General features: G+C 40.6%; 7 protein-coding genes across 12 annotated transcripts; 6 read left to right on the top strand and 1 right to left on the bottom strand.

Moving 5' to 3' along the window:
- Positions 1 to 399: 399 nt before the first annotated feature.
- LOC117760049 (serine protease 57-like) lies at positions 400 to 2,976 on the top strand. The gene is made up of 5 exons (XM_034582764.1): positions 400 to 515; positions 667 to 820; positions 1,976 to 2,105; positions 2,217 to 2,471; positions 2,581 to 2,976. The coding sequence occupies exons 1-5, from the start codon at positions 431 to 433 to the stop codon at positions 2,731 to 2,733; spliced, it is 777 nt and encodes a 258-aa protein (XP_034438655.1). The 5' UTR covers positions 400 to 430; the 3' UTR covers positions 2,734 to 2,976.
- Positions 2,977 to 10,951: 7,975 nt separating this feature from the next.
- LOC117760053 (serine protease 57-like) lies at positions 10,952 to 13,441 on the top strand. The gene is made up of 5 exons (XM_034582768.1): positions 10,952 to 11,067; positions 11,219 to 11,372; positions 12,417 to 12,546; positions 12,672 to 12,926; positions 13,035 to 13,441. The coding sequence occupies exons 1-5, from the start codon at positions 10,983 to 10,985 to the stop codon at positions 13,185 to 13,187; spliced, it is 777 nt and encodes a 258-aa protein (XP_034438659.1). The 5' UTR covers positions 10,952 to 10,982; the 3' UTR covers positions 13,188 to 13,441.
- A 6,916-nt stretch (positions 13,442 to 20,357) lies between these two features.
- LOC117760048 (mast cell protease 1A-like) lies at positions 20,358 to 40,781 on the top strand. Of its 5 annotated transcripts, none has more exons than XR_004613606.1 (6): positions 20,358 to 20,473; positions 20,625 to 20,778; positions 21,913 to 22,042; positions 22,168 to 22,422; positions 40,321 to 40,580; positions 40,725 to 40,781. XR_004613606.1 is itself a non-coding variant. In XM_034582763.1 (5 exons), the coding sequence occupies exons 1-5, from the start codon at positions 20,389 to 20,391 to the stop codon at positions 40,471 to 40,473; spliced, it is 777 nt and encodes a 258-aa protein (XP_034438654.1). In that variant the 5' UTR covers positions 20,358 to 20,388; the 3' UTR covers positions 40,474 to 40,707. The 5 variants fall into 5 exon arrangements, 3 of the variants coding, with proteins under 3 accessions (XP_034438654.1, XP_034438653.1, XP_034438652.1); XR_004613605.1 differs by lacking the exons at positions 40,321 to 40,580; positions 40,725 to 40,781 and adding exons at positions 22,532 to 22,791; positions 22,936 to 23,177; XM_034582763.1 differs by lacking the exons at positions 22,168 to 22,422; positions 40,725 to 40,781 and adding an exon at positions 39,958 to 40,212 and having other exon boundaries at positions 40,321 to 40,707.
- LOC117760050 (serine protease 57-like) lies at positions 32,815 to 35,202 on the top strand. Its single transcript, XM_034582765.1, has 5 exons — positions 32,815 to 32,941; positions 33,093 to 33,246; positions 34,409 to 34,538; positions 34,664 to 34,918; positions 35,027 to 35,202. Exons 1-5 carry the CDS (start codon positions 32,857 to 32,859, stop codon positions 35,177 to 35,179), a joined length of 777 nt encoding a protein of 258 aa, XP_034438656.1. The 5' UTR covers positions 32,815 to 32,856; the 3' UTR covers positions 35,180 to 35,202.
- Positions 40,782 to 42,566: 1,785 nt separating the features above from the next.
- On the top strand, positions 42,567 to 45,473 carry zmp:0000000521 (spindlin-1). The gene is made up of 5 exons (XM_034582766.1): positions 42,567 to 42,831; positions 43,310 to 43,348; positions 43,690 to 43,937; positions 44,032 to 44,265; positions 44,947 to 45,473. The coding sequence occupies exons 2-5, from the start codon at positions 43,329 to 43,331 to the stop codon at positions 45,150 to 45,152; spliced, it is 708 nt and encodes a 235-aa protein (XP_034438657.1). The 5' UTR covers positions 42,567 to 42,831; positions 43,310 to 43,328; the 3' UTR covers positions 45,153 to 45,473.
- Positions 45,474 to 46,236: 763 nt separating this feature from the next.
- micos13 (mitochondrial contact site and cristae organizing system subunit 13) lies at positions 46,237 to 48,681 on the bottom strand. Its single transcript, XM_034582767.1, has 4 exons — positions 48,511 to 48,681; positions 48,052 to 48,208; positions 47,731 to 47,788; positions 46,237 to 47,546 (listed from the first exon to the last, which is right to left on the bottom strand). The coding sequence occupies exons 1-4, from the start codon at positions 48,537 to 48,539 to the stop codon at positions 47,449 to 47,451; spliced, it is 342 nt and encodes a 113-aa protein (XP_034438658.1). The 5' UTR covers positions 48,540 to 48,681; the 3' UTR covers positions 46,237 to 47,448.
- A 1,921-nt stretch (positions 48,682 to 50,602) lies between these two features.
- hsd11b1la (hydroxysteroid (11-beta) dehydrogenase 1-like a) lies at positions 50,603 to 60,197 on the top strand. Of its 2 annotated transcripts, XM_034583844.1 has the most exons (7): positions 50,603 to 50,838; positions 52,402 to 52,532; positions 54,675 to 54,878; positions 54,959 to 55,052; positions 57,657 to 57,822; positions 57,931 to 58,142; positions 60,087 to 60,197. In XM_034583844.1, exons 1-6 carry the CDS (start codon positions 50,634 to 50,636, stop codon positions 58,112 to 58,114), a joined length of 984 nt encoding a protein of 327 aa, XP_034439735.1. In that variant the 5' UTR covers positions 50,603 to 50,633; the 3' UTR covers positions 58,115 to 58,142; positions 60,087 to 60,197. The 2 variants fall into 2 exon arrangements, with proteins under 2 accessions (XP_034439735.1, XP_034439734.1); XM_034583843.1 differs by lacking the exon at positions 60,087 to 60,197 and having other exon boundaries at positions 57,931 to 58,421.
- The last annotated feature ends 9,466 nt before the right edge of the window (positions 60,198 to 69,663 follow it).

Below are 69,663 nucleotides of genomic sequence, written 5' to 3' on the forward strand. Positions count from 1 at the left end.
TTTAAAAAGTTGCAATGCTTCATTAGACCAAAATTATTAAAGTAGATATATTTGTATTTTTTCCCGCTGTAGCATATTGTAGTAAATTATGGTTATTAATGTTACTGTTGATAATAGAAGTGAGTTGCACAAGATAGTTTGAACGAGCAGCTTGACATGATGTGATGGCGGATGTGGAGGAGCAACAGTGGCGTCCATCCGCTCCACACTAATATGCAAGTTCAACTTTAATTGCCTAAATGGCTGAGCCATAGAAGTAATAGTGCCTGAGAGGAGGAACAACTCTGTGCTTTGTCAGGCGATTAAGGCCATTTGGCTTTGAGGAACCTCAATTATGAAACTCTGTTTGGAAAATAAACACATGCATGTTAGCACATTCACTGAAGCAATAAAGACCACAAAATAAGCAAGAGGTTTTCTTCTCCAGAAAATGTATAAAACCAAGAGCGGAAGGCAGATCAGAGGAGGGACCATGGCGATCAGTTTCCTACTCCTGCTGGTCTTTGTCCTAAATGGTGAGCTACACCTTCTTAATGATAAAATTCAAAATCAAACAAGCAGCAATTTTTTCTTTCTGGTTTCTGTATATGAAAAAAAAAAATGAAAAGCTACATATGATTTAAGTTGGATTATGATAATTGAATAATGATGCATTTTGTGTTTCAGGAGCTGATGGTTCTCATATTGTTGGTGGTAGAGATGCCGCCCCCCACTCACGCCCCTACATGGCTTCGCTGCAAGTCCGAGGTCGCCATAACTGTGGGGGAGCGCTGGTGAGAGAAGACTTTGTGCTCACGGCAGCTCATTGTAAGATTCGTGGGTAAGCTCAAAAACGTACTTCTTACAACAACAACAACCATAACAAATACCTTCGGATTTTGAATCATTTTAAAGTGACGTATTTTCCACAACTTCATAATGACAATCTCTGTCTGAATTTGAGATTCTCTGAGGAAACAAAGAATCACAATCGGGCCGAGTATGTCTGCACATACAAGGATATTGACTCTGGTATTAAATTGCTCTGAGTGCACTTACATAGAAATAGACATACAGCGAGGGACCAGGACAACTAAAAACTTGGTTAGGTTAAAGAATGGTACAAAAATATTTAGATATAATTATACTCTATTTAGTTATCATTGTATTTATAATACAGTATTAAATTAATATATGATTATAGTGGTGGCTGGTTTGGACTAGTGGAATGAAATGAATAATAAATACTGTATAAAGACGAAGACAGGGTATAGATATATACATTGTACTCTATACATTTTTAACAATAATGTACAGCGAGCAGGATATATACTGACAGTGATGATGACGTCATGCAAAAACTGTGCATATTCTGACTTGCACTGAAAGTAGTCTGTTGTGGATTTCCTTTTGAAGCACTGAACACAAAGAATAAGAATGACCTCATAAACTGCTGGTTTGACAATTAACAAAAGCAAATCAAATTTATCCAAACTAATATATTCGTACCACAATTTTAAGTATTCTTTAAGTCGAGGGGAAGCGAAAATGCCGTCAGCTGAGAACAGAAAGACTCTTCCACAAACTCTCTGACAGACCACATGTGTGTCACATGTTTGAGACAAGATTAGATAAAACACAGTAGACCGAGACCCCAATCTTTATCTCTGGTCTTCTAACCCAACGTTAGAATGTCTCAACATGTCCACTGAAGCGGAGTCCAAACATATCCTTTTTATGGAAGTAAAGGACAAGTTAAGGACTTTGAACCTTATATCTATATTTCATCACACATGACAAGGATTTGTCCTCAAGAACTTCTGAGAAAGGTTTAATTAATGATAAAATAACCATCTAAATCTCAAAGTTAATCTAGTTAGTCAGTGTTCATTCTCAGCATCACACATCAGAACACAGACGTGGATAATGATTTCTGTGTATTTGCAGCCTTGACATCATATCTAATGTCTAGTCTTCATTAAATTGTGATTCCTAGAACATACACAGTTGTGCTCGGCGTTGATTCCCTATCAGCTAACGAGAGTACAAAGCAGGAATTCAGAGCTGTCAGATCCTTTCCCCATCCCGGGTATGATAACCGTGCAAATGACATCATGCTCCTGAAGGTGAGGACAGTTTCAACTGTTGTCTACAGCACTTTCACATTTTCAGTATTGTCTCTAGCTAAAACCAGATGTATTTTCTGTATTTCTCAATCATCAATCCCCTCATCTCAGCTGAACGGCAGGGCACAACTGAGTGCAGCAGTACAGCTGATCTCTCTGAAAACAGGCAGGGTGAAAAAAGGAAGTCGCTGCCTCACAGCCGGCTGGGGGTACATAGCGGATAATGGAACCGAACCCAACACGCTTCAGGAAGTCAACGTAACCACGCTGTCACGGTGGACATGTCGTAGGAGATGGGGATCGGTTCCCATCACTAGATCAATGGTTTGCAGTGAAGGAGAGAGAGGTTTTCAAGGCTTCTGCACGGTGAGAATAATAAACGGGCTGGACATTGATCAAGCATAACTGCACAAAGGAAAAAAAAGTATTTTTAAACACACCTACTGTTAAGTGACATGTATGTTTTCTCTTCAAGGGGGATTCAGGTGGCCCTCTGGTGTGTGATGGAGCTGCAGCAGGCGTGGTCTCCTTCTCTGGTAAGCAATGCGGAGACCCCAAGACCCCTGATGTCTACACAAGTGTATCCTGCTTCAGGGCCTGGATTAGGAAAGTGTTAAAAAGGAATTAGGCAAATCAGATTAACTGATAATTTGCCGGTGTGGATGATGGGGTTGTATTATTCAAGACAAAGCAAACGTGTGGTGCTACGTTGTTTAATATCTGTGCAGTGCTGTGGTTTTGTTTTTCAGTTGGCACTTTTTGTTTTGAAATGGGTCACGCAAAATTCTTTACATCATACATTTTCAAAGTATACCAAACTGAACACGGAAATAAAGTTAGCATGAAAGTGTTGTGTAAATTACATTGCACACATTTCTGTATTGTTTTAAAAATGAATAAAGCCATGAAATCTGTTGTCAGCTCTGGAAAAATAATGTTTGATGGTTCAAAGTTTTGTTCAGTGTCGATAATGTCGATAATTTTATCGTTATCAGCTGGGACCAGGTATGACAGCCTATAAAACATCAGTAAATGCAGATGTTCACATTTACAAACGCTCATGAAAATGAACTGAAAATGCTTTTTTAAAGATGCACAAGCGTGGGTCTGAGTTTACATTTAATGATCAGTGCTTAGGTTCTGCAGCAGTATTTGTATCAGTTGATTCAAATGCTGTCAGTAGAGTGTGTATACCTCCACCAAGGCTCAACCGTCCCTTTATAAAACCACATTTAAGTTCGCTAGATCCAGATTTGTATTTGGATCTGCACCAAATCGTACACACTCGTAAATATCAGTCCCGAAACGTGACTGATTTTTCTCATCAGGATCCATAATAATTATCTCAGAAATCAACTATAATGTTGAAAAACACAACTTTATACAGAAATGAACTGGATCATCAGCTTGATGCAGATGAAAACATAAACTGTTTGGCAGAAGTAGCAATATTTTGTATTATGCACTAGCACCGGTGCTAGAGTCTTATCTATATATTCTACATGCTGAGATTGATTTATTTTAACATTTGTTTTATTAATTCCACCATTGGTTTAATTTATATGAATGTTGATTTTATATTTACTTATTTATTTTTTAAGGGCTCAGATTTTACTTCTGTGCTTCTTGCTCAAGGATGTATTTTTTGAATAGTGGTGGGATGTAACAAAAGTACATTTTCTTTATGTATCTGTGTTTAGTCGATTTATTTTCAGGTACCTTTCACATTTACTTTACTACATATATCAGCAAGTATCTGTACTTTCTACTTCCCTACATTTCAAAAAAACATTGCATTTAAGTTCAATTCATGTATTTCTTTTATATTTTGGAAAGTAATCAATAATAATAGTGGAATTAGTCCATTGATCCAATCAGAGCAGCAGCTCTCACCGAGGCCACCGCTGAGACACAGTCACTAAATAATATGACAATGTAAATATTCTCAGTAGAAACATCTGCAACATTCTTTGTTAATATGACAGAGTCAGTACCATTCTTGTCTTAAACAGAATACCGTTATACAGTTAAAGATGTAATAGATTAATCTAGTAACCTATTCCCGAATTCAAGTAGACCATTGCATTCGGAATAGGCTACTCTCTACAAGTACTTTTACTACTTTAAGTATTTTAAAACCAAGTACTTACTTACTTTTGGTCAAGTAGAAAATGTATTTTTGCTTTAACTTAGTAAGATTTTTGTCTGTTTATTTGTACTTTTGCTTGAGAAAGACATTTAAGTACTTTCTCCACCCGTCTGTTTTCTTCTTGTCTGTGTTAGAAGTCTTCAAATGAATCTATAATAAAAAGGGAGAGTGCTGTGTAACTGGAGAGGGTTCCACAAGATGTCCTAGTAAAGTTGTTGATGAGCTGAGAGTGGTAGATATGCCAATGATTGTGGTGGCAAACAGACTGGAGCGGCAGGAGCCCCGGATTTAAGTCCTCATAAATTGCCGGCTGCTGAATCTGTCAATCGGGCGATCTGCACCAAGATCAATTTTTTTCTTCGAGTGAACGCCTTGTGAAAGGGTGTTTTTGTAAAGAGATTACACAGTTCCACTTGAGGTCACCATATCTTTGCTGGTCAGCTCCCAGCAGAAGTAATTAAGTGAGAGGCGATTTACCTGTGAGGGTCGACCAATCACAGTAGACAAAAAAACCCGTAAATTAATACCTATTTGCTGGAAATAAAAGTGGGAGTGTCTGGGGCGCAGAGAGCCTCTGGAAAATCCACAACAACCAATTAAAGAGCAGTCTCAGGTTCCGTGGTTGCCAAAAGTTTAAGGACCCACATTCACATCCATTTTGCCGCGCCCCACACCAGGAAGTATATGTATTTAGACAGAAATTAAACAAATACAATTTGAAAATAATTTCTATGGAAGGCTCTCAGGTGCTTACGGTCTACCAGGTGCAATGTACAAGTAAAGTATTATTATCTAATTAAAATATGTGTTACAAATTTAAAAAGGGGTTTCGTCTCAGAATGTTGGAGCAACAGAACTAATGCTGAACTGTAGATCAGTTCAAACACTTAGAAGTCAGTAAAAATGTGGTTATCTTTGGTATTCAGCAAAGAATATGAAAAATTCCAAACAGAGTTCAGTGTATTTGTTAAAGTGGCATCTCCTCTGGTTCAGGAAGCTGGGGGGCATGGGTAATATCCACTGTTTCAGCTCATGAGTGGGTTAACGCAGTCAGAGATCCAGTCAACAGAATGTTTTTACCCTATTTGAGGAAACGTACTCAGCATATGTGGCTGCAGAGGGCGCTGCTGCTAAGTAAAAGTTACATGGTGTTGCTTTAAGATACATGTATCTCCTCTCCACAAATGTTGTGATGAGTCTTTAACTGAAAATGTAAAATAAAGAAACATGGTGAATGGTCTGTATTGTTATAGCCCTTTTCTAGTTTTGATGACCACTCAAAGCGCTTCACTGTACAGGTAATTGCCATTCATCCATTCAGACACATTCATACAGTGCATCTATGATCATGGTTTTTCTATGAGGGGTAATTCAGGGTTCAGCATCTTGCCCAAGGTCACTTCAGCATGCAGATGGGGGAGACATTGATTAAACTGCCGACCTACTGGTTAGAGGACAACCGCTCTACCCCCTCGGCCACAGTTGTGTGTGTTTCACATGTTTTATGATCTTTATCTTCTTTACAAGAACATACAGGAAAGTCACACAAGTTCCCAGAGTGAGTTAAATACTCTATTTTTAGCAAATTATTTAATGTTCTTATTATATATTATATTTTTATCAACACTGAAAGGAGAAGACATATGAGGTCAGGCCTAAAACTTAAATGACTCATTCTGTAGCACATCTGATACAGAGATATGGATAAGTTGAGGCAATAATGAATTGCTGCACAATGAATCATTTGTAGAAGGATAACAGACCTATTGTTTGGATTTTTGTTTGGCGCCCTCTAATGATCAAATAATGGTTGGCTGTGTTTCATCTACTGCAGTTTGCTACAGAACTCTAATGCATGTTTCAGTGGACTCTCCAGAGTTCATTTACAAAAAAGAGTCTTGATTTTGCATTTGATTTTTTTCATCAAGAATTATTCCTCTGAGAAATTTACAAAAAAGTTGAGAAAGGCTGAATATTGCAATGTTAAAGAAAGTGATCAAATAAAATTCATGGAATGGGGAGGGGCTTAATGGAGATACAGATGAAAATATGACCTCATTGGTGGAGGTAAAAAGGCAAACTTCAGCCACTGGTGTGTGTGTTCTGTTCTATCCCCAGCAAATTGGGTGTTTGGGTGTAAAAATCAGCTCAAATATCTCGAGACAAATGTTTTAGTTGTGCTTTTATGGGAGAGTAAAAAATGAAGTGTGATATGATGATATGATACTGAAGGAGACAAAGACATTTGGGCTCGAGTAGGATTTAAACCCCATAGACCAGGGGTATTCAACTAAAATGTAAAGAGGTCCAGTTAGAGAAAATGTCTTGAAGCAAAGGTCCGGAAGATCATAATGTTTAACTATTTAGTGTGATATATATATTTAAGTAGCCTAGTAGTTGTATCAACATCTGCATGTACTAAATACCTGACTGTCAAATCAAATGAATTCAGTACGATTCAAAAACTTTGACATAGAACGTAACATAGAACTGAACATATATGTATGATTGCAGATATGTATAATGTTCTCTCATTAACTAAATAAAAGTAGGGCTGCATTTCAAAATAAGAGAAAATAAATAAAATGCGAAAATTGTGTATGTTGAAATAAAGGGCTTAACTTCAGAAAAATAAAATAAAGGGAGCAAAAGCTTGAATTTCCCTTTTTCTGTTTCACATCTTGACTCAAAAGTCTCAACCAATTTTACAGATAATAAATCTCAACACATCTCAACAATTGAACAGTTTTAGAATCACTTTCTTCCCCTCTTATATCCCACTCCCCCACTTTGTTCGTCTGTTTCTCTCCCTTTCTCCGTCTCACTCCTCTGTTTCTCTCCCTTTCTCTGTCTCACTCCTGTTTCTCTCCCTTTCTCCATCTCACTCATCTGTTTCTCTCCCTTTCTCCGTCTCACTCCTCTGTTTCTCTCCCTTTCTCCGTCTCACTCCTGTTTCTCTCCCTTTCTCCGTCTCACTCCTCTGTTTCTCTCCCTTTCTCTGTCTCACTCCTGTTTCTCTCCCTTTCTCCATCTCACTCATCTGTTTCTCTCCCTTTCTCCGTCTCACTCCTCTGTTTCTCTCCCTTTCTCCGTCTCACTCCTGTTTCTCTCCCTTTCTCCGTCTCACTCCTGTTTCTCTCCCTTTCTCCGTCTCACTCCTCTGTTTCTCTCCCTTTCTCCGTCTCACTCCTCTGTTTCTCTCCCTTTCTCCATCTCACTCATCTGTTTCTCAACTTTCTCCGTCTCACTCCTCTGTTTCTCTCCCTTTCTCCGTCTCGCTCCTCTGTTTCTCTCCCTTTCTCCATCTCACTCATCTGTTTCTCAACTTTCTCCATCTCACTCATCTGTTTCTCTCCCTTTCTCCGTCTCGCTCCTCTGTTTCTCTCCCTTTCTCCATCTCACTCATCTGTTTCTCAACTTTCTCCGTCTCACTCCTCTGTTTCTCTCCCTTTCTCCGTCTCACTCCTCTGTTTCTCTCCCTTTCTCCATCTCACTCATCTGTTTCTCAACTTTCTCCGTCTCACTCCTCTGTTTCTCTCCCTTTCTCCGTCTCACTCCTCTGTTTCTCTCCCTTTCTCCATCTCACTCATCTGTTTCTCAACTTTCTCCGTCTCACTCCTCTGTTTCTCTCCCTTTCTCCATCTCACTCATCTGTTTCTCAACTTTCTCCGTCTCACTCCTCTGTTTCTCTCCCTTTCTCCGTCTCGCTCCTCTGTTTCTCTCCCTTTCTCCATCTCACTCATCTGTTTCTCAACTTTCTCCGTCTCACTCCTCTGTTTCTCTCCCTTTCTCCGGCTCACTCATCTGTTTCTCAACTTTCTCCGTCTCACTCCTCTGTTTCTCTCCCTTTCTCCGGCTCACTCATCTGTTTCTCAACTTTCTCCGGCTCACTCCTCTGTTTCTCTCCCTTTCTCCGGCTCACTCCTCTGTTTCTCAACTTTCTCCGGCTCACTCCTCTGTTTCTCTCCCTTTCTCCGGCTCACTCCTCTGTTTCTCTCCCTTTCTCCGGCTCACTCCTCTGTTTCTCAACTTTCTCCGGCTCACTCCTCTGTTTCTCAACTTTCTCCGTCTCACTCCTCTGTATCTCTCCCTTTGTTTTCTCTACCTGTATCTCTATCTTTCTTTTTCTTTCTACCGTCTTTTCATGTGTAACTTGTCTCTAACTCTCTCATCTGTCCGCACTGTAGAGTCGCAATGTTTACCGCCGGGAATGCACAGACTTGATTGGCTGAGTAGTATCACGTGGGATGGCTTAACTCGCATGCAATTGGTCTGTGCGTTTCCTCATCCGCTAAACCACTACCGTAAAGACTACAAAAGCTGCGCCGGTTACAAATAGAAGCGCCCCGTCAGATTTTAAATCATAACCTTCTGTTTTGGCTGTTGTTAGGATTTTAATAATATAATTAAACACTATAGCCCCGAAAAGTATCGATTTTACGCGCACCATGTTTGTACCTTAACAGAAAGAATTAATGTGTGTGTGTCTGTGAAGATGGCAATGAAACTGAACTCTAAACAAATGCAGTATGTTAGACAGGGGTGGGGCAGAGGCAGTTTGGGCTGAATATGTGGGAGAATGTGTGGCCTTCACATAGTGACTGTTAGTAGCCGTTGCTGGCTGGTTTTAATCTTGAAGTGGGTTGTTGTGTGTGTGTGTGCGTCACATCGCAGTTCAGTCTTGCACCTGTCTGATAATGCCTGTTTGAGAAGACTGTACATCTGTGGCATACAATACACTGTACTTTAACTTGTTCTCATACCTAACTTACTATATTACAGCCTAAACTCCATTAGCTTTATACAAACATCACACATACATGAATGCACTGTTTTCTAAAGAAACTGTGACATACCCTGAGAAAGAATTCAAGCAGCTGCCACTAGGGTCTGGAGGAGAGATAGGAAAGGCGTTGTTTTGTCTAGAAAATGTGCATGCCATACTGAAGACTCACAAGGCTTCAGCCGGATAAAGGCTTGTTTTAAAACACCAAACCAAACACTGTCAGAATGTGAAGATTTGCCCAGCTACTATCAAAGGAGGGACGAAACTGGGAGCGGCTCCTCATCATTGGCGGATTCCAGTGCCTAGAGGCTGGGACCAGCCTCGGTGACTCCCCCTCGTTATTGACCAATGAAGTTCTACCTACTATTATAAATATTGCACCCGCCGTCCGTTCGGGGCGACTCTAGACTTCCCCGGCGGTATTAGACGGCCTGGGGCTGTACGTTGAGTGCCCATAGCTATGTTGTAGCTTTTCATTGCTTCTAAATAAATACTTTTTGAACCAAGACCGACTCTTCTCTCTACCTAAGGATAAAAGAACACGACAATGTAGGTCCAGGTCCGTACGGGACGGCTTCTGGGTCCGGACCCGGACCGCGGTCCGCCTGTTAGTGACCTCTGCCATAGACTATAGACTATCATATGATACCTGCATAAATATCAATCAAAATTCCTTCTCATTGTCTAGAATGTTTGCAAACTAACTAATCATTTTTACATTCATTTGAGGGTTAGGGTTAGAGTCCTTATCCATTTTTTTCCTTTTCTTCTTTTTTTTTTGTGCATGTATTGTTGTTATTTCTATTCATTTTAATTCATGAGTGTGTATGCATGTGCTTGTATGTGTGTTTATACAATCTAATAATTTGTTTTTCATGCATTTTCTTTATTTCCTTTCTTCCCTTCCTTCTGATTAATTAATGTTGCCTGAGGGGAAATATGTTTGTGTCTAAGTCACTCTTTCAGTGTTTGTTGCAAAATACCTTAAAACATTGTCTTAATTTGTTTCCTATGATAACATTCTTTAGATCACAAGTCAATAAAAAATGTAATAGTTTTTCCTGTGTTTACTTGAGCCCAATACAAATTCAACAGCGTTAAAATGCTGTTCTTTCCTGACTCACATCATATTCAACAAGAACATTCATCAAAGTTTACTACAGTTTTTCTGGTGAATTTAATAAAGATGTACTTTCTGTTTCCAACAGATGAGTTCAGTTTCAGGCCGTGGTATGTTGCATGACTCAAAACCACATTCCTTCTTCAAAACTGTTTTTTAACCACAAGTAATGTAACCTTGTAGAAAAGAGGAAACTGATGTAACCGTCATTAATTAAGCAATAACAAAGGCCATATTTATCTGATAAATTTCCATTCATCTTAAGTGTTGAACTTTGCTGAAAAAGAGTATGAACTTCAACTCATCACTGTCACCAATTGCTGTAGTTTCTAAAGTAAAGATTTACAATAACATATTTTTCTATCATTTTAAAAAGTTGCAATGCTTCATTAGTCCAAAATTATTAAAGTAGATATATTTGTATTTTTTCCCGCTGTAGCATATTGTAGTAAATGATGGTTATTAATGTTACTGTTGATAATAGAAGTGAGTTGCACAAGATAGTTTGAACGAGCAGCTTGACATGATGTGATGGCCGATGTGGAGGAGCAACAGTGGCGTCCATCCGCTCCACACTAATATGCAAGTTCAACTTTAATTGCCTAAATGGCTCAGCCATAGAAGTAATAGTGCCTGAGAGGAGGAACAACTCTGTGCTTTGTCAGGCGATTAAGGCCATTTGGCTTTGAGGAACCTCAATTATGAAACTCTGTTTGGAAAATAAACACATGTCTTTTGTCACAGCTTCACAAAAAGCATGTTAGCACATTCACTGAAGCAATAAAGACCACAAAATAAGCAAGAGGTTTTCTTCTCCAGAAAATGTATAAAACCAAGAGCGGAAGGCAGATCAGAGGAGGGACCATGGCGATCAGTTTCCTACTCCTGCTGGTCTTTGTCCTAAATGGTGAGCTACACCTTCTTAATGATAAAATCCTGAATCAAACAAGCAGCAATTTTTTCTTTCTGGTTTCTGTATATGGTAAAAAAAATTGAAAAGCTAAATATGAATTAAGTTGGATTATGATAATTGAATAATGATGCATTTTGTGTTTCAGGAGCTGATGGTTCTCATATTGTTGGCGGTAGAGATGCCGCCCCCCACTCACGCCCCTACATGGCTTCGCTGCAACTCCGAGGTCGCCATAACTGTGGGGGAGCACTGGTGAGAGAAGACTTTGTGCTCACGGCAGCTCATTGTAAGATTGATGAGTAAGCTCAAAAACGTACTTCTGTCTGAATTTGAGATTCTCTGAGGAAACAAAGAATCACAATCGGGCCGAGTATGTCTGCACATACAAGGATATTGACTCTGGTATTAAATTGCTCTCAGTGCACTTACTTAGAAATAGACATACAGCGAGGGACCAGGACAACTAAAAACTTGGTTAGGTTAAAGAATGGTACAAAAATAATTAGTTATCATTGTATTTATAATACAGTATTAAATTACTATATGATTATAGTGGTGGCAAGTTTGGACTAGTGGAATGAAATGAATAATAAATACTGTGTAAAGACGAAGACAGGGTATAGATATATACATTGTACTCTATACATTTTTAACAATAATGTACAGCGAGCAGGATATATACTGACAGTGATGATGACGTCATGCAAAAACTGTGCATATTCTGACTTGCACTGAAATTAGTCTGTTGTGGATTTCCTGTTGAACCACTGAACACAAAGAGTAAGAATGACCTCATAAACTGCTGGTTTGACAATTAACAAAAGCAAATCAAATGTATCCAAACTAATATATTCGTACCAAAATTGTAAGTATTCTTTAAGTCGAGGGGAAGCGAAAATGCCGTCAGCTGAGAACAGAAAGACTCTTCCACAAACTCTCTGACAGACCACATGTGTCACATGTTTGAGACAAGATTAGATAAAACACAGTAGACCGAGACCCCAATCTTTATCTCTGGTCTTCTAACCCAACGTTAGAATGTCTCAACATGTCCACTGAAGCGGAGTCCAAACATATCCTTTTTATGGAAGTAAAGGACAAGTTAAGAAATTTGAACCTTATATCTATATTTCATCACACATGACAAGGATTTGTCCTCAAGAACTTCTGAGAAAGGTTTAATTAATGATAAAATAACCATCTAAATCTCAAAGTTAATCTAGTTAGTCAGTGTTCATTCTCAGCATCACACATCTGAACACAGACGTGGATAATGATTTCTGTGTATTTGCAGCCTTGACATCATATCTAATGTCTAGTCTTCATTAAATTGTGATTCCAAGAACATACACAGTTGTGCTCGGCATTGATTCCCTGTCAGCTAACGAGAGTACAAAGCAGGAATTCAGAGCTGTCAGATCCATTCCCCATCCCGGGTATGATAAACCTGCAAATGACATCAGGCTCCTGAAGGTGAGGACAGTTTCAACTGTTGTCTACAGCACTTTCACATTTTCATTATTGTCTCTAGCTTGCACAAAATCCATAAAACCAGATGTTTTTTCTGTATTTCTCAATCATCAATCCCCTCATCTCAGCTGAACGGCAGGGCACAACTGAGTGCAGCAGTGCAGCTGATCTCTCTGAAAACAAGCAGGGTGGCAACAGGAAGTCGCTGCCTCACAGCCGGCTGGGGGGACATAGCGGATGACGGAACCAAACCCAACACGCTTCAGGAAGTCAACGTAACCACGCTGTCATGGCGGACATGTCGTAGGAGATGGGGATCGGTTCCCATCACTAGATCAATGGTTTGCAGTGAAGGAGAGAGAGGTTTTCAAGGCCCCTGCAGGGTGAGAAAGTAAACGGGCTGGTCATTGATCAAGCAAAACTGAACACAGGAAAAAAAAGTATTTTTAAACACACCTACTGTTAAGTGACATGTATGTTTTCTCTTCAAGGGGGATTCAGGTGGCCCTCTGGTGTGTGATGGAGCTGCAGCAGGCGTGGTCTCCTTCTCTGGCCGGCGATGCAGAAACCCCAAGACCCCTGATGTCTACACAAGTGTATCCTCCTTCGGGGACTGGATTAGGGAAGTGTTAAAAAGGAATTAGGCAAATCAGATTAACTGATAATTTGCCGGTGTGGATGATGGGGTTGTATTCTTCAAGACAAAGCAAACGTGTGGTGCTACGTTGTTTAATATCTGTGCAGTGCTGTGGTTTTGTTTTTCAGTTGGCACTTTTTGTTTTGAAATGGGTCACGCAAAATTCTTTACATCATACATTTTCAAAGTATACCAAACTGAATACGGAAATAAAGTTAGCATGAAAGTGTTGTGTAAATTACATTGCACACATTTCTGTATTGTTTTAAAAATGAATAAAGCCATGAAATCTGTTGTCAGCTCTGGAAAAATAATGTTTGATGGTTCAAAGTTTTGTTCAGTGTCGATAATGTCGATAATTTTATCGTTATCAGCTGGGACCAGGTATGACAGCCTATAAAACATCAGTAAATGCAGACGTTCACATTTACAAACGCTCATGAAAATGAACTGAAAATGCTTTTTTAAAGATGCACAAGCGTGGGTCTGAGTTTACATTTAATGATCAGTGCTTAGGTTCTGCAGCAGTATTTGTATCAGTTGATTCAAATGCTGTCAGTAGAGTGTGTATACCTCCACCAAGGCTCAACCGTCCCCTTATAAAACCACATTTAAGTTCGCTAGATCCAGATTTGTATTTGGATCTGCACCAAATCGTACACCCTCGTAAATATCAGTCCCCGAAACGTGACTGATTTTTCTCATCAGGATCCATAATAATTATCTCAGAAATCAACTATAATGTTGAAAAACACAACTTTATACAAAAATTAACTGGATCATCAGCTTGATGCAGATGAAAACATAAACTGTTTGGCAGAAGTAGCAATATTTTGTATTATGCACTAGCACCGGTGCTAGAGTCTTATCTATATATTCTATATGCTGAGATTGATTTATTTTAACATTTGTTTTATTAATTCCACCATTGGTTTAATTTATATGAATGTTGATTTTATATTTACTTATTTATTTTTTAAGGGCTCAGATTTTACTTCTGTGCTTCTTGCTCAAGGATGTATTTTTTGAATAGTGGTGGGATGTAACAAAAGTACATTTTCTTTATGTATCTGTGTTTAGTCGATTTATTTTCAGGTACCTTTCACATTTACTTTATTACATATATCAGCAAGTATCTGTACTTTCTACTTCCCTACATTTCAAAAAAACATTGCATTTAAGTTCAATTCATGTATTTCTTTTATATTTTGGAAAGTAATCAATAATAATAGTGGAATTAGTCCATTGATCCAATCAGAGCAGCAGCTCTCACCGAGGCCACCGCTGAGACACAGTCACTAAATAATATGACAATGTAAATATTCTCAGTAGAAACATCCGCAACATTCTTTGTTAATATGACAGAGTCAGTACCATTCTTGTCTTAAACAGAATACCGTTATACAGTTAAAGATGTAATAGATTAATCTAGTAACCTATTCCCGAATTCAAGTAGACCATTGCATTCGCAATAGGCTACTCTCTACAAGTACTTTTACTACTTTAAGTATATTAAAACCAAGTACTTACTTACTTTTGGTCAAGTAGAAAATGTATTTTTGCTTTAACTTAGTAAGATTTGTGTCTGTTTATTTGTACTTTTGCTTGAGAAAGACGTTTAAGTACTTTCTCCACCCGTCTGTTTTCTTCTTGTCTGTGTTAGAAGTCTTCAAATGAATCTATAATAAAAAGGGAGAGTGCTGTGTAACTGGAGAGGGTTCCACAAGATGTCCTAGTAAAGTTGTTGATGAGCTGAGAGTGGTAGATATGCCAATGATTGTGGTGGCAAACAGACTGGAGCGGCAGGAGCCCCGGATGTAAGTCCTCATAAATTGCCGGCTGCTGAATCTGTCAATCGGGCGATCTGCACCAAGATCAATTTTTTTCTTCGAGTGAACGCCTTGTGAAAGGGTGTTTTTGTAAAGAGATTACACAGTTCCACTTGAGGTCACCATATCTTTTCTGGTCAGCTCCCAGCAGAAGTAATTAAGTGAGAGGCGATTTACCTGTGAGGGTCGACCAATCACAGTAGACAAAAGAAAAACGTAAATGAATACCTATTTGCTGGAAATAAAAGTGGGAGTGTCTGGGGTGCAGAGAGCCTGTGGAAAATCCACAACAACCAATTAAAGAGCAGTCTCAGGTTCCGTGGTTGCCAAAAGTTTAAGGACCCACATTCACATCCATTTTGCCGCGCCCCACACCAGGAAGTATATGTATTTAGACAGAAATTAACCAAATACAATTTGAAAATAATTTCTATGGAAGGCTCTCAGGTGCTTACGGTCTACCAGGTGCAATGTACGAGTACAAGTATTATTATCTAATTAAAATATGTGTTACATATTTAAAAAGGGGTTTCGTCTCAGAATGTTGGAGGGCACGGCACCCCCACCCTGTATTAACAAGCCACCACTGGTAGGTGGATATGACACAAACAAAGGATTCTGCCAGGTGCTTCCTGTCCTTCCATAAAAAAGACAATAAGCAACACTACGCAACTTTTTTACCTTAGAATAACCTTAGCAGCTTCAAAATTAGATTGATGGTACAGACACATGGAATATGGAGAATAGTGGCACTCCTCTCCTTGAATGCCTTTTTTTGCTCTATAAAGCTTTGGTTATCTCCTATGAGAAAAGCGTAACCAACTGATAGTTGCAGTTTAAATTGCCAGAATCAGGCCCAGCAATAGAACTAATGCTGAACTGTAGATCAGTTCAAACACTTAGAAGTCAGTAAAAATGTGGTTATCTTTGGTATTCAGCAAAGAATATGAAAAATTCCAAACAGAGTTTAGTGTATTTGTTAAAGTGGCATCTCCTCTGGTTCAGGAAGCTGGGGGGCATGGGTAATATCCACTGTTTCAGCTCATGAGTGGGTTAACGCAGTCAGAGATCCAGTCAACAGAATGTTTTTACCCTATTTGAGGAAACGTACTCAGCATATGTGGCTGCAGAGGGCGCTGCTGCTAAGTAAAAGTTACATGGTGTTGCTTTAAGATACATGTATCTCCTCTCCACAAATGTTGTGATGAGTCTTTAACTGAAAATGTAAAATAAAGAAACATGGTGAATGGTCTGTATTGTTATAGCCCTTTTCTAGTTTTGATGACCACTCAAAGCGCTTCACTGTACAGGTAATTGCCATTCATCCATTCAGACACATTCATACAGTGCATCTATGATCAAGATTTTTCTATGAGGGGTAATTCAGGGTTCAGCATCTTGCCCAAGGTCACTTCAACATGCAGATGGGGGAGACATTGATTAAACTGCCGACCTACTGGTTAGAGGACAGCCGCTCTACCCCCTCGGCCACAGTTGTGTGTGTTCCACATGTTTTATGATCTTTATCTTCTTTACAAGAACATACAGGAAAGTCACACAAGTTCCCAGAGTGAGTTAAATACTCAATTTTTTAGCAAATTATGTAATTTTCTTATTATATATTATATTTTTATCAACACTGAAAGGAGAAGACATATGAGGTCAGGCCTAAAACTTAAATGATTCATTCTGTTGCACATCTGATACAGAGATATGGATAAGTTGAGGCAATAATGAATTGCTGCACAATGAATCATTTGTAGATGGATAACAGACCTATTGTTTGGATTTTTGTTTGGCGCCCTCTAATGATCAAATAATGGTTGGCTGTGATTCATCTACTGCAGTTTGCTACAGAACTCTAATGCATGTTTCAGTGGACTCTCCAGAGTTCATTTACAAAAAAGAGTCTTGATTTTGCATTTGATTTTTTTCATCAAGAATTATTCCTCTGAGAAATTTACAAAAAAGTTGAGAAAGGCTGAATATTGCAATGTTAAAGAAAGTGATCAAATAAAATCCATGGAATGGGGAGGGGATTAATGGAGATACAGATGAAAATATGACCTCATTGGTGGAGGTAAAAAGGCAAACTGCAGCCACTGGGTGTGTGTGTTCTGTTCTATCCCCAGCAAATTGGGTGTTTGGGTGTAAAAATCTGCTCAAATATCTCGAGACAAATGTTTTAGTTGTGCTTTTATGGGAGAGTAAAAAATGAAGTGTGATATGATGATATGATACTGAAGGAGACAAAGACATTTGGGCTTGAGTAGGATTTAAACCCCATAGACTATAGACTATCATATAATACCTGCATAAATATCAATCAAAATTCCTTCTCATTGTCTATAATGTTTGCACACTAACTAATCATTGTTACATTCATTTGAGCTCCGAGTCCTTATCCATTTTTTAAATTTTCTTTCTTGCATTTATTTGTTGTTTATTTTTGCATGTATTGTTATTATTTCTATTCATTTTAATTCATGAGTGTGTATGCATGTGCTTGTATGTGTGTTTATACAATTTAATAATTTAGTTTTTATGCATTTTCTTTATTTCCTTTCTTCCGTTCCTTCTGATTAATTAATGTTTCCTGAGGGGGAAATATGTTTGTGTCTAAGTCACTCTTTCAGTGTTTGTTGCAAAATACCTTAAAACATTGTCTTAATTTGTTTCCTATGATAACATTCTTCATATCACAATTAAAAAAAGAATTTAATAGTTTTTCCTGTGTTTACTTGAGCCCAATACAAATTCAACAGCGTTAAAATGCTGTTCTTTCCTGACTCACATCATATTCAACAAGAACATTCATCAACGTTTACTACAGTTTTTCTGGTGAATTTAATAAAGATGTACTTTCTGTTCCCAACAGATGAGTTCAGTTTCAGGCTGTGGTATGTTGCATGACTCAAAACCACATTCCTTCTTCAACACTGTTTTTTAACCACAAGTAATGTAACCTTGTAGAAAAGAGGAAACTGATATAACTGTCATTAATTAAGCAATAACAAAGGCCACATTTATCTGATAAATTTCCATTCATCTTAAGTGTTGAACTTTGCTGAAAAAGAGTATGAACTTCAACTCATCACTGTCACCAATTGCTGTAGTTTCTGCAGTTTTCTTCATTAGTCCAAAATTATTACAGTAGATGTATTTGTATTTGTTCCCGCTGTAGCATATTGTAGTAAATTATGGTTATTAATGTTACTGTTGATAATAGAAGTGAGTTGCACAAGATAGTTTGAACGAGTGTGTGAAGAATCAAAGGAAAAGCTGGATCTACTGCATTTAAATGAGGTTTTATAGAGAAGTAGTCTTTTTTCAGACACATGGTAACAAGTAGAGCAAACCAGTAACTGCCACTAATGTGTAGCTGAGATACAAAATGTGACGTTGGCTTCAAGACTTGTTTCAATTTAAAGGGACTGTTGGGCCTTGGTGGTGTTATGGATTCTACTGCGTGCAAATCTGGTTTCTATTTTATTAGCAACTGTTTTGACACATACACTACCGTTCAAAAGTTTGGGGTCACCCAGACAATTTCGTTTTTTCCATGAAAACTCACACTTTTATTTATCAAATGAGTTGCAAAATGAATAGAAAATATAGTCAAGACATTGACAAGGTTAGAAATAATGATTTTTATTTGAAATATTAATTTTGTTCTTCAAACTTTGCTTTCGTCAAAGAATGCTCCATTTGCAGCAATTACAGCATTGCAGACCTTTGGCATTCTAGCTGTTAATTCGTTGAGGTAATCTGTAGAAATTTCACCCCACGCTTCCTGAAGCACCTCCCACAAGTTGGATTGGCTTGATGGGCACTTCTTGCGTACCATACGGTCAAGCTGCTCCCACAACAGCTCAATGGGGTTGAGATCTGGTGACTGCGCTGGCCACTCCATTACAGACAGCATACCAGCTGCCTGCTTCTTCCCTAAATAGTTCTTGTATAATTTGGAGGTGTGCTTTGGGTCATTGTCCTGTTGTAGGAGGAAATTGGCTCCAATCAAGCGCTGTCCACAGGGTAGGGCATGGCGTTGCAAAATGGAGTGATAGCCTTCCTTATTTAAAATCCCTTTTACCTTGTACAAATCTCCCACTTTACCAGCACCAAAGCAGCCCCAGACCATCACATTACCTCCACCATGCTTGACAGATGGTGTCAGGCACTCTTCCAGCATCTTTTCACCTGTTCTGCGTCTCACAAATGTTCTTCTGTGTGATCCAAACACCTCAAACTTTGATTCGTCTGTCCATAACACTTTTTTCCAATCTTCCTCTGTCCAATGTCTGTGTTCTTTTGCCCATATCAATCTTTTCTTTTTATTGGCCAGTCTCAGATATGGCTTTTTCTTTGCCACTCTGCCTAGAAGGCCAGCATCCCGGAGTCGCCTCTTCACTGTAGACGTTGACACTGGCGTTTTGCGGGTACCATTTAAAGAAGCTGCCAGTTGAGGACCTGTGAGGCGTCTATTTCTCAAACTAGAGACTCTAATATACTTGTCTTCTTGCTGAGTTGTGCACCGGGGCCTCCCACTTCTCTTTCTATTCTGGTTAGAGCCCGTTTGTGCTGTTCTCTGAAGGGAGTAGTACACACCGTTGTAGGAAATTTTCAGTTTCTTCGCAATTTCTTGCATGGAATAGCCTTCATTTCTAAGAACAAGAATAGACTGGCGAGTTTCACATGAAAGTTCTCTTTTTCTGGCCATTTTGAGAGTATAATCGAACCCACAAATGTGATGCTCCAGATACTCAACTAGCTCAAAGGAAGGCCAGTTTTATAGCTTCTCTCACCAGCAAAACAGTTTTCAGCTGTGCTAACATAATTGCACAAGGGTTTTCTAATCATCCATTAGTCTTCTAAGGCGATTAGCAAACACAATGTACCATTAGAACACTGGAGTGATAGTTGCTGGAAATGGGCCTCTATACACCTATGTAGATATTTCATTAAAAACCAGACGTTTCCACCTAGAATAGTCATTTACCACATTAACAATGTATAGAGTGTATTTCTGATTAATTTAATGTTATCTTCATTGAAAAAAACAGTGCTTTTCTTTGAAAAATAAGGAAATTTCTAAGTGACCCCAAACTTTTGAACGGTGGTGTATTTACTTTAAATTCTACAGTCAATTCTTGAAAGTGTAGACATGATTCTGGGGGACACATATAGCAAACGTGAATGAGAATCATGAGCCACTAAAGCTGTTGAAGCATTAACCACAACTGTCCTGTGCATCAATTATGAAACTCTGTTTGGAAAATAAACACATGTCTTTTGTCACAGCTTCACAAAAAGCATGTTAGCACATTCACTGAAGCAATAAAGACCACAAAATAAGCAAGAGGTTTTCTTCTCCAGAAAATGTATAAAACCAAGAGCGGAAGGCAGATCAGAGGAGGGACCATGGCGATCAGTTTCCTACTCCTGCTGGTCTTTGTCCTAAATGGTGAGCTACACCTTCTTAATGATAAAATCCTGAATCAAACAAGCAGCAATTTTTTCTTTCTGGTTTCTGTATATGGTAAAAAAAATTGAAAAGCTAAATATGAATTAAGTTGGATTATGATAATTGAATAATGATGCATTTTGTGTTTCAGGAGCTGATGGTTCTCATATTGTTGGCGGTAGAGATGCCGCCCCCCACTCACGCCCCTACATGGCTTCGCTGCAACTCCGAGGTCGCCATAACTGTGGAGGAGCGCTGGTGAGAGAAGACTTTGTGCTCACGGCAGCTCATTGTAAGATTCGTGGGTAAGCTCAAAAACGTACTTCTTACAACAACAACAACCATAACAAATACCTTCGGATTTTGAATCATTTTAAAGTGACGTATTTTCCACAACTTCATAATGACAATCTCTGTCTGAATTTGAGATTCTCGGAGGAAACAAAGAATCACAATCGGGCCGAGTATGTCTGCACATACAAGGATATTGACTCTGGTATTAAATTGCTCTCAGTGCACTTACTTAGAAATAGACATACAGCGAGGGACCAGGACACCAAAAAACTAGGTTAGGTTAAAGAATGGTACAAAAATATTTAGTTATCATTGTATTTATAATACAGTATTAAATTAATATATGATTATAGTGGTGGCTGGTTTGGACTAGTGGAATGAAATGAATAATAAATACTGTATAAAGACAAAGACAGGGTATAGATATATACATTGTACTCTATACATTTTTAACAATTATTTACAGCGAGCAGGATATATACTGACAGTGATGATGACGTCATGCAAAAACTGTGCATATTCTGACTTGCACTGAAATTAGTCTGTTGTGGATTTCCTTTTGAAGCACTGAACACAAAGAATAAGAATGACCTCATAAACTGCTGGTTTGACAATTAACAAAAGCAAATCAAATTTATCCAAACAAATATATTCGTACCACAATTTTAAGAATTCTTTAAGTCGAAGGGAAGCGAAAATGCCGTCAGCTGAGAACAGAAAGACTCTTCCACAAACTCTCTGACAGACCACATGTGTGTCACATGTTTGAGACAAGATTAGATAAAACACAGTAGACCGAGACCCCAATCTTTATCTCTGGTCTTCTAACCCAACGTTAGAATGTCTCAACATGTCCACTGAAGCGGAGTCCAAACATATCCTTTTTATGGAAGTAAAGGACAAGTTAAGGAATTTGAACCTTATATCTATATTTCATCACACATGACAAGGATTTGTCCTCAAGAACTTCTGAGAAAGGTTTAATTAATGATAAAATAACCATCTAAGTCTCAAAGTTAATCTAGTTAGTCAGTGTTCATTCTCAGCATCACGCATCTGAACACAGACGTGGATAATGATTTCTGTGTATTTGCAGCCTTGACATCATATCTAATGTCTGGTCTTCATTAAATTGTGATTCCTAGAACATACACAGTCGTGCTCGGTGTTGATTCCCTGTCAGCTAACGAGAGTACAAAGCAGGAATTCAGAGCTGTCAGATCCATTCCCCATCCCGGGTATGATAACCATGCAAATGACATCATGCTCCTGAAGGTGAGGACAGTTTCAATTGTTGTCTACAGCACTTTCACATTTTCAGTATTGTCTCTAGCTTGCACAAAATCCATAAAACCAGATGTATTTTCTGTATTTCTCAATCATCAATCCCCTCATCTCAGCTGAACAGCAGAGCACAACTGAGTGCAGCAGTGCAGCTGATCTCTCTGAAAACAGGCAGGGTGGCAACAGGAAGTCGCTGCCTCACAGCCGGCTGGGGGGACATAGGGGATGACAGAACCGAACCCAACACGCTTCAGGAAGTCAACGTAACCACGCTGTCACGGCGGACATGTCGTAGGAGATGGGGATCGGTTCCCGTCACTAGATCAATGGTTTGCGGTGTAGGAGCGAGAGTTTTTCAAGGCTTCTGCTCGGTGAGAATAATAAACGGGCTGGACATTGATCAAGCATAACTGAACACAGGAAAAAAAAGTATTTTTAAACACACCTACTGTTAAGTGACATGTATGTTTTCTCTTCAAGGGGGATTCAGGTGGCCCTCTGGTGTGTGATGGAGCTGCAGCAGGCGTGGTCTCCTTCTCTGGCCAGCGATGCGGAAACCCCAAGACCCCTGATGTCTACACAAGTGTATCCTCCTTCGGGGACTGGATTAGGGAAGTGTTAAAAAAGAATTAGGCAAATCAGATTTACTGATAATTTGCCGGTGTGGATGATGGGGTTGTATTCTTCAAGACAAAGCAAACATGTGGTGCTACGTTGTTTAATATCTGTGCAGTGCTGTGGTTTTGTTTTTCAGTTGGCACTTTTTGTTTTGAAATGGGTCACGCAAAATTCTTTACATCATACATTTTCAAAGTATACCAAACTGAACACGGAAATAAAGTTAGCATGAAAGTGTTGTGTAAATTACATTGCACACATTTCTGTATTGTTTTGAAAATGTGAAATATGTATTAACATGATGAATAAAGCCATGACATCTGTTGTCAGCTCTGGAAAAATAATGTTTGATGGGTCAAAGTTTTGTTCAGTGTCGATAATGTCGATAATTTTATCGTTATCAGCTGGGACCAGGTATGACAGCCTATAAAACATCAGTAAATGCAGACGTTCACATTTACAAATGCTCATGAAAATGAACTAAAAATGCTTTTTTAAAGATGCACAAGCGTGGGTCTGAGTTTACATTTCATGATCAGTGCTTAGGTTCTGCAGCAGTATTTGTATCAGTTGATTCAAATGCTGTCATTAGGGTTAGGGCATCTAAATGTTAAAAACTAACAAACAAATTAGAGACTGTTGAAAAACACAACTTTATACAAAAATTAACTGGATCATCAGCTTGATGCAGATGAAAACATAAACTGTTTGGCAGAAGTAGCAATATTTTGTATTATGCACTAGCACCGGTGCTAGAGTCGTATCTATATATTCTACATGATGAGATTGATTTATTTTAACATTTGTTTTATTAATTCCACCATTGGTTTAATTTATATGAATGTTGATTTTATATTTACTTATTTATTTTTTAAGGGCTCAGATTTTACTTCTGTGCTTCTTTCTCAAGAATGTATTTTGAATAGTGGTGGGATGTAACAAAAGTACATTTTCTTTATGTATCTGTGTTTAGTCGATTTATTTTCAGGTACCTTTCACATTTACTTTACTAAATATATCAGCAAGTATCTGTACTTTCTACTTCCCTACATTTCAAAAAAACATTGCATTTAAGCCTGTTGTTGTTCCTGGGTCGGATTGACCCAGAGTGTGTGTGTGTGTGTGTGTGTGTGTGTGTGCGTGCGTGCGTGCGTGCGTGCGTGCGATCATCCGCAAGCCCTGGCCGGCCAGGGTTAGGGTGACCCACGGATTGTCATGATCCAATTCTCCTGGGGTCATTTAGACCCACAGCTGATTCCAATTGCTTTCTCCGTCTGCTGCGGCACGCCCATGCGACGTCCCGCGCCCGTGACCTAGCCTCGACGTTCCGCCTGTTCGTCACGCCGACGGTAGAGAACATCATCCTGGAGATGACGAATCGGGAGGGTCGTCGAAAATACGGCGACGACTGGAAAGGGATGTACGAGACCAAACTCCGCGCCTACGTAGGGCTGCTGATCTTAGCGGGCGTGTACAGGTCCCGGGGCGAGGCTGCCGCCAGCCTGTGGGACGCCGAGAGTGGCCGGGCGATATTTCGTGCCACGATGCCGCTCAAAGTCTTTCACACGTACTCCAGACTGCTGCGCTTCGACGACTGCGAGACGAGACGCGCCACGGACAAATTGGCGGCCGTGCGAGAGGTCTGGGACGCGTGGGTGGCACGGCTGCCGCGCCTCTACAACCCGGGGCCCGAAGTGACCGTGGACGAGCAACTGGTTCCGTTCAGAGGTTATTCGTTTTTTCGTTTTTTTTGATATTATTATTATGTTATGTTATTGTGTTATGTAGCTATAGCTAGCTAGCAGCTGCTAGTCCTCGTCCTCATCCTCATCTCCTCTCCTCTCATCTCTTCTCCTCCTCTTCTTCTCCCCAGGCCGGTGTCCTTTCCGACAGTACATGCCCAGCAAGCCGGCGAAATACGGGATCAAGTCGTGGGTGGCATGTGATGCATAATCCAGCTACGCTTGGAAGATGCAAGTCTACACCGGAAAGCCGAGCGGCGGACGCCCAGAGAGGAACCAGGGGTTGCGGTCGCAACGTCACGTGCGACAATTACTTCACCTCCTACGAACTCGCGCGGTAGCTCCTGGAGAGGAAGATCACCGTGGTCGGCACGGTTCGGAAGAACAAGCCCGAGCTCCCGACCGGGCTGCTCGCGGTCAAGGGAAGAGAGGTGTTCTACTCCAGGTTCGCATTCACGCCCACCGCCACTCTGGTGTCCTACATCCCAAAGAAAAACAAGAACGTGGTGCTCCTGAGCACGCGGCACGCAGAGGCCGACGTCAGTGTACGCGAGGATGGGAAACCGGTCATCGTCCTGGACTACAAACGCAACAAAGGAGGCGTGGACAACCTAGACAAGGTGATCGGAACGTACAGCTGCAGGAGGATGACTGCGCGCTGGCCCCTGGTCGTCTTCCACAACATCCTCAACGTCTCTTCGTACAACGCCTTCGTGATATGGAGAGAGAGATCAACCCCGACTGGATGCCGGGCAAGCGGAACAAGCGGAGGGTGTTCCTCGAGCAGCTGGGAAAGGCTCTCGTGACTCCGTTCATCGCATGAAGGGAGCGCATCCCCCGCACGGAAGCGTCCGCCGTGGTTGTGAAGGCTGTGAAAGCCGCCGCTGCCACCGCCGCGCGTAGAGCTCTTGACCACGACGACGACGACGCCGCTCGACCCGAGCGTCCGGCCTCCTCCCTAGCCCTAGTCGCCGCCGCAGCAGCCCCGCTCGGGGCGAGTAAGAGGAAGAGGTGTCAGATATGCCCCAGGAAAAAGGAATGTAAAACTCACCGTGTGCTGCGGGTGTAACAAATACATCTGCAAGGGCTGCTCACTTGTCTATTGCCCTACGTGTGCGTGCTAATATGTGGTGGGCTATGTGAGGGGGCCAACAGCCGGGGGAAGCAGGGCCAACAGCCGGGGGAAGCAGGGACAACAGCCAGGGGAAGCAGGGACAACACAAGGGTTAAGTTCAATTAATGTATTTCTTTTATATTTTGGAAAGTAATCAATAATAATAGTGGAATTAGTCCATTGATCCAATCAGAGCAGCAGCTCTCACCGAGGCCATCGCTGAGACTCAGTCATTAAATAACATGACAATGTAAATATTCTCAGTAGAAACATCCGCAACATTCTTTGTTAATATGACAGAGTCAGTACCATTCTTGTCTTAAACAGAATACCGGTATACAGTTAAAGATGTAATAGATTAATCTAGTAGCCTATTCCCGAATTCAAAAGGTCTACTAAGTAGACCATTGCCTTCGGGAATAGGCTACTCTCTACAAGTACTTTTAAAGGGGACATAGCATGCCCATTTTACCACAAGTTGATATGGTTCCTTGGGGTCTTAATGAAATGTCTGTAACATACTTTGGTCAAAATACCACAAGGATCATATAAAACAGCACCCTTTTTACCCTGTATAAAACAGCCCTCCACAGAGTGACCTGTTTTGAGTGCCTGTTCCTTTAAATGCTAATGAGCCAGCTCCCCCTCTCCCCCCATGATTTTAAACGATATAAATTACATATTTTATATGATATAAATTATCAAATATGCATCCCATACTTTGTATTCCCCTTCTGTTGTCCTGGAGTTTTAATTTCCCCAATCACATAATTAAATGCCCCCCTCTGCCCATCCACTACAAGCACACAAGCAGACAGACAGAGAGAGAACGAGAGGGGGGGGGGGGGGGGGGGGTATGAAGACCATCATTTACCCCCGAACCCCGACATTCAACGGGTACAACAACAAGCGGAGAAAGCAGAATCGCGGGCTGACCTTATATATACAGTCTATGGGGCTGACCAGCGGAGAAATGCTCGTCCCGTGTGAACAGCCAAGACCATGTAGGGAGACTTCCAGTGCCTTGTTACGACACAAAACCCAGGAAGCTCAATCGAGTCGCTCAAGCATGACGTTTCTGACTTAGAGGAACCATAACAAAATGCGCAAGTGTTTTTTTCCCAGAGTTTTTGGGTTGGTAGACATGCCAGATACCCACATTAACGTTTAGAAGCACTAACAAAGTGGAATTTGCATGCTATGTCCCCTTTAATACTTTAAGTATATTAAAACCAAATACTTACTTACTTTTGGTCAAGTAGAAAACGTATTTTTGCTTTAACTTAGTAAGATTTTTGTCTGTTTATTTGTACTTTTGCTTGAGAAAGACTGTTTTCTTCTTGTCTGTGTTAGAAGTCTTCAAATGAATCTATAATAAAAAGGGAGAGTGCTGTGTAACTGGAGAGGGTTCCACAGGATGTCCTAGTAAAGTTGTTGATGAGCTGAGAGTGGTAGATATGCCAATGATTGTGGTGGCAAACAGACTGGAGCGGCAGGAGCCCCGGATGTAAGTCCTCATAAATTGCCGGCTGCTGAATCTGTCAATCGGGCGATCTGCACCAAGTTCAATTTTTTTCTTCGAGTGAACGCCTTGTGAAAGGGTGTTTTTGTAAAGAGATTACACAGTTCCACTTGAGGTCACCATATCTTTGCTGGTCAGCTCCCAGCAGAAGTAATTAAGTGAGAGGCGATTTACCTGTGAGGGTCGACCAATCACAGTAGACAAAAAAAAAACGTAAATTAATACCCATTTGCTGGAAATAAAAGTGGGAGTGTCTGGGGTGCAGAGAGCCTCTGGAAAATCCACAACAACCAATTAAAGAGCAGTCTCAGGTTCCGTGGTTGCCAAAAGTTTAAGGACCCACATTCACATCCATTTTGCCGAGCCCCACACCAGGAAGTATATGTATTTTAACAGAAATTAACCAAATACAATTTGAAAATAATTTCTATGGAAGGCTCTCAGGTGCTTACGGTCTACCAGGTGCAATGTACGAGTAAAGTATTATTATCTAATTAAAATATGTGTTACATATTTAAAAAGGGGTTTCGTCTCAGAGTGTTGGAGGGCACGGCACCCCCACCCTGTATTAACAAGCCACCACTGGTAGGTGGATATGACACAAACAAAGGATTCTGCCAGGTGCTTCCTGTCCTTCCATAAAAAAGACAAAAAGCAACACTACCAAACTTTTTTACCTTAGAATAACCTTAGCAGCTTCAAAATTAGATTGATGGTACAGACACATGGAATATGGAGAATAGTGGCACTCCTCTCCTTGAATGTCTTTTTTTGCTCTATAAAGCTTTGGTTATCTCCGATGACAAAAGCGTAACCAACTGATAGTTAGGCCCCGAGCACCTCCGGTGGGAGGCCCTATTGTATTTCGATGGATTTGTATTTCCCTTTTGGGGCTTTTTCAGGGCCTAGCCATGCTCAAATTCTCACCAAAGTTTGCAGGAAATTCAAAACCTAGAGGTGCATTGTGAAAAACACAACAGGAAGTCCGCCATTTTGGATTTAGTGGACATTTTGGCCATTTTCCACATTTTTACTTTGACGAACTTGTCCCAGGGCTTTCATTAGATCAACTTCATATTGAGATGAATTTCATCTCAACAAGATGGAGATAAAAACTACCTCGAATTTAGATTTTTCGTCACACGCTGTGACCGTGGCGTGGCGTCAAAGTTTGATTACACGCCATCAAAACACGAGGTTCTGTATCTCGGACATACATGGTCCAATCGAGACCAAACTAGACATGTAAGACAAGATTCCCGGCCTGATGACATCTACACAGAAATCATGACTTAAGATTCCAGCGCCCCCTGGTGGCAACAGGAAATGTCTTGGTTTTTGCATGTCTTACACTTGGATGTATTCCTCCTCATCCACTGACCGCAACCATGTCAACTGTGTCAAAAGGGTGTCAAGACATTGATAATGAAGGCATAAGATTACTGTGAGTATTTGTCAAACGCCATATTAGTGGCTTGGCGTTAAAGTTCATCAACTCGCCGTGACACACGAAATTGCTGTAACTTCAGTGTTCAAGGTTCAGTCTCCCTCAAACTACATTCGTGTAACAACAGCCCCGACCTGCAGACATTCATATGGTTTTAAGGAATGGGCGTGGCAAAATAACTGAATAGCGCCCCGTAAAGTCTAGCCCCGGCACCACGATTGGCCGACATGCACAAAAATCGGTAAGGCCATGTGTCTTTTCATAACAAACAAAAAGGTCTCTTGGGTAGATATGCTAGACAAAACAGGAAGCCCGCCATTTTGGCTTTAGTGGCCATTTTGACCATTTTAGACATTTTTACTTTGACATACTCCTTTTAGGGCTTTCATCAGATCAACTTCAAATTCGATTAGTGTCATCTCAACAAGATGGAGATATAAACTCCCTCGGTATATATGATTTCATCACACGGTGTGACCGTGGCGTGACGTAGAATTCTGATGATTCGCCAAAAAAGAGGGATTTATTATAACTCCTGAACAGCTCCATATATTAATATTAGTGCAGAATCATAGCGCCACCTACTGATCAGTGTGAAAATTAAGTTGTTGTAACATTGTCCAATTGACTTAAAATTGCTCACGCTACATCAGAGCCCCTACTTGAACGGATCTATTAGTCTGTATGTAATAATAGTGATGGAGCCACCTACTGGCAACAGGAAGTAAGCTTTGTTTTACAACTATCATTAGATTTACTTAAAATGTTCCCCCAGTGATCTGCAATTGATAGCGTGGACCGTAATGCGCAATTAGCAGGCAAGGATCGACGTTGCGTGACAGACGCAGGAAGTGAAGCGTTTATCCTTCCCGCAGTGCGCGAAACGCATGCAACGCGGAGCAGTGTGCCCGGTCGCCGATCGCTCTCTCCACCAACAGCAACAGGTCCCGAGTTGCGTGTGCTCGGGCCCGTTCAGTGCTACAACACAGCCCTAGTTGCAGTTTAAATTGCCAGAATCAGGCCCAGCAACAGAACTAATGCTGAACTGTAGATCAGTTCAAACACTTAAAAGTCAGTGAAAATGTGGTTAGCTTTGGTATTCAGCAAAGAATATGAAAAATTCCAAACAGAGTTTGGTGTATTTGTTAAAGTGGCATCTCCTCTGGTTCAGGAAGCCGGGGGGCATGGGTAATATCCACTGTTTCAGCTCATGAGTGGGTTAACGCAGTCAGAGATCCAGTCAACAGAATATTTTTTCCCTATTTGAGGAAACGTACTCAGCATATGTGGCTGCAGAGGGCGCTGCTGCTAAGTAAAAGTTACATGGTGTTGCTTTAAGATACATGTATCTCCTCTCCACACATGTTGGGATGAGTCTTTAACTGAAAATGTAAAATAAAGAAACATGGTGAATGGTCTGTATTGTTATAGCGCTTTTCTAGTTTTGATGACCACTCAAAGCGCTTCACTGTACAGGTAATTGCCATTCATCCATTCAGACACATTCATACAGTGCATCTATGATCAAGATTTTTCTATGAGGGGTAATTCAGGGTTCAGCATCTTGCCCAAGGTCACTTCATCATGCAGATGGGGGAGACATTGATTAAACTGCCGACCTACTGGTTAGAGGACAACCGCTCTACCCCCTCGGCCACAGTTGTGTGTGTTTCACATGTTTTATGATCTTTATCTTCTTTACAAGAACATACAGGACAGTCACACAAGTTCCCAGAGTGAGTTAAATACTCTATTTTTAGCAAATTACTTAATGTTCTTATTATATATTATATTTTTATCAACACTGAAAGGAGAAGACATATGAGGTCAGGCCTAAAACTTAAATGACTCATTCTGTAGCACATCTGATACAGAGATATGGATAAGTTGAGGCAATAATGAATTACTGCACAATGAATCATTTGTAGAGGAATAACAGACCTATTGTTTGGATTTTTGTTTGGCGCCCTGTAATGATGAAATAATGGTTGGCTGTGATTCATCTACTGCAGTTTGCTACAGAACTCTAATGCATGTTTCAGTGGACTCTCCAGAGTTCATTTACAAAAAAGTCTTGATTTTGCATTTGATTTTTTTCATCAAGAATTATTCCTCTGAGAAATTTACAAAAAAGTTGAGAAAGGCTGAATATTGCAATGTTAAAGAAAGTGATCAAATAAATTCATGGATGGGGAGGGGCTTAATGGAGATACAGATGAAAATATGACCTCATTGGTGGAGGTAAAAAGGCAAACTTCAGCCACTGGGTGTGTGTGTTCTGTTCTATCCCCAGCAAATTGGGTGTTTGGGTGTAAAAATCAGCTCAAATATCTCGAGACAAATGTTTTAGTTGTGCTTTTATGGGAGAGTAAAAAACGAAGTGTGATATGATGATATGATACTGAAGGAGACAAAGACATTTGGGCCCGAGTAGGATTTAAACCCCATAGACCAGGGGTCGGCAACCTTTTTGACAATAAGTGCCAATGTAAAATGTTCTTGTGAATTAGTGTGCCATATCAACATTTTTCTATATTAAGTTTTATTATTGAACCACATTAATATTTCCAACAGACATGTCATTTTATTCCATCCATATTGGCTATATATAGAACAACACTTTAAAGAAACATGTTTATCTCATTATGATTGCAATAATAAGTTTGTCATTAACCCGCACCAACCACACTCATGTTCAGAATTGCAAAAGCTTGCTTCAAAGACTTTGAGAGAGTTGGCTTCTCATACCTGGACACTGCACGTTTGATCGATTCTCCCTTGTATGCCTGATCTTTGAAACTTCTTTCGTGTCATGTTTCAAAGTGGCGCTTAACACTAGACGTTCGGCACACAACATTTTCAAAACATAACGTGCACACAGCACGGCCCTTATGAAAAACAAAGCCATAGTCTTCTGCCCATGAGGGCTGAAATGCCCATACCTCCGGTTTTTTAGACAGCGGGTTGCCATCGTCAACACACATGAACGGCTGCACTTCGCAGAGATTCATGTGGGGAAATGCGAGCAGCGCCGGCTGCGAGGCTTCTTCTTATTATTATTTAATGGCGATTGGCATCCAGCCTATGGTGCATTACTGGCACCTAGTGTCTGGGAGGTGTTAACATCACTCAAGCTAAATAATTGAGGCTGCGTGACGGCAAAACCTTTGAACATTTCTTTAATAAGTGTGACAATGATTATGGCGCCGCGTGCCATCATTGGAACGCGTGCCTTAGGTTGCTGACCCCTGCCATAGACTATAGACTATCATATGATACCTGCATAAATATCAATCAAGATTCCTTCTCATTCCATGTCTAGAATGTTTGCAAACTAACTAATCATTGTTACATTCATTTGAGAAATGCTGTTATTTCCTGACTCACGTCATATTCAACAAGAACATTCATCAAAGTTTAATACAGTTTTTCAGGTGAATTTAATAAAGATGTACTTTCTGTTCCCAGCAGATGAGTTCAGTTTCAGGCTGTGGTATGTTGCATGACTCAAAACCACATTCCTTCTACAAAACTGTTTTTTAAACACAAGTAATGTAACCTTGTAGAAAAGAGGAAACTGATATAACTGTCATTAATTAAGCAATAACAAAGGCCACATTTATCTGATAAATTTCCATTCATCTTAAGTGTTGAACTTTGCTGAAAAAGAGTATGAACTTCAACTCATCACTGTCACCAATTGCTGTAGTTTCTGCAGTTTTCTTCCTTAGTCCAAAATTATTACAGTAGATGTATTTGTATTTGTTCCCGCTGTAGCATATTGTAGTAAATTATGGTTATTAATGTTACTGTTGATAATAGAAGTGAGTTGCACAAGATAGTTTGAACGAGTGTGTGAAGAATCAAAGGAAAAGCTGGATCTACTGCATTTAAATGAGGTTTTATAGAGAAGTAGTCTTTTTTCAGACACATGGTAACAAGTAGAGCAAACCAGTAACTGCCACTAATGTGTAGCTGAGATACAAAATGTGACGTTGGCTTCAAGACTTGTTTCAATTTAAAGGGACTGTTGGGCCTTGGTGGTGTTATGGATTCTACTGCGTGCAAATCTGGTTTCTATTTTATTAGCAACTGTTTTGACACATATTTACTTTAAATTCTACAGTCAATTCTTGAAAGTGCAGACATGATTCTGGGGGACACATATAGCAAACGTGAATAAGAATCATGAGCCACTAAAGCTGTTGAAGCATTAACCACAACTGTCCTTTGCATCAATTATGAAACTCTGTTTGGAAAATAAACCCATGTCTTTTGTCACAGCTTCACAAAAAGCATGTTAGCACATTCACTGAAGCAATAAAGACCACAAAATAAGCAAGAGGTTTTCTTCTCCAAAAAATGTATAAAACCAAGAGCGGAAGGCAGATCAGAGCAGGGACCATGGCGATCAGTTTCCTACTCCTGCTGGTCTTTGTCCTAAATGGTGAGCTACACCTTCTTAATGATAAAATCCTGAATCAAACAAGCAGCAATTTTTTCTTTCTGGTTTCTGTATATGGTAAAAAAAAATTAAAAGCTACATATGAATTAAGTTGGATTATGATAATTGAATAATGATGCATTTTGTGTTTCAGGAGCTGATGGTTCTCATATTGTTGGCGGTAGAGATGCCGCCCCCCACTCACGCCCCTACATGGCTTCGCTGCAAGTCCGAGGTCGCCATAACTGTGGGGGAGCGCTGGTGAGAGAAGACTTTGTGCTCACGGCAGCTCATTGTAAGATTGATGAGTAAGCTCAAAAACATACTTCTTACAACAACAACAACCATAACAGATACCTTCGGATTTTGAATCATTTTTAAGTGACGTATTTTCCTCAACTTCATAATGACAATCTCTGTCTGAATTAGAGATTCTCTGAGGAAACAAAGAATCACAATCGGGCCGAGTATGTCTGCACATACAAGGATATTGACTCTATTATTAAATTGCTCTCAGTGCACTTACTTAGAAATAGACATACAGCGAGGGACCAGGACAACTAAAAACTTGGTTAGGTTAAAGAATGGTACAAAAATATTTAGATATAATTATACTTTATTTAGTTATCATTGTATTTATAATACAGTATTAAATTCATATGTGATTATATTGGTGGCTGCAGGTTTGGACTAGTGGAATGAAATGAATAATAAATACTGTGTAAAGACGAAGACAGGGTATAGATATATACATTGTACTCTATACATTTTTAACAATAATGTACAGCGAGCAGGATATATACTGACAGTGATGATGACGTCATGCAAAAACTGTGCATATTCTGACTTGCACGGAAATTAGTCTGTTGTGGATTTCCTGTTGAACCACTGAACACAAAGAATAAGAATGACCTCATAAACTGCTGGTTTGACAATTAACAAAAGCAAATAAAATGTATCCAAACTAATATATTCGTACCACAATTTTAAGTATTCTTGAAGTCGAGGGGAAGCGAAAATGCCGTCAGCTGAGAACAGAAAGACTCTTCCACAAACTCTCTGACAGACCACATGTGTGTCACATGTTTGAGACAAGATTAGATAAAACACAGTAGACCGAGACCCCAATCTTTATCTCTGGTCTTCTAACCCAACGTTAGAATGTCTCAACATGTCCACTGAAGCGGAGTCCAAACATATCCTTTTTATGGAAGTAAAGGACAAGTTAAGGACTTTGAACCTTATATCTATATTTCATCACACATGACAAGGATTTGTCCTCAAGAACTTCTGAGAAAGGTTTAATTAATGATAAAATAACCATCTAAATCTCAAAGTTAATCTAGTTAGTCAGTGTTCATTCTCAGCATCTCACATCTGAACACAGACCAATGTGGAAAATGATTTCTGTGTATTTGCAGCCTTGACATCATATCTAATGTCTGGTCTTCATTAAATTGTGATTTCTAGAACATACACAGTCGTGCTCGGCGTTGATTCCCTGTCAGCTAACGAGAGTACAAAGCAGGAATTCAGAGCTGTCAGATCCATTCCCTACCCTTGGTATGATAAACCTGCAAATGACATCATGCTCCTGAAGGTGAGGACAGTTTCAACTGTTGTCTACAGCACTTTCACATTTTCAGTATTGTCTCTAGCTTGCACAAAATCCATAAAACCAGATGCATTTTCTGTATTTCTCAATCATCAATCCCCTCATCTCAGCTGAACGACAGGGCACAACTGACTGCAGCAGTACAGCTGATCTCTCTGAAAACAAGCAGGGTGGCAACAGGAAGTCGCTGCCTCACAGCCGGCTGGGGGGACATAGGGGATGACGGAACCAAACCCAACACGCTTCAGGAAGTCAACGTAACCACGCTGTCACTGCAGACATGTCGTAGGATATGGGGATCGGTTCCCATCACTAGATCAATGGTTTGCGGTGAAGGAGAGAAAGCTTTTCAAGGCTTCTGCTTGGTGAGAAAATAAACGGGCTGGTCATTGATCAAGCATAACTGCACAAAGGAAAAAAAAGTATTTTTAAACACACCTACTGTTAAGTGACATGTATGTTTTCTCTTCAAGGGGGATTCAGGTGGCCCTCTGGTGTGTGATGGAGCTGCAGCAGGCGTGGTCTCCTTCTCTGGCCGGCTATGCGGAAACCCCAAGACCCCTGATGTCTACACAAGTGTATCCTCCTTCGGGGACTGGATTAGGGAAGTGTTAAAAAGGAATTAGGCAAATCAAATTACTGATAATTTGTGTGGATGATGGGGTTGTATTCTTCAAGACAAAGCAAACGTGTGGTGCTACGTTGTTTAATATCTGTGCAGTGCTGTGGTTTTGTTTTTCAGTTGGCACTTTTTGGTTTTAAATGGGTCACGCAAAATGCTTTACATCATACATTTTCAAAGTATACCAAACTGAACACGGAAATAAAGTTAGCATGAAAGTGTTGTGTAAATTACATTGCACACATTTCTGTATTGTTTTGAAAATGAATAAAGCCATGAAATCTGTTGTCAGCTCTGGAAAAATAATGTTTGATGGGTCAAAGTTTTGTTCAGTGTCGATAATGTCGATAATTGTATCGTTATCAGCTGGGACCAGGTATGACAGCCTATAAAACATCAGTAAATGCAGACGTTCACATTTACAAACGCTCATGAAAATTTACTAAAAATGCTTTTTTAAAGATGCACAAGCGTGGGTCTGAGTTTACATTTAATGATCAGTGCTTAGGTTCTGCAGCAGTATTTGTATCAGTTGATTCAAATGCTGTCAGTAGAGTGTGTATACCTCCACCAAGGCTCAACCGTCCCTTTATAAAACCACATTTAAGTTCGCTAGATCCAGATTTGTATTTGGATCTGCACCAAATCGTACACACTCGTAAATATCAGTCCCCGAAACGTGACTGATTTTTCTCATCAGGATCCATAATAATTATCTCAGAAATCAACTATAATGTTGAAAAACACAACTTTATACAGAAATGAACTGGATCCACAGCCTGATGCAGATGAAAACATAAACTGTTTGGCAGAGGTAGCAATATTTTGTATTATGCACTAGCACCGGTGCTAGAGTCGTATCTATATATTCTATATGCTGAGATTGATATATTTTAACATTTGTTTTATTAATTCCACCATTGGTTTAATTTATACGAACGTTGATTTTATATTTACTTATTTATTTTTTAAGGGCTCCGATTTTACTTCTGTGCTTCTTGCTCAAGGAGTTATTTTGAATAGTGGTGGGATGTAACAAAAGTACATTTTCTTCATGTATCTGTGTTTAGTCGATTTATTTTCAGGTACCTTTCACATTTACTTTACTACATATATCAGCAAGTATCTGTACTTTCTACTTCCCTACATTTCAAAAAAACATTGCATTTAAGTTCAATTCATGTATTTCTTTTATATTTTGGAAAGTAATCAATAATAATAGTGGAATTAGTCCATTGATCCAATCAGAGCAGCAGCTCTCACCGAGGCCACCGCTGAGACACAGTCACTAAATAATATGACAATGTAAATATTCTCAGTAGAAACATCCGCAACATTCTTTGTTAATATGACAGAGTCAGTACCATTCTTGTCTTAAACAGAATACCGTTATACAGTTAAAGATGTAATAGATTAATCTAGTAACCTATTCCCGAATTCAAGTAGACCATTGCATTCGGGAATAGGCTACTCTCTACAAGTACTTTTACTACTTTAAGTATATTAAAACCAAGTACTTACTTACTTTTGGTCAAGTAGAAAATGTATTTTTGCTTTAACTTAGTAAGATTTTTAACTTACAACTCATCAAATGAATCTATAATAAAAGGGAGAGTGCTGTGTAACTGGAGAGGGTTCCACAAGATGTTCTAGTAAAGTTGTTGATGAGCTGAGAGTGGTAGATATGCCAATGATTGTGGTGGCAAACAGACTGGAGCGGCAGGAGCCCCGGATGTAAGTCCTCATAAATTGCCGGCTGCTGAATCTGTCAATCGTGCGATCTGCACCAAGTTCAATTTTTTTCTTCGAATGAACGCCTTGTGAAAGGGTGTTTTTGTAAAGAGATTACACAGTTCCACTTGAGGTCACCATATCTTTGCTGGTCAGCTCCCAGCAGAAGTAATTAAGTGAGAGGCGATTTACCTGTGAGGGTCGACCAATCACAGTAGACAAAAAAAAAACGTAAATTAATACCTATTTGCTGGAAATAAAAGTGGGAGTGTCTGGGGCGCAGAGAGCCTGTGGAAAATCCACAACAACCAATTAAAGAGCAGTCTCAGGTTACGTGGTTGCCAAAAGTTTAAGGACCCACATTCACATCCATTTTGCCGTGCCCCACACCAGGAAGTATATGTATTTAGACAGAAATTAAACAAATACAATTTGAAAATAATTTCTATGGAAGGCTCTCAGGTGCTTACGGTCTACCAGGTGCATTGTACGAGTAAAGTATTATTATCTAATTAAAATATGTGTTACATATTTAAAAAGGGGTTTCGTCTCAGAATGTTGGAGGGCACGGCACCCCCACCCTGTATTAACAAGCCACCACTGGTAGGTGGATATGACACAAACAAAGGATTCTGCCAGGTGCTTCCTGTCCTTCCATAAAAAAGACAAAAAGCAACACTACGCAATTGTTTTACCTTAGAATAACCTTAGCAGCTTCAAAATTAGATTGATGGTACAGACACATGGAATATGGAGAATAGTTGCACTCCTCTCCTTGAATGCTTTTTCTTGCTTTTTAAAGCTTTGGTTATCTCCGATGAGAAAAGCGTAACCAACTGATAGTTGCAGTTTAAATTGCCAGAATCAGGCCCAGCAACAGAACTAATGCTGAACTGTAGATCAGTTCAAACACTTAAAAGTCAGTAAAAATGTGGTTATCTTTGGTATTCAGCAAAGAATATGAAAAATTCCAAACAGAGTTTGGTGTATTTGTTAAAGTGGCTTCTCCTCTGGTTCAGGAAGCTGGGGGGCATGGGTAATATCCACTGTTTCAGCTCATGAGTGGGTTAACGCAGTCAGAGATCCAGTCAACAGAATGTTTTTCCCCTATTTGAGGAAACGTACTCAGCATATGTGGCTGCAGAGGGCGCTGCTGCTAAGTAAAAGTTACATGGTGTTGCTTTAAGATACATGTAGTGGTTCAGCATCTTGCCCAAGGTCACTTCAACATGCAGATGGGGGAGACATTGATTAAACTGCCGACCTACTGGTTAGAGGACAACCGCTCTACCCCCTCAGCCACAGTTGTGTGTGTTCCACATGTTTTATGATCTTTATCTTCTTTACAAGAACATACAGGACAGTCACACCTAAAACTTAAATGACTCATTCTGTAGCACATCTGATACAGAGATATGGATAAGTTGAGGCAATAATGAATGACTGTACTATGAATCATTTGTAGAGGGATAAGTAGAATTATTCCTCTGAGAAATTTACAAAAAAGTTGAGAAAGGCTGAATATTGCAATGTTAAAGAAAGTGATCAAATAAAATTCATGGAATGGGGAGGGGCTTAATGGAGATACAGATGAAAATATGACCTCATTGGTGGAGGTAAAAAGGCAAACTGCAGCCACTGGGTGTGTGTGTTCTGTTCTATCCCCAGCAAATTGGGTGTTTGGGTGTAAAAATCGGCTCAAATATCTCGAGACAAATGTTTTAGTTGTGCTTTTATGGGAGAGTAAAAAATGAAGTGTGATATGATGATATGATATTGAAGGAGACAAAGACATTTGGGCTTGAGTAGGATTTAAACCCCATAGACTATAGACTATCATATAATACCTGCATAAATATCAATCAAAATTCCTTCTCATTGTCTATAATGTTTGCACACTAACTAATCATTGTTACATTCATTTGAGAAATGCTGTTATTTCCTGACTCACGTCATATTCAACAAGAACATTCATCAAAGTTTAATACAGTTTTTCTGGTGAATTTAATAAAGATGTACTTTCTGTTCCCAACAGATGAGTTCAGTTTCAGGCCGTGGTATGTTGCATGACTCAAAACCACATTCCTTCTTCAAAACTGTTTTTTAACCACAAGTAATGTAACCTTGTAGAAAAGAGGAAACTGATATAACTGTCATTAATTAAGCAATAACAAAGGCCACATTTATCTGATAAATTTCCATTCATCTTAACTGTTGAACTTTGCTGAAAAAGAGTATGAACTTCAACTCATCACTGTCACCAATTGCTGTAGTTTCTAAAGTAAAGATTTACAATAACATATTGTTCTATCATTTAAAAACGTTGCAATGCTTCATCAGTCCAAAATGCCGTCAGCTGAGAACAGAAAGACTCTTCCACAAACTCTCTGACAGACCATGTGTGTCACATGTTTGAGATAAGATTAGATAAAACACAGTAGACCGAGACCCCAATCTTTATCTCTGGTCTTCTAACCCAACGTTAGAATGTCTCAACATGTCCACTGAAGCGGAGTCCAAACATATCCTTTTTATGGAAGTAAAGGACAAGTTAAGGACTTTGAACCTCATATCTACATTTCATCACACATGACAAGGATTTGTCCTCAAGAACTTCTGAGGAAGGTTTAATAAATGATAAAATAACCATCTAAATCTCAAAGTTAATCTAGTTAGTCAGTGTTCATTCTCAGCATCTCACATCTGAACACAGACCAATGTGGAAAATGATTTCTGTGTATTTGCAGCCTTGACATCATATCTAATGTCTAGTCTTCATTAAATTGTGATTCCTAGAACATACACAGTCGTGCTCGGCGTTGATTCCCTGTCAGCTAACGAGAGTACAAAGCAGGAATTCAGAGCTATCAGATCCATTCCCTACCCTTGGTATGATAAACCTGCAAATGACATAATGCTCCTGAAGGTGAGGACAGTTTCAACTGTTGTCTACAGCACTTTCACATTTTCAGTATTGTCTCTAGCTTGCACAAAAACCATAAAACCAGATGTTTTTTCTGTATTTCTCAATCATCAATCCCCTCATCTCAGCTGAACGGCAGGGCACAACTGAGTGCAGCAGTGCAGCTGATCTCTCTGAAAACAAGCAGGGTGGCAACAGGAAGTCGCTGCCTCACAGCCGGCTGGGGGGACATAGGGGATGACAGAACCGAACCCAACACGCTTCAGGAAGTCAACGTAACCACGCTGTCACGGCGGACATGTCGTAGGAGATGGGGATCGGTTCCCATCACTAGATCAATGGTTTGCAGTGAAGGAGCGAAAGCTTTTCAAGGCCCCTGCAGGGTGAGAAAGTAAACGGGCTGGTCATTGATCAAGCAAAACTGAACACAGGGAAAAAAAGTATTTTTAAACACACCTACTGTTAAGTGACATGTATGTTTTCTCTTCAAGGGGGATTCAGGTGGCCCTCTGGTGTGTGATGGAGCTGCAGCAGGCGTGGTCTCCTTCTCTGGCCGGCGATGCGGAAACCCCAAGACCCCTGATGTCTACACAAGTGTATCCTCCTTCGGGGACTGGATTAGGGAAGTGTTAAAAAGGAATTAGGCAAATCAGATTAACTGATAATTTGCCGGTGTGGATGATGGGGTTGTATTCTTCAAGACAAAGCAAACGTGTGGTGCTACGTTGTTTAATATCTGTGCAGTGCTGTGGTTTTGTTTTTCAGTTGGCACTTTTTGTTTTGAAATGGGTCACGCAAAATTCTTTACATCATACATTTTCAAAGTATACCAAACTGAACACGGAAATAAAGTTAGCATGAAAGTGTTGTGTAAATTACATTGCACACATTTCTGTATTGTTTTGAAAATGTGAAATTTGTATTAACATGATGAAGAAAGCCATGAAATCTGTTGTCAGCTCTGGAAAAATAATGTTTGATGGGTCAAAGTTTTGTTCAGTGTCGATAATGTCGATAATTTTATCGTTATCAGCTGGGACCAGGTATGACAGCCTATAAAACATCAGTAAATGCAGACGTTCACATTTACAAACGCTCATGAAAATGAACTGAAAATGCTTTTTTAAAGATGCACAAGCGTGGGTCTGAGTTTACATTTAATGATCAGTGCTTAGGTTCTGCAGCAGTATTTGTATCAGTTGATTCAAATGCTGTCAGTAGAGTGTGTATACCTCCACCAAGGCTCAACCGTCCCCTTATAAAACCACATTTAAGTTCGCTAGATCCAGATTTGTATTTGGATCTGCACCAAATCGTACACACTCGTAAATATCAGTCCCCGAAACGTGACTGATTTTTCTCATCAGGATCCATAATAATTATCTCAGAAATCAACTATAATGTTGAAAAACACAACTTTATACAGAAATGAACTGGATCCACAGCTTGATGCAGATGAAAACATAAACTGTTTGGCAGAAGTAGCAATATTTTTTTTATTATGCACTAGCACCGGTGCTAGAGTCGTATCTATATATTCTACATGCTGAGATTGATATATTTTAACATTTGTTTAATTAATTCCACCATTGGTTTAATTTATATGAACGTTGATTTTATATTTACCTATTTATTTTTTATTTTTTAAGGGCTCCGATTTTACTTCTGTGCTTCTTGCTCAAGGATGTATTTTTTGAATAGTGGTGGGATGTAACAAAAGTACATTTTCTTCATGTATCTGTGTTTAGTCGATTTATTTTCAGGTACTTTTCACATTTACTTTACTACATATATCAGCAAGTATCTGTACTTTCTACTTCCCTACATTTCAAAAAAACATTGCATTTAAGTTCAATTCAAGTATTTATTTTATATTTTGGAAAGTAATCAATAATAATAGTGGAATTAGTCCATTGATCCAATCAGAGCAGCAGCTCTCACCGAGGCCACCGCTGAGACACAGTCACTAAATAATATGACAATGTAAATATTCTCAGTAGAAACATCCGCAACATTCTTTGTTAATATGACAGAGTCAGTACCATTCTTGTCTTAAACAGAATACCGTTATACAGTTAAAGATGTAATAGATTAATCTAGTAACCTATTCCCGAATTCAAAAGACCTACTAAGTAGACCATTGCATTCGGGAATAGGCTACTCTCTACAAGTACTTTTAATACTTTAAGTATATTAAAACCAAGTACTTACTTACTTTTGGTCAAGTAGAAAACGTATTTTTGCTTTAACTTAGTAAGATTTTGTTCTGTTTATTTGTACTTTTGCTTGAGAAAGACGTTTGAGTACTTTCTCCACCCGTCTGTTTTCTTCTTGTCTGTGTTCGGGACAAATCCCCTCTGCTGAAGTGGTAACGAAGTATTGACTCCTGAGCACAAGGTGACATTGAATGATCCTGTTTACAACTTCAGCAGCTGTCCCGTGCTTTCTGTCCGCAGAGGGTAGACGTGGAGCCGCCTCAGGAGGAATCCTGACCGCCAGGTTCGGATGCAGCGCTTTCTGCTGCAGCTCCTGACATGTTGGTGAGCAGCGTGTTGTCTCAAACAGCTGACGTCCAACCCCCCCGTTTAAAGTCCACACCGTCGTCACCAAAACACCAACTCCCGGCGTGCATTGCGCCAGCGCTCACGTCCTTCTCCGCGGTCATGGCGGCTGGATGCTCGCTGGGAGCTGGAGTCCTTTTCCCCAACTCCCGTTTTTCCGCCCCCCTCTTTACAGGTTTCGCGAGATTCACGCAGACGCGTCGGTTTGCGGGAGCGTTTGTCCGCCTGACAAACTGGACGATACTGATATGAAATCTGCGTCAAGGTAATAAAAATGCGTTTTCTGAGGAGAGGGCTCAGCTGCTAACGCTATGCTACTGCTGGTGTCTGTTAGCTGCCGCAGGGGGACGGTGCTAGCGCAGCGTTAGCTAGCCGCCTCCACTTGGACCCACAGTCACATCTGCATTGAGGTAGAGCCAGGACAGACAGGAGGAGCTGCAGGTGAGTTGGTGGAGCACAGGGCAGTTTATTTTGCCTCGTCATATTTTAGCTAATGTACAAGTTATTAGCAGCAACATGTCACCGTATTGCGTCCACACACTAGTGATATGGCTGACGTGTTCTCCTGAAGTTGCCTCATTATTCACATTGGCGTCTTTAACCCCTCAACTCAGGCCATATGACAAACCACACGGTCTCTCCTCCGTGGTGCTGTGTGTGTGTTTGTGTGTGTGTCAAACACTGACCTCCATGACTGTGTAGTAGAAGTAAATACCCAGGAAGTTATTACTCCATCATGCTAAACCATTGGCTGCTGGAGTTGTCAGTCTGTCAGGAGAGAGCAGGCTGCTTCCTGTCAGAGCAGAGCTCTGACAGGAAGCACAGGCCCTCTGTCATGGTGGAGCAATACTTTGCATGTGAAGTTTGGCAGCTGTCACGTTGTAACTGAGCATTGCCCTGTTTGTCCTTTGATTTGTAGCCTTTGACTTTCTGGAGGCATGTCCAAGAAAAGGGGCAGGTATGTGGATCTCTGTGTATGACATCATATGTTGCCATTACTGGTGGTTTTTAAGAATATAATGAAACAGTAAAACTACAATGTCCCAAATGGCGAGATTAGAAAATGGTTAATTCACGTGTGAGACATTGGAATTTGCAAATAACGTGTGGCTGATCCAAAGGCTGCAGTGTTGATTTAAATAATCATTACATCAAAAATGAACCTGCATGAGCAAGTGACTTCAGCTTAATCTAATTCTCACATTCAAATTTGATCAAATACAAATTAGTGACATAGCATGAAATCTTAAAAACATTATGCATTTTGTATCTAGTCACATATTCATCCTGTTTTACCAGAAAGCGAAGCAGCGGGGAACTGAGTGACACAGTGAGCCCCGACCCAAATAGTATTCTGGGAGTGCGTATTCAACACAACTGGCGCGAGAAGGGGAACCAGAGCAAATGGAAGGGAACAGTGCTTGACAGGCTTAGTGTAAATCCCTCCCTCTTTATGGTGAAGTATGACGGCTTTGACTGCGTCTATGGCATCGAGCTGTTCAAGGACGAGAGAGTGTCCAACTTGCAAGTCCTGTCAGAAAAAGTTGGTGAGTCAGGAGGAGCAATTTATGTTTTGGATTCTTATTGCAACAGTTGGGTTTTACAGTATATCATACATCCTTTGTGCCCGCATCTCCACAGTAAACAACAAAATCAAGATACCTCCAGGGGCGGAGGAGCTGGTGGGCAAAGCTGTTGAGCATCTTTTTGAAAAGGAGGATGGAGAGAAAAATGAGTGGAGAGGCATGGTCCTCTCCAGAGCTCCAATCATGACCAACTGGTATTACATCACGTACGAGAAGGACCCCGTTCTTTACATGTACCAGCTGTGGGATGACTACGCAGACGGAGACCTAAGGATTCTTCCTGAAGCAGGTACTTGTAACGCGTGTATGACAAAGACAAATCGATACTTGACAAAGCTTCATTAAGTCTCTGGTATTCGTGTTCTGACGCGTCCTAGATAAGATCAGGAGCAACCATAGTGTGATGTAAATCGGTTTTCTCCTAGGGAGGATTGCATCAGTTTTGGTAGACATGAATACCATGTGTGATCACCAACAGTCACAGCGGTCATGGAAGTCTGTATTCATTCGTAGATGTCTCTATCACAGGTTTTGTCCGCCGGCAGTAGACAGGGAAAGTTAGAGAGTTAGATCAGACTGTGACATCTTTGGGGGATCAGATATTTATGCTCATGAAAATAATTATGAGAAACTTTCTTGAGGCTCTTTTAGTGTCAGACACTTAAAGTCAATACACAACTGGCCCTAGACCATCATTTATTACAATTTATCTACAATGACCTCTTAGCTGAGAAACTGAGAAACAACACAGACAAGAAGAAAACAGACTGGTGGAGAAACTGAGAAAACAAGACTGGACTAAAGAAAGACTCACAAATGAATCATAATTTTTTTGTACACTACCAGTGAACTAGAAGTTGCATATTTCCTCATTTCATATGACAAAAACTGGTGAGACTGGCAATTTTATTTGTCATTGTATTGTTAATTTTCTGTTTTTTCTGTTATTCTGTTTCATTCCTCCCCCCAGAAAACAAGCACCTGTTGCCTGCGGACAGGAAGCCAGGAGAAGAGACAGAGAGTCTGGTGGGGAAACAAGTGGAGTATGTTACTGACAAGGGCGTGAAGAGAACTGGCCTGGTCATCTACCAAGTCCCGGCCAAGCCCTCGGTCTACTATATCAAATACGATGATGACTTTCACATTCATGTATATGACCTGGTCAAAACCACCTAGAGAAAGTGGACACTGATCTCACCCTCCAGCCCTCCCTCCATCTGCTTCTGTTCCACTCATTGTTACAATCTTGTTATTCAAAGCCATGGCAGGGTTGGGTAGTTAATAGGCTTTATTGTTGAGAAGAAAGTGCAATCTTTTTTTGTATGCACAGCAGAACTGTAGCACCGCTATGCTTTGCTATTTTGAGGGAGTCAACGTGTTTTATTTTTGCTGCTCTACTTTATACTTTAACATTTGGACAGAACAAGATTGCACTGCCCAACAGCTGCAAAGTGCAGTTGATACTGCATTTTGCAATGTTGTCATGGACACAGTAATCTGTCCATATATTAATTATCATAATTAAATCTAAGTGTGACTAAAAAGCTGCTTAAGATTTCCCTTTAAAGATGCTTTACTTTAGATTTTCTGGGTAGTACGTTTGGTATACACACTTTTGTCTGTGTAGAAGCATTACAGGGACACATTAATTTAATGTTATGGGTAGATAAATACCTCTACTGTATTTATCTAACAATATCAATATCAGTGTTAGTAGTGGAAGGAATGAATAAAAGCAGCATTGTAAAGTCACCTTAATGAGGCCCTGGTGTTGTCAAGACCAGTTCAAATGAGTTGTGCTCATGTAGAAATATACCCCTGCTTCTTTGCACCATGTTTTTATTGTAGTATCCATGGCGGAGAATTAGCTTTTTTTTCATGCTGTACATCTCTTCTTTAAGCCTTGAAGGAAGGTTTCTGCACAGATTCTAATTAATTAGTTTGCACAGCACAAGGAACATCAGATTCTTTGTCCTGCTATTTGAGATGCTTAATTCCCATGATCCCACACAAATCATCAAGTGCCTTCCGGCTTGTCATTTTGCAATATTGTACATACTGTATACTCTGACTATCTACGCTCTCAATGAATCTTTGCGTATGAAGGCTGCTATTAGGTTTTCATTCAGAAGTGGTGCCACTGACAGCTTGTGGAACGTTTTGCTTTACGTTAGTGCTGTGTTTTTGCTCTATAATGCAGTATGAACAAGTTCTTTAAATATTACACACATCATCATTGGTTGTGAAAAGTCACCGTTGATATTGTGGGGAGCACTTTAACTGTATAAAGTTTACATGTTTAGGTTATGTTATGCTATGTTTCCCCAAAATACAGCAGAGTAATGCTTTATATCACATGGATTAAGAGAAAAAAATTGTTTCAATACATTCAGATGACAGTATTTAATCTGTACAACGTGTGTTAAATGCCTTGTAATGTTGCCTGTTGTGATTATTCACAATATGAATATCTCACTGAAACACCACCACCACCCTTTAGTGAAAGGGTCATTCATACACAAATTATAACAGGTGTAATCAACTGACAAACCACTTTGTAGACAGTAGCTAACTCTGGTTCCAGTCTGTCCCGTCTGTCTGGTATTCTCACAAACACGACATGTATGCTTGCAGTATGGATTTCATCTCAACCTTCTGTCATTCAGTGTATCCCTCAGTAAACTAGTTAATCAGTAGGTGTACCGTTACTGTTATTTTTAACTGTCGGAGCTGCATGCACCATCTGAGCAGTGTCAAAAGAGATTTTCAATTTTAACTTTGGCATTGGAGAAGTGACAGTGTGTGGCATAATTAGTACTGTTTGTTTAAAGCCACTTTTAAAATATCAATCAAAAAAAAGGTTAACACTGTACATCACCCCTAGTGGTGCTGTGGAGTGTTTCTGTGTTGTGTAGAGTGGAGTTACAAACGACTGTGCGCGCTCTTCTTCGTGCTTCAATCACCACCTCCTGTTCTGAAGTTGTAGCAGCATCAACAGGTAATATGTGTCGTTATTATTCTGTCATGGGTAATAAAGACTTTTGCACATTTGATGCTCTTGTTCTTCAAACACTTTCATTATAAGCATGCATTGTGTTGTACTTCGATTTAATAAATATACAGGACATGTTTTAAGATTGATGTATTACTTAGTCACAAAGTGAAACTGCATATATATATATATATATATACACAACAGACACTCTTCGTTACATTTTTTGGATGGTTTGGGGGGGTGAATTAGTCTGTACAAACAAATTTATGGTATACATAAATGACATAACGTTTTGTCTAATGTATACCTCACACCAAATGCCACTGAACCATTCAAAAGAGGACACTCCTCGTAGCTTAATTTTATCAAGCAGTTTTCTTTTTTTCTTGTGAGGGGTGACAACATTTGAAGAAGTGATGTTTCTCAAGTGCAAGAGTCAAAAAGATGGATCAATGTCTGGTTGCCCAGACTTCCAGTTCACTTGGTGAGGTCTTTCAGGTACTGCAGACCCTGACTTGAATATTCAGTTGCCTTCATTGGAGCCTCCGAAAGAGATGAAACCGTCCACCGTACTCCTGCAATAAAAGAAAAATGAATGGCTTGGGTTTGCAGCATTAAAGACACACACAAGGTCCAGATATATTGAGCTAAAGTAACTAAAGAAAAAAACTTGAAATGGATCACTACACAAGTGAAACTCCCATTCGTTCACACTCAAAAACCTAAACTCATGACAGGGCTTGTGTAACTCGTTCGTACCAGAATTCCACGACTGAACGGGAGAGAATTCAACCTTCGGCATGGCTGGGAGCTGAGCCTGTGGAGAGGGAGGACCCATTAGTTTGACAAATGCAAACAAGATAAAGAGTCAAATAGGAAAGAGCCAATATTGGCTGAACATTATTCTTTTGAGGTACTTCTCAACATCATGCAGTGAAACAGTGAAGCCAACTACTGAAAATAATGATCCAGGTTTGACAGTTGTGACCCGACAGGCTGCAGTCTGCTCACATATGTTGCCATGACCCATGGCTGTGCTGGATCATGGTAAGATATTAACTCAGTGCATGTTATCTGTACCTCCAGGCCGAAGTACTTCATCCATTCCTGTATGGCGGGGGGTATTGCAGCCTTGGCCTTCTGCAGGGCCTCTGAGCCCTGCTCACTGCCCCCCAGCAGACCGGAGTCACAGGCCACATACAGAGCTCCTCCTGCTATGGTCACCTTGGCGGCCAGTCTGGAAAGGAAAGGACAGATGGAGTCGAGCTGATCAGAAACATGTCTTCCCCTGTTCCCTTTCAACACTGACACAAAGCACGGGTCCACTTCACCACTATGACAGAGCTCCACGAGAGAGTCTCCTCAGATGTTAGAAACAGTACTGATAAGCAACGAATCTACAGACGACAGATGCACTGCTCCTGGACAGATAAATAACCAACTTAGCATCAGTTAGCTAACATGCTAGCTGAGCTGCTAGCTCCTAGCGACAGCGGCAACGACTTAAGTGGAATTGTGGGAGAAATTAAAAGTACTAACTTCACTACGGGCAAAATCTTTGCCGCCATGATCCACAGCGGTGTAGTTTCCTCTCAAGAACACGTATTCCAGGTATGCTGCGGATGAAAAGTGGTGACTGCTTTGTTTAGCACTGAAGGACAAACCCTGCTTGTTCCCACAAGGTGTGTGTCAATAAAGTTGCTCTTTCAAACGCCAAGGCTGACGGTATTTAAAAGCAGCAGATTCGTCATCTCGCTCTTTATGCATTTAAACCATCTAAATTATTATTTTGTTTTGTATATCGAACAACTGTAATTACTGTTTCTATCTGTGAATCATATACCTTTATGTATATATATATATATATATATATATATATATATATATATATTTTTTTTTTGCAGACTGTTCTTTTTCTTTAAATGTTTATTGACTCCTGCAATAAAAGAAAAATGAATGGCTTGGGTTTGCAGCATTAAAGACACACAAGGTCCAGATATATTGAGCTAAAATAACTAAAGAAAAAAACTTGAAATGGATCACTACACAAGTGAAGCCATGCCAACTACTGAAAATAATGATCCAGGTTTGACATGAAATATGAGAAATGTTGTAGGAAAAACATACTGTCACTTCATTACTGAGTTTTACTAAGATGTTACTGTTGTCTTTCTAAAGAGACACGACTGGTCATATCACACCTGGATTCAACCAAAGCAACATATTTACTGTCAGATTAAATATGAGTATTTTACTGAAAATAATGTTCTTTTTACACTCAGTGGCCTGTTTATTATGTAGAACAGTCAAATATAATGCAAAGCAATACAACTCAGCCAACAATTCTACTATAATAAAGATTTGTTTTGATGGATGCTAGCAGAAATTTATTAAACTATAATGTTTATTGTAGTCAAAGTGAACACATTTCAATATTATGGATTTCAGTATAACGCTAACACTAACTATGACTGTAGTAAGAAACATACAGTATTGTGGATGAAAGCTTTTAAAAAACTAGCCATTGTAGGCTTTGTAGATGTAGAATACAATATTGCTTTTCATTGGATTGCATTTAATTGTATTAAGCTGGTCTAATTTTCTGTATTGAAAAAAATTGGCATGCTGTTTTGGAAAAAAAAACCTTTTCCAGTGATATAGAACATAAATATAACTTTTTTGTTGTTGTTTTTTTATGTCCTCTGTTTGGGAAATTATGTGATTCTTTGTTCTAAGAACTAAAAAGATACCAGTGACATATTAGATATTAATGACTAATGTCATCTAATGGTTGTTTGAAAGGATCTTGAATGACAACTTATGTGGTGAATCTATTGAAGTTCGGGAAGAAAATCTCATGATACTGAATATTGATGGGTGTGATCACATTGTTCGAAAGCCACTGTTGTATAAACACTGTTGGGTTTTGCCTGCTCTGTTGTCGCAACAAATGAAGACGTAAAATGCCATTCAACGCAACACAGTCAAGTTGTGTCTTTATCCAACTTTTACAATGAAAATAGACGCAACAGGTTGTGCGTTCACTACACTCATACATTGATTGATCACTACACTCATACATTGACTGCAGGGAATCTAGGCAAATGTGGTGGGAACACAGACAAACTTGACTTTAAAGATTCCCTAAAACCACCATTTCCTTGATTTGACCCACACTGATGAATCTAAAATCCATTTTAATTGATATGGGTCAAATTTGACCCGGAACAGCCTCAATGTACAAACATGTGTAGCACCTGTACAAAAGTACAACATTTGTATATATTTTCATTTTTGTGTATTTGGGGTAACTTTGGGAAGAGTCATCAAATTTCAAGGTTTAAGAATGACATTTAGGGTATTTTTACTACTGTTAAATATCAAAACTGTTTAAATTTGACCCAACCCTGAATGCAAAGGTTAAAACGAACCCTGCAGCAGTTCGTCTAAACTCTTCTTCAACCTCTGTGGGTAGTGGGCAATCATTACAGTCGTTCTTTACATCAATTTCCTCACGAGCAAATATAAATGAATGTGACTCTGTTATAAAATCCAGAGCATCTCTTCCCTGTTCTGAGGTTATTGAGGATCACTGGATTTTTGTCCGAGCGACACGCCCCCATACTACGCATAGGGAGAAAGAGAATGACAGGGTTACATAAATGGCCAGTTTATGCGTATTGCTTATTTCCTGTTCGCAGTTGCAGGCATTCACAGGAGCTGGATTTCGCCAGAGATCCGGGCTCACTACGACCAACACAACCGGACACTTAACAGTCAAAATGGGAACCTTCGCCAAAGTACTGCTGGCGAGTATATGCGTAGCTTTCCTTGCTGTGAAGTGGAATGCGCCCACGTTGGATGCAGGTAAGAAAGACGCGATTTCGACGTAAGCGCATTGTGAAGAGCGGATCTGTCCACTTAGTGATAGTCGAATAGATTCCTTGGTGATGTATTGCTGTACTTCTGTCCCTTGTAAAACTGCGGCAGGTGAAATAGAAAACGGCACGGGGGACATCTCTCGCCTTCTGATTTCTGTCAGTTCTCTCCAGCACCTGGTGTTCATCAAGTGTGGCTGTAAACTTTGTGTACTTTCTCAACCCAGCCGACACACCTGCGCTGCATGCTCTGTGGACCGTGGTTCGATGCTTCGCCCGAACAAATATCTGTGTATGATAAACAGGTTTGTGAAGGCTGATGTTTCAGAGAGAGAAGAGGCACAACATTGAGCGAGCGCTTCTTTGTGATGATCGGACACGCTTTCCGCTTGTGACCGAGGAATTACCAGAGAGAGACAGCGCTGCATTTATCCTCAGTGAGAGAAGGCAGTGAACTTTCCACGTGTAATTGAATGATATGGTTTGAGTCAATGGGACAGTCTTTTCCCAAAGTTATCGACATTTGCAACAGCCCCCAGTAAAACATTTGCCACCACAGCTGCCACTGCAGACTACTGAGGAGACTAGTCATTTGATTTGAGTACATTTTACAAATACAGGATGACGCTGACTGATTAGTTTCCGGTCCACATATGCAAAGGTGTGTTCTCATGGAGAGACGTTCAGCTGGATTTATAAAGGGGCTGACATTTGCCTCTATATAATTTAAGCAGCATTTATTAAAGCAGCAGACAAAGAGTTGAAGCACCAGAAGGAATGATCAGGGAGTCGCAGCTTCTTGGACATAAAGGGTTCAACTTTTAGTTAATAAATGACACTATCTCACTATTATACTACCACAAAGATAAAAAGTGCGGGAAGGATTGTGACCTCAGATGTTGTGCAAAACAAGTCTATTGATCAAAACATACGAGTGTGAATGTCCTTTAACTCCAGGTGCAGCCATGGAAGGACTATGATTTCTTTATCTTGACTGTGTAAAGTTACAATGTGCTGCATGATTTTGTCAAATGAGGATAATGGTGTTAGATAACAATTACAACTAAATTGGCCGTAGGGGGCACACCTCCGCCACCAAATTTCACACACTCCTAGATATCTGTCCCCTTGGCTGATATATTTCCACCAAGATACATGAATTATTTCTGGGGTATAATGTTAAATGCAATGTTAAAGAAACTGGAAAGAAATCCTGGATCTGTCCTCTGATCTGGACCTGCACTTGAACTCAATGGGTTCTTCCCTGACCCATACTGTGTCTTTCCAGCAAGTTTTGTGGAAATCCTTGCAGTTGTTTTGTGTAATCTGGTTTACAAACAAAGAAACTAACTAATAACGGACAGAGGTAAAAACATAACCTATTTGGCCGAAATTACTACACTCATACATTGAATCCAATTTCAAATCAATCATCCATCTGTGTACATGATCTTCACCTACTGGCACAAATGCCAGTATCATTATGCATCTATTGCTGACACTAGTTTGTGTGTTTTTAGTGTACCAAGTTAAGTGTATGAATTTGTTTCAGAATCTCTCCGAGGGGCCAGGGTGTTGGTGACCGGGGCCAGTACAGGCATCGGTGAACAAATAGCGTATCATTACGCCCGTTTCGGAGCCCGAGTTGTTATTACAGCAAGAAGGGAGAAAGTATTACAGCAGGTCAGTGAACTTGATAACATGTACCGTGAATGGTCCATTGCCCTGTTCATTCTTTACATTAACATGTGTCTTAGATGCAGTCATGTCTGTGCGTTGAGCTGTGCATGTGTGATCTGATCACCTGGAGAAGGATGGTTATGGCATGTCTGAACAGAGCCTAATACCCTAAGGCTTGCAGCAGTACGAGATTTTTACGGTATGATAACTGTTGCAGAAAATGTTACTGCGACTGTGTGACAGTTGGTTGAGCAGGATCATGAGGTGTCTTTGCAGAGCTTGTGTGTCCCTAAAGATGTCACAGAATTAGAAAAACAGACAAAACTAAAATGGCATTTAATTATTTCCTGGAAAATCAGTGAAAACTAAAAACGTCCTGAATCCGTGCTCTGAATTGGTTTGGTACAACAATTGCACCACATCCTTCCACCCAGGTGCGTGGTAATCCCTCCTGTAGTTTCTGCGTAGTCCTGCTAAAAGACAAACAAACAAATGCAGAGAAAACCTTATTTTTAAAAAAGCATGTAACTACAATATGTCATGACTAAAGCATGAGCATCAGTGGTGGAGGAATTATTCACATCCTTATGTAAACGTTCTAATGCCACATTGTAAAAATAGTGGACGTGATTTTATTCATCTTCATGATTTACTGTGTAGCCCTCTAGTGGGCTTCGCTTTTGATTAAGCCCTTCCTCTGTAGATCTTTGCATTCAGGGTAACTGCACACTCGTCAGTCACCCACCAATCACAGTCCATTCTCTGAACAAAGCGGCCTTTTTAAATATGACCTCCTCCGCACTGATCCCTGCTCAGCTACACTGCCACTCATGCTCTGCTGCCGGCAACTTGCCTCCACCTCCCCAGCCCAGAATAGTTATTAATAGGTTGAAGTATTGACCTTTGGGACCTACTATTTGTGAACTATGGTCAGGTTAGACATGAGAGTGACACGAGACTAAGGACTTCAGCACGAGTGGCCACAGCAAAAGGTCTGACAAGCAGAAATAGAACAACAGGAGCTACAAACCAGCAAGACCGCTTCACTGGACTTTTCAAACAGCACCAAACGGATCCTTTACATGCAACTAACCACTTTCTTTAACCTGGCACCAGCACCACACACACATCTCCCCAAACCTTTATTTGTATGCATGTGTGTGTGTGACACATGCATACAAATACACACACCTGTGTATAGTAAGTGCACGTTTAGTTAGTGTGTTTTTACTTTTCTTATTTTCATAATAAATGTTTTTATTGAACGCACGTGCTGTCTTTATTAATGTTGAATAAGTGCCAACCTCTACACTGCCAAGAACTCCATATCCCTACTCCAACTACTGATGTGATAGTAATTTCATGAGACTGAATCCACCCTTCCTTTGAAGGGTGGTACCTCAACAAAACCTTGTCAATTCAAGGTTTTTATTTTTTATATAATATTATTTGTAATATAAATATTAACAAAATTCAGATAGCTTAATTTATTGGATGCCCAAAGGCACAACATTTGATGGTGCCATGTTTGAGGAAGAGTCCTGTTGGCAATTATTCATATTTATTTCAATATAAATTTGTTTCATTTTGGCCAATAGCAAAAATAGGTGGAATCTTGAACTTTTCAGTCAAGCCAAAAACTTTAATTCAATTCCACTTGTCTGCTACAGGAGTAGACATTCAGCTGTATTTAAAAACAAGTTTATTGTGGTTCTGTTACAACCAAAGCTACACTACTTCTCCACGAGGTTCAGACGGTCCTACCTCACCTCAGTCTTTCAGACAATGTGATTCCTGTTACTCCGATTCACACTCCTCCAGTAGTGAAAGGTCAACTCCCTCTTCACTCAGAAGATGGGACAGAATCCAATCCGAGCCCAAGTCTTTGGGAATCAAGTCACCTCATGAGCCTCTACAGACATCGACGACACATGCAGTTTGACCTCTAGGAAATATTCTGCCTCATGTTCTTCTCAGCCACTGTTACATGGCCACACGTCAAGTGCGATCCTGAGACCGAAGGGGGGCTGTTGGGACCTACCACTGGTGAACAATGGTTGGGTATCCCAACGCGACCAAAGGAGGTTTTCTATGCTATTTTCTGGACTGGTCAGTTAACCCATTCCTCTTGATCTCTGCTTATAGGTGGCAGAGAAGTGCACAAGTTTGGGAGCCCAAGAAGCACTTTACATAGCTGCAGACATGGGCAGCGAGCAAGAGCCTGAAAAAGTGGTGGAGTTTGCTCTGGAAAAGCTTGGAGGGTTGGATTATCTGGTTCTCAACCACATCGGCGTGAGCCACTTCAAAATGTGGGATGGAGATGTAGAGTACTTCGAGTGGCTGATGAAGGTAATGCAGCATTTTAGGCATTCTGTCAGCACATAAATAGTGCCCTTATATATACTGTATTTGTGTGTGTGTCTTCATAGGTCAATTTATTCAGCTATGTTCAGATGGCTTCGAAAGCTATGGACTCGCTTGAGCAAAGTAAAGGATCACTGGTGATCATTTCATCACTTTTGGGTAAGTTTGTCTCTGCTTTTTCATTCCCGAAAATATTGAAGACAGCAAACTTGCACATATACACGCTTATGAACGTATGCATCGATTACATTACCATCATATATTATAAACTTTGCTTGAATAGCATATGAAGGGTTTTACAAGAAAAAGATTAAATAATTCTTGGCTTGACTAATCCATGTAGGAAAAACATGAAACCACCACCAAGGCCCAACAGTCCCCTTGTGAAATGACATTTAAATTCACAGCATCTGGATTTGATTTGGATCTGCGACAAAGTGCAAATTCTCATAAACATCAGTCCCCAAAACATGCCTGATTTTTCCCCATTAAAATTCATGCCATTCATTATCCTCTGAGAAATCAAACTCCTTAATCTTACGAAATTATTCCTGGATCCGCCCCCTGATCTGGATAGACACCAAATTGTAATGGGTTCTCACCGGACCAATACCACATCCTTCCACCCAGAGGCATGGTAATCCCTCCATGTGTAATCCTGCTGACTAACAGACAAACAAACACATGCAGATAAAAACATAACCTTGTTGGTGGAGGTAACGATGTTAACTCCATTTTTCAGCAACAGTGGATAAAACAATGTCAGGTCAAGGTCTATTTTACAGCTGTTGAGGGAGTTTTTTGATGAGCACAGTTTTTTTTTGACTAACTGTAGTGGTCAAAAGTTTGAGGTGACAGTTAAACGCCAATCGGGTTCACCACATATATCTAGAATAAATGGGACGGGAGGCTGACGGTTCCAAAAATAGACAATTTATTCAATTCTGGCACATGATTTAAAAATACTGATTCAACAGTAAACATTGTGGATGAGAGCGACACAGTAACAAGGCTGGACATGTGCAACGTGTGGGGTACACTCCCTTGACATAAATGGCAAATATAAAAAGGGGAAAGAAGTTAAAGGCTCAGGACCCAATTAACAAAGTTAAAATCTCATGCGTGAAACGATCACTGCACACTTTGAGAATCCTAACATTATTATTATTACTGCAGGCGATATTGTACCATAAAGTAATAGAGGGTCTCTCATCTACGGAGCCAATAACTCACACATATTTAAGCCATTACACCAGGATTGCACAGAACCCCTCAACCATATTGCACGTTGCCTATGTAGCAAAGAACAAAATAAAATAAAACAGGGAAACCACAAATCAAACAAATTAACCAGAAATCAAACTAATTTAAACAAGAGGCCAAATAATCTAAATGAAACCTTAATGTGGGGAAAAAAACAGAGTGAATATCCTGCCTGAAGGCAGCCCTATGAAACAAACATGCTGATTAGGTCACAAGGTTGTTAAACAAGGTTATTCAAATATTTCATAAAATTAACAAATAAAACACAATAGTATTAATTCATTAAATAGAGCAGAGACCCAGGCCGTCCTCATTGTCTCATGACAAATACTAAACCAGGAAAAGAAAATTACACTCAATGTCACAGACACATAAAAGTATAAACTCTTAATAAATGTCAAGCGCATCACTTAGGTTCATTATCGTTCCCACTCGTTTGTGTGTACCCGCTGACTGGAGGAGATCACAGCGTGCACATGAGGCGCTGATACCGGCGCGCGGTATAGTGACTTTCAGTTCATTGAACTCTATTGCTTACCGCAACACTCTGCGTCCACACCTGCTGCGTCCACACCACGCACAGGAAGTGTGGCAGTGGAGAGAGGGGGGGAGGGAGAGCGCTACTACCGGTGTCCCTAAATAATCTTACCCCCGCTCCCCGCATCCTATAGCCAACTCCGTTCTGCCGGTGAAATTAGAGCTGTGACCTTTGATCAATCATGACATATAAACATAACCTGAAAAAAAATGAAAAGAAAATATTAATTTGAAACATTTGCAACAAATTATATTCAGACTATTATCAAAATTATCCTGTTTTAGCTGCAGTCATCTGAGGCTTTTATTTAGAATGAACCCCATTACATAACTAAGGAGAGATTCAAAGCTCAAGAACAACTACTAAATGGACATTTTTTACGTTAAATATTTAAAATGTTTCATAGACTTCAAATCTTTCCCTCTGCTGAGGGGGGATTATGTTTTCACCCCCTGTCCATTTCTTTATTTGTGAGCACGATTACACAAACAAAACTGAATGTATTTCCACAAAACTTGATGGAAGGATGATGTAAGGGTCAGGAAATGCTTGTGCAGATTCAGATTATTTTAGATTAGAATTTTTGTTTTATCACTTCCTTTAACATTGCTAGATAGGGCGTTTTTCAACATGGATTTTTTTCATGGATCTTGATTTTTAAAAATCAGGCATATTTAGAGAACAGATTGTTGCAGCTTGAGTGGACTGAGGAGCCTGTTTGGCCCTTGTGGAGGTATGCAGAGTCATTAGTGCTGTATTTGCTATTCCCTGGCTCAGCTGACTCTATGAATGGTCTCGACCACATGTTGATCCACGAGGAAATGTTCCTCTTGTCTTTGAACATTTTGGGAAAATTAAGAAAGAAGCGTTAAATTTGTCCGTATGCACAGATCAAATCTGTGCGTCGGCCTCATCAGTCTTATATTTCACATCTGACTCTAATAGTTTTTAATGCTTCACAGGCAAAGTGGCAAGTCCCTTTATGGCACCATATTCATCAACAAAAGCAGCCTTGAATGGTTTCTTTAGGTCCCTCTACCATGAGCTGTCATTGAAGAAGAGCAACGTGTCCATCACTTTATGCACTCTTGGGTTCATCGATACTGATGCCGCCATGGAGAAAGTCGGGTTAGTCAAATCAAATTGAATCTAACTATGTGGCATCATTGATATTCTTGTAGTAGTTTTTACTGTGTGCCATCCAGTGGCTAAGTGTATTGTTTTTCTATATCCCAGGAAACTCACTGATGTGCCGGCGGCCTCTGCCACAGATGCAGCCTTGAACATTGTCACTGCAGGAGCGCTGAGAAAGGAAGAGCTCTTTTACCCTTGGAAAACCTACATTGTGACTCTCACCAAAGACTGGTTCCCTCCTATCACGAACCATATCATGCAGAACATATTCAAGTACGAACCATGACAAAAACATTAACCAAACTATTTTTGTAGAACAGTGTATTAGGGTCATTTTAGATTTTTAAAAATGACAAAATATGAGCAGGGATATTCTTAATTCCGGCCATTGCCTTGTTAATTTGACTTAATTTTAAGATAATATCTGTTTATATTTATATTCACATAAATATGTTTTACAAATTCCTTATTATAATCTCAGAATATAAACACTGCTGAAAAAAACACTTAATCCTCACAGTACAACACCTAGTCAGTTAAACTTCAGGGATATCAATCTGTCCATTTAGGAACCACAAGTGATTGTGAATCAGTTTCACTGCTCTGTTGCAAATGAAAGTGACACCAGGTGCAATGGAGAAGCAAAAGCAAGACAACCCCCAAAACAGAATGGTTTGGGGGTTTGGTTTGGTCCGGCTGTTACATGAGGAGAACTGGACAGGGCCGTAGAAGGGCATCAACCCAGCAGCAGGACCGGTATCTGCTCCTTTGTGTGAGGAGGAACAGGAGGGGCACTGCCAGAGCCGTACAAAATGACCTCCAGCAGGGTACTAGTGTGCATGTTTCTGACCAAACCGTCAGAAACAGACTCCATGAGGTGGCATGAGCCACAGCCTCTAGTGGGACCTGTGCTCACAGCCCAGCACCGTGCAGCTCGATTAGTATTCGCCAGAGAACACCAGAAGTGGCAGGTCCACCATTGGCACCTGTTCTCTTCACGCTGAGCACAAGTGACAGGCGTGAAAGAGTCTGGAGGCGCTGTGGTGAACGTTATGCTGCCTGTAACATCATCCAGCAAGACCGGGTTGGGCGTTGGTTCAGTGATGGTCTGGTGAGGCATATCCTCGGAGGGTCGCACAGACCTCCATATTATAGGCGACCTAAATCCAATTGAGCACCCACCAAGTACCGCCACACACTGTCCAGGAGCTCACTGATGTTGTGATCCAGGTCTGGGAGGAGATCCCCCAGGACACCATCCGTAGACTCATCAGGAGCATGCCCAGATGTTGTCAGGAGTACATACAGGCACGTGGAGGCCATACACACTACTGAGTCACCATATGAGTTACTGTGATGAAATTCACGCAAGTTGGATCAGCCTCTAATATCCATTTTTTACTTCGATTTTCTATATGGTCTTGAATCCAGCCCTCAGTGGCTTTATGATTTTGGTTTTCAGTTTCCGTTGTTACGTCATTTTGTTCTCACCAAATTATACAATGTACATCAGTAAAGATGTTGAACTTGAATAATTCACTAATCAAGATCTGATGTGTGATTTAAGTGTTCCCTTCATTTTTTTGAGCAGTGTAGATTTTCTGTAAATTTGTGAGCTTCCTTAATGTTTCACAATTTTACTTCCCCCTCAGCTCTTTTTTTTTATATACCTTATAATGGCCCTAATGTACTGATTTTGATGTAATATTTATAATGTAGTGATATATTTTTGACATGAGCATGGGCACCACTTCCTATGACTGCTGTCGTCTACTTCCCAAATGTATCTGTTATGTTGTGGTTGACCCAAATACTTAACCTTTAACAATTGGAAAATAATTTTCCTCACAGCTGAATGGATGAGGTTAATACATATACATAACAAAGTGAACCTTGTCTTCTTTTCCTCATCTTGCTTTTGGGAGAGGTCCAGGACTCCAGTTATAAAAACAGAGCCCACAGGGTATACAATCTCAAGGTTTGGTTTCATTGTGGCCTACATGCTTACCTAAGAGGAAGAAGACAATGCTGAAGAGCAGAGGACACCTCCTCTTCCTCAGGTCAGATTCAGTGGTGGCTGAAACATCCGATTTTTCACATGACAGAAACTCTGTGGTACGAGTGGCATGCTTGGTAAAAAGGAAGGGAAAAAATAACTAATCTTTTGGGTTTTTTCTCTCAAAGCAGTTTTGACAATGACAGGAAAGAAAGAAAGGTTCCCTGGCATGACCCTGACTTTAAGGGACTTTCAGGGCAAACCAAACTCCCCATTCCACCCATGCATTTAGACATTCTAGTCTCCAACCAAACCTTTTAAATACAAAGCATTTTGCAGACAGATAGCGGCATGTGGCTTTGTTTTGGGGGGCGTCAGTGTTGAGGAAGACAATGCGTAGTACTTTATATGTCCACATGAGGGCAGTAGTACTAAAGTCATGAACAGAGATTACCTCCTGATGTCCATTCCCTGTTGAGTGAAAAAAAAAAAATCTAAACGGAAGAGCATCATGCTTCTTTTTTTTTGTCCCAAATAATAAAGATTGGTGCTTGAAAGAATGTGTTGGGATTTATTTATTAACTTTTACTTAACCTCTCATCAACATATCAATCCTCTCCCTCCCTGTTCCTCTTCCTCTACCCCTGGATCCCAGCCCCATCTCTATTCTTCTCTTACTATAACCATGTTATTAAGTTTAATCTTTCCAAAGCTGGTCACAGCAGGCGTTGCAGGCTTCCTACAGAGCAGGACTTTCTCCGTGGGTTCCTTTGTGTCTTTGTTCATCATCCCCCAAAAGGCTTCCTGTGAAGCTGCTGGCTCAGTCCATCCTGGTGGTCTTTTCATTATTGTAATACACCCCATAGGTTGTGTCCTGCTGACAGAGCACTTTTCTACTGTCTACCTGGAGTGAGTTGTCATTGTCAAAAAAAGAAAGCAAGACAATAAAGAAGCCTCACTAAATCTTATAATTTGATTTGAAAAGCTCAGGAAGAAAAACAAAGGCCATTTCTCCTGCAGAACAAGTGGCCTTCACTGTGTAATGGAAGTTTGCTCTTTGCTGTTGTCTTGTGGTCCTTCACTTGATAGAGAAGTCAATGGAATCCATCTTCTCTTTGTCCTCAACGCTGTGGATGGTTTTTAGAGGATTTTGGAGGTGGTATAATCTCCCTGCAGACGCTGTGGAAAGAGAAAAAAAATCTCTCCCTCTCTCGTCCTCTCGCTCCTTCTGTCCCTTTCTCTGTCGCTCACACACTCACACACACAGACATACACAAATAGTTGGGGCCTCCTGAGGAGGAGAGCTTGCATGGCCTGGGAGAACAGCCAGAAACACCTGCAACAGATTAGTGCTCCTAATGCACAGTCATAAATCTACTCACCGTCCTCCAGCATCTCCATCTCCAACATGCAGGGATCTCATAGATCTTATAGGAGCTGAGCAGCATCCAACCACAACACACACACACACACACACACACACACACACACACACACACACACACACACACACACACACACACAAAATATAGCGTACATCACCTTGATAGATAGATAGATAGATAGATAGAAAGATAGATAGATAGAGAGAGAGAGATAGATAGAGAGAGATAGATAGATAGATAAGATAAGATAGATAGATAGATAGATAGAGAGACAGATAGAAAGATAGAAAGATAAGAGAGATAGATAGAGAGATAGATAAGATAGATAGATAGATAGATAGAGAGACAGATATAGAGATAGAAAGATAAGAGAGATAGATAGAGAGATAGATAGATAAGATAAGATAGATAGATAGATAGTCCTGTTTTAACATCCATGGTTTAACACATTTATTTTGTCTCTTGCCAACAGATAAAAAAATACAATCTGTGTGTGTGCGACAGTAGTAAGATCAAACGACATGTAAAATATGTCCATAACCTTTTTTCCACATAGCATTCGTTATCCACAGTTTCATATTTACCCACAGTCTTTGCAGAAGCAGCCGAACTGTCTCGTTTCAGACCATAAATAGTTACTTATCCATGGAAATGCACCTCGACCATCATGCACGAGTCCCAATTTACGATTCTTCCCTTGTCCTGCTTCTTTGAGCACAAAGGACACTGCTCCACAGATCTCCCTCTGTCTTCATCCATCAGTTACTTTGAGCACAAAATGACGGCCTTGGGGCACACACATGAGTCGTGTCATTCATATTCACTGGCATGTGTGCATTATGTGCACATGTGACATTTATCAACTGGTGGTGAGCGAATGAGTTGCCAGCTGGTGAGAATAGGTCTCCTGAGCCTCCTGTGTGAAGGTGGAAGTGATGGCAGAGTACTCTGTGATCACACACATAATGTATCATATCTGCATGTTGTTAACAGGCTACAGTGGAACACACTTGAGGACAGAGTGCAGCGGAGTGAGAAAGTATTCACACCCCTTCACTTTTTTAACTTGAAACATTTAGTTATACTCAAGAAATCATTGAGGGTGATCCTTATATACAATGACATCATTTTAAATGACAGCGACAGAGACAGAGGAGAGGAAAAAGCAACAGCAACAACAACGGGGCATAAACAATTTCACATTTAACCTAAATAAAGTCCATTGAAAACACCTTGGATTAGAACAATAATAGGAAACAAGATTTTCAAACTGTAAAGTAAAAATATCACTTTGCAACCTTAAAATGCTAAATATAATACAGAAATGTGTGACATTGTAGAGTTAAAATAAAAAGACGCAAAAATGTAAAGTAAAAACAGTTGGAAGGTTTAAGGTCAAATAAGTGTTCTAGTAGTTTTATTACTAATTTGATTAATTTGTCAAGTTTTGGCCTATGATATAATCATCTAAATCAACAATTTACCAGTTATTCTATACCATATTAGTGAAAACTGAATTTAAAATTTCTTTCTAAAATTATTTAAAAGGAAAAAACACTGACCTAAGTGTTCAGAGATTGGCCCCAGACCCCCACCCCACTGCCCTCAAGGAAAAGCGGTATGTGTATGGATGGATGGATGGATGGACATTAGCACTCAGACAATTTGCTCTATCACTTGAAATTGAGATCAGGCGAATCCCGGTTCTCTTGATCGTCTTCAGGACCTTTCTACGCCTTGAGTGATTAATTCTCTCTGTGGCAAATTCAAACGATTGAACATCCGTCCATTATCTATACAGCTTATCCTCTGGTGAGTCGTGTCAGGAGCTGGAGCCAATACCAGGTGACATTTGGCGAGAGGCGAGGTAACCCCTGGGCAGGTCACATTCACACCTCAGGTCAATTTCGAGTGTCCAATTCACCTTCCTTCCACTGTATGTCTTTGGTAGGAGGAAGTATGAGTACCTGGAGAAAGCCCACACAAGACACAGGCTGAACATACAAACTCCTGAGCTTCAAAACAGACAGACAGAAACCTCTTCTCAGTGAAAGTCTGCAAAAAGCATCTGAAGGACTGTCCGTGAGACTGTGAGAAACAAAGTTCTCTGGGCGGAAGAAACCAAGTTGGATCTATTGGGCCTTAATTCTAAGCATCAGCTTTCTGGAAGAAAACAGGAATACTCATCATCCCAATGGTGAAGCAAGGCAGTGGCAGCATCGTAATGTGGGTTGTTTTTCCACAACAAGGACACTGCTCAGGGTTGAGGAATAGCTGAGCAGAACAAAGTAAGTAACTACCCTTGATTAAAACCTGGTCCTGAGTGTCCAGGACCTCAGACTAGGCCAAAGCTTCACCTTCCAACAGGACAAAGACAGAACCGCTGCAGGACAATTAGGGACAACTCTGTGAATGTCCTCAGCCAGAGTCCTGATGTGATCCCATCTTTGAACATATCTGGAGACCTGAAAATATCCAATGTGACAGTGCTTGAGATGATCTGCACAGAACAATGTCCAACAGTACTGCAATCCAGCTGTGGAAAGATTGTTGTGTCATAAGCAAGAAGACTGTAAACTCTACCAAAGCTTTTACTTTGTCACACTATGGCATAAACATGTTTGATTGATGAAGAAAAACATCCAACATAATACACTGTTCTTTTAAGATATTTGTTCATTAGAGAAGTGTTTGAAATGTTGGGAAATGCTGTATATTTGCCTTCTTTCTGAGACTTTTTAAGGATTAATGCTGCTTTAATGTCAGTAGAGCTAAAGCTAGCTTAGCTTAGTAACTGTTCCCAGCTACACAATAATCTGGAACATAACCATCCCCTTTAAAATCATTTTTATTATTTCGAATATAGGACAAGATGGTGAATCTCCCTTGCACGTTTGAAGGTCTTCTGCACAATTGAAGTTACCAACAACCAGTAGATGTTAGCAGGTGTTAGCGGCCTCCAGTGGATGTTAGGGGCATTACTTCAGTTGGGCACCTTAGCGTCATCCGGTGTTTTGGCCTCGTTGTCAATAAGGCCAATTGTAATTGTAAAATTTCTTGGTAGAAGGATGTGATATGTGTTTGGGAAGAACCCCGATAATTCTCCAGATGAGGAAGGAATATTGTGAGATCAGATTTCAATTTCCCAGTGAATAATCATGGATCTTGATGAAACCAATCAGACATATTAAGGGAACTGATATTTATGAGTGTGTGAAATTTGGTGCAGCTTGATTGAATCCAAAGCCGTTTTCAGACATGACCTGCGGGTAAAATCCGGAGAATTGGCTACGCAGTTTACCCGCAGTCTATCTTTCACATACGCACAACACAGCGGGAGGTTTCCTGCACAGATGCGTTCACGACAGCAACAAAATCCTCCGCATTATTCAGGCGAGAGGTGGAGCAGCCGGGTGCAGCAGGCAGAGACAGGAAGTGACGTATTAACTCCGCTGCAGAGACCACGTGGTTTTCTTGACAACACACAGACACTGGTGTCAGTTCTTATCACCACAAACTCTTTTGACATCTTCGTCCGTGTCTTCTACGTGTGTGTCACCGCCTTGTCACCGAGAGATATTTGTTTTCTTTTAGTTTTTTCATTTATGTGCCTGTCGCACATTAGAAGCATCATCAACCTCCCCACTCACTCGCATTTGCGTTCACACATGCACCTCCTCCAGCGAAAATAGGGAGGAAATGCGGAGTCCAGTGCATGTCTGAAAGCAGCTGTGAGGGACTGTTGGGCAATGGCAAAGTCATGTGCTTTACTGAGTGCCCTACTAGTCTGATCACTGTTTCATGCCATATATGCGACTGCACTATGGTAACGTGTAACAGGATGAGGCCACATAAAACAAATGCAAACAGTAAGTTAAAAAACAAGTGTAAATGCTAGCCTACCTAAAATCAGAGTCTATGCAGTTATTGGCTCTTCAAGTTGAAAGCAGCCATTGATCTGTTGTGTGAGCCAATTAATTTTGAAAATGTGTTGTTGAATGTTAATCCTCCTGAATACCGAGCTTGTGCATGACCTCTGAAAAGTTTTCACAAAACACTGAGCGCTGATAACAAAAGGAGAGAAAGAGGGAGAGAGAGAGAGAGAGGGAGACTGCGTAGGGGAGGGCAGTGAAAACCTATGGAGCGTTGGAACTGTGGGTGTGAGAGGTGCTGAGGTGGCCCTGCGACCCCTGACCTCCTTCCACCAGGTCCATTCAGAGCCGACACAATGGTTGACACCTGTGTCCTTTCAATACTGGCACTATTATTATTTACATCAGTCAGTGGGAGAGAGAGGGTCAGACGGAAAGAGGCCAGAGGTTCTGTGAAGCAGGGTCCAGCCTCATGCCAGTACCCCCACCCAAAAAAACATCCTCTTTCTTTTTTTGAACACAGGTGCCTTCCAATCTCTCTCTCTCTCTCTCTCTCTCTCTCTCTCTCTCTCTCTCTCTCTCTCTCTCTCTCTCTCTCTCTCTTTGTGTCTGCCAATCTCTCTCTTTAATTACTTTAGATAACTCCAAACACATCAGCGGAAGGAGAGGATCCACAGAGAGGACAGACGGGCAGTTTTTACATCCTGCACCTAATGGTCTGACGTTGCTCTCTTCCTGCATCAGATAAACGTTAAGGAGGGGAAGGTTGGGAATCTTCTCGTGCATTGTTTGCAGAAATACACTTTCAACTGTCTTCAACTACTTTCTAAAATAGCTGCTCGTGAGCTGAGGTTTGCTTGTTTGATATTTCGGCACCTGCGGAAACAAGGGAGAATAATTAGTGGCTGCAATTTCCCAAACAACATCAAAACAATGAAATTCTTGCAGGTTTTCCAAATTCAATACATTTAGCACCATGAACCCTTTCAGTTACATCTCATATGATGAAATATGGAGCCCGACACACAGATTTGTGTGCATCTGCAGCGTTTAATGATGTACGAGGGACAATCCATTCGTTATGTCTTTGTCATTTATCCCTCTCTTGCTGATCGGGCTGGTGGGGCGAGTCACAGGGCGCATGGGTGGCAGGCAGGCTGGGGGTTACATGAATTATTTTTTTTTTCACTGGGGGAGAGAAAGCCCAATTAACAAAGGATAAGAAGTGAACCGTAAACACCCTCAACAAGGCCCAACAAACCTACAAGAACAAGAGCTGTCTCTCTCCCTCCCTCCCTCCCCCCTCTCTCTCTCTCTCTCTCTCTCTCTCTCTCTCTCTCACTCTCTCCCTCTCACTCTCTCTCTCTCTCTCTCTCTCTCTCTAGTCCCCCCCCTCCCCTGCTGACCTCCCTCCTCCTCCCCCCTCTCGCTCGCTCACTCTCTCTTCCACTTCCCTCACAAAAGGAAGGCTCAGAGCTTACAAAGTGCCAATTAACACTGAATGTTTGCCCCTCGCACCTCCCTCTCTGAACTGCTGACAGCTCTGGTGTTTGGGTTAATACCAAAGGCCTGCAAAGAATTATAATTCTCCTCCTTGCTCCCCCATCCCCCTTCTCTCCCTCTCTCCTATCCTTTATTTTGTTTCCAATGGGGTGGTTTTACAGTTCAATGCACAGTCAAAGGGTGATATAAAATGACTTTCCAAAGAATTTCATTTAGGGAGAAGAGGGGCTGTGTTGCATCGGGGCAGCCAGGGGCAGGACCGGGGATCGACGTGGGGGTGGGGGGGGGTGGGGGGGGGTGGGGGTGGGGGGGGGTGGGGGGGGTGGGGGGGGGGTGGGGGGGGGTGGGGGGGTGGGTGGGGGGACAGACGGACAACTTAACAGTTAAAGATACTGAAAATATTTGCATCAAAATATTTGCATCGTGTGTTGATAGAGACTTTGCTTTATTTTTTATATTTTCTTTCACTTCAAGGTAACATCCACGCTACTACGTGTGGTATCCACACTACTCCAGAGTTTTAGAGCTAAAACAGATGTTTGGAAACGCTGCTGGCCCCGTTTCAGTTTGAGAACCACAGGGCTGTGTTTTGGTCTGGACGGGCAGAAACAGAGGAAACAAGGACGTAGACACAGCCGCTTGCTGAGTGGCTCTTTTCGGTCATGACGTAGCCTTCGCTGATTCGTCAAGTTCCTATCACATGACTACCTACTGGAGGAAAACAACCTAAATTAGCCTCAGCTACCAGGGTAGAACACATAATGGATAATCAATCACAAGCATTACTGACACTGTTGTCTTTGCAGCTGTTGAGCAGTTAAATTGTGTGATTTACGATGATACATCTCTTTACATGCGTAGGAGATGAGCTACTGTTGGAGCATTCTGCGAAAATTCTTGTGTCCAGTGGGACGCCCATGCCTTTCATAACTTCTCCCTTTTAGCCGCTCTCAAAGTTGTGTGGACGTCAGGCACATCCGTGGCAGAGTTGATGCGTTTTCAAATGAAAACGTAGTAGTGTGGATGTAGCATGATTTCTGTCGCTAAAGAACTTTACACACAAGCCAACACACAGAAACACACACACATCTATACATATATTTATGTGTGTATTTAAATGGTCTCAGACTTTGGGGCCCCCCACACACACATACACACCCTGTCTCTGTCGTTAGAACTGCAGGTCCCAGTTGAGATGAAGATAGCAGCGTGGGTCGTTTATCACAGGCCAGGCTGACGGCTGTGCTATGCCTGTTTTTATCCCTTGTGAACTCCCAATAAATCAGCCTCCTGAATAAAAGAGTGGCCAATGAGAAGAGGTGAGAGGGTTAAACTCTGGGAGAAACCGAGACCACTAAACTCTTTGAGGGAGCTTCTGCCTGGACTCATTTCTCTGCCCAAACTGGGTCTGCCTCTACAATTTATGACCTCTTGAGACCCCATCTCCTCTTTCTTTAACTCTGGGATGAGGTCCCCAGTTTAAAATGGGTTATTCCAGGGGATGGAGATTTGGGGGATTGAATTGGATTTTGCTTTCTGTCGGGGAAAGGCATTATGGGTATTGCTAGATCACATCATAGTATGGAAACAATATATAACTTGCATTTAAAGTTGAAGATTTGGGGAAATAGTATTCGCTTTCTAATGCAGAGTTAGATCAGAAGATTGATAACACTCTGTCTGTCCTTTAAATATAAGCTAGCCAGTAGATAGTAAGCTAAGGTCACACAAAGACCAGATACAGGAAAAGGTGTCATTTTACACTGGGATTTGATTTTAATTCAGCTGTTTTCAGACATGAACATCGGAAAATAGCCGTCAGCCGGAGATTTTCCAGATCAGACGTGTTCTCAACAACGGGAAAATCACATAGTTTTTTTCGGACTTTCAGTGGACTTTTCACTAGGGGACCGATCGGAGAAAGTCTGCAGAAAGTCTGGAGTTCTCTCAGTTGAACATCTGTGTTCACACATAGAGCGACTCCGGAGAATGTCTGAAAGCAGCAATCGTAAGATTAAGTGGTGCTGGTAATTCTTTATTTTTATTTTTTTGGGACAAAGCAGAGGCTAGATGATTCCCTTTAGTCAAATCTTATGTTGAGCTTAACTAGTTGTTGGATCCAGCTACATATTAACTAAAATGACAAGATAGTGGTGTCAGTGCATTTTCTTAAAATGTGAAAATTATGTTTTAAATATTGCGTCTAAAAACGTTCTTTTCTATCAAGGATATTAAATGCTCAACTTAATTATTGTTGAAGAGGAACAAGTCATTTTGAGAAAAAACCTTCCTGTTTGAATGTCATCTGTTGGCCCTGACAAAAGAGGGTGACCGGTGGTGTGGAACAGAGCCAGACTGGCTTTATTTACATTCAAGTAAGTGGAGCTGAGCAGAGAGCTGACATGACCTGACACGGTTCATGGTTCCACTCGTAGGGCAGACTGGGCCTCCACCTCAAGCCTGGGACCCTGAGGTCAAGCTGCTCTGCAACCTCTCAGGGATGAAGGCGGCTGACGAAACATGTGACTGTTGCTTAAAACCCTCAATTCTTGGATTTACTTCAAATACGATAGAAATGGGAACTTGAGGAACTCTGGGCGATAGACGAAGAATTCATGTGGGAGTTAAAAACAAAAAAAACAGGAATCAGATTTCCACATGTCCAGGCATATGATCAAGCTACAGTATATCATATTTATCTGGAGATTTATGTGGAAACAGGTGCTCCTCCTCTGGCCGAGCTGCCAGGCAGCCGAGGAGCACTCAGTCTCCTCTTTGTAACATCTGATTCACATGAACTATATTTTCTGCTTGCCAAACGACCGATCCAAAGTTCAGTGATGTGGCGGTGTCAAACGAAGGTCGTGAGAAAAGCAGAGGGGAGCACGTGCCTGGAATTAGACCAATGTCCAAATTTGCTCTGCGTCTTTCTCAAAAACGGACACATGTGAGTCGATTTGACCTGAGTGCAATTGCAGGTCTCTCGCAGTAAAACAGAATTTCCTTTCCTTCATTTCGACATTCTTTTTTTTTCTTTATTCCTGTCGAGCCCATAGGAATTTCCTCCGATGGGACCATG

This window comes from Hippoglossus hippoglossus, chromosome 4 (genome assembly GCF_009819705.1).
Source record: "Hippoglossus hippoglossus isolate fHipHip1 chromosome 4, fHipHip1.pri, whole genome shotgun sequence".
Classification (NCBI taxonomy): Eukaryota; Metazoa; Chordata; class Actinopteri; order Pleuronectiformes; family Pleuronectidae; genus Hippoglossus; species Hippoglossus hippoglossus.

Coding starts and splice junctions, on each gene's coding strand:
- micos13 (XM_034582767.1), bottom strand. CDS start 48,539: ATGGCGGCAAAGATTTTGCCCGTAGTGAA. Junction 47,789..48,051: donor TGAAGTACTTCGGCCTGGAG/GTACAGATAACA, acceptor CCCTCTCCACAG/GCTCAGCTCCCAGCCATGCC. Junction 47,547..47,730: donor CGTTCAGTCGTGGAATTCTG/GTACGAACGAGT, acceptor CTTTTATTGCAG/GAGTACGGTGGACGGTTTCA.
- LOC117760049 (XM_034582764.1), top strand. CDS start 431: ATGTATAAAACCAAGAGCGGAAGGCAGATCAGAGGAGGGACCATGGCG. Junction 2,106..2,216: donor ATGACATCATGCTCCTGAAG/GTGAGGACAGTT, acceptor CCCTCATCTCAG/CTGAACGGCAGGGCACAACT. Junction 2,472..2,580: donor GTTTTCAAGGCTTCTGCACG/GTGAGAATAATA, acceptor TTTCTCTTCAAG/GGGGATTCAGGTGGCCCTCT.
- LOC117760053 (XM_034582768.1), top strand. CDS start 10,983: ATGTATAAAACCAAGAGCGGAAGGCAGATCAGAGGAGGGACCATGGCG. Junction 11,373..12,416: donor GCTCATTGTAAGATTGATGA/GTAAGCTCAAAA, acceptor TGTGATTCCAAG/AACATACACAGTTGTGCTCG. Junction 12,927..13,034: donor GTTTTCAAGGCCCCTGCAGG/GTGAGAAAGTAA, acceptor TTTCTCTTCAAG/GGGGATTCAGGTGGCCCTCT.
- hsd11b1la (XM_034583844.1), top strand. CDS start 50,634: ATGGCCAGTTTATGCGTATTGCTTATTTCCTGTTCGCAGTTGCAGGCA. Junction 50,839..52,401: donor TGCGCCCACGTTGGATGCAG/GTAAGAAAGACG, acceptor AATTTGTTTCAG/AATCTCTCCGAGGGGCCAGG. Junction 55,053..57,656: donor GATCATTTCATCACTTTTGG/GTAAGTTTGTCT, acceptor AATGCTTCACAG/GCAAAGTGGCAAGTCCCTTT.
- LOC117760048 (XM_034582763.1), top strand. CDS start 20,389: ATGTATAAAACCAAGAGCGGAAGGCAGATCAGAGGAGGGACCATGGCG. Junction 20,779..21,912: donor GCTCATTGTAAGATTCGTGG/GTAAGCTCAAAA, acceptor TGTGATTCCTAG/AACATACACAGTCGTGCTCG. Junction 40,213..40,320: donor CTTTTCAAGGCCCCTGCAGG/GTGAGAAAGTAA, acceptor TTTCTCTTCAAG/GGGGATTCAGGTGGCCCTCT.
- LOC117760050 (XM_034582765.1), top strand. CDS start 32,857: ATGTATAAAACCAAGAGCGGAAGGCAGATCAGAGCAGGGACCATGGCG. Junction 33,247..34,408: donor GCTCATTGTAAGATTGATGA/GTAAGCTCAAAA, acceptor TGTGATTTCTAG/AACATACACAGTCGTGCTCG. Junction 34,919..35,026: donor CTTTTCAAGGCTTCTGCTTG/GTGAGAAAATAA, acceptor TTTCTCTTCAAG/GGGGATTCAGGTGGCCCTCT.
- zmp:0000000521 (XM_034582766.1), top strand. CDS start 43,329: ATGTCCAAGAAAAGGGGCAG. Junction 43,349..43,689: donor ATGTCCAAGAAAAGGGGCAG/GTATGTGGATCT, acceptor CTGTTTTACCAG/AAAGCGAAGCAGCGGGGAAC. Junction 43,938..44,031: donor AGTCCTGTCAGAAAAAGTTG/GTGAGTCAGGAG, acceptor GCATCTCCACAG/TAAACAACAAAATCAAGATA.